Below are 71,936 nucleotides of genomic sequence, written 5' to 3'. Positions count from 1 at the left end.
TTCTACAAATGACATTAGTATGAAACAAAGTGGTGGGGATCAGGTACTAGAATGGCATTCCTAAGGAAAACCTGGGCACACATATCAACTCTGACTCTTAATATTAAGCATTCCTATATCAAGATTCAAGAATTACTAAATATATTTACCACAGCATTTTGCAACCTAACAAATGGATAAATGGACAAAACGTACCTGATAAATCAGAGGGGACTTACAAAATTGTTTTTCAAACATGCATTCTTCAAGGATGCTCCTAAGCTTCATATGGCCCCACTTTTTAATATTGGGGCCCACATGATAACCAGGAACTGATCCAATCAACCTGACCTGCAAACAACGTAAAATCAGTTGAGATTAAATTATGTACAAAAAAGCTTTAAAGGATGAGCTACATGTCTGCTAGTGTGCTTATGTTTCCATGTATATTTGTGCTTGGAAGTAAATCCCATCAAAACACAGCCACACATGCTCATGCTGGAGCTGTGGTGCGCCGTTGTGTGGAAAGTGGGTTGTCTGTTAATGCAGTGGGGGAGGAAGGTAGAATACCAAACTGGATAGCAAAGGAATAATAGAATGAGTTTTCACAAACCAAAATGGAAAATCCTTCGATACAATGAATGCTCTATAGGAAGAGCAGCCAAAAGCCACTCATAATGACAAAATCTATTATTCATTTTGCATGACAAAAACCTTACAGATCAGCAATTTGTGTGTAAACATAACTCAGTGTCAACGGTCATATGATTAAGTAATTGCGATTAATCCATCATTTATTGAACAAAGAAAGAATTTGTAGAGTCATGCTAACCCAAATGACATTTAGACAAAAGTGGTAGCATGATTTCATATGGCAAATGCCCTTTTTTTGGGGTATACATTTTCATATCAGGCTACTAGTTGGGGACAACACAAGGTATTCAGGGATCAGCACTGTATACTTTGATTTAAAGTAGCAGAGAGGCCAAAGAATTATACTAACCATTGAGCTACTATAATCAAATTTCCTAAAGAATGCTGCATTGATGTTGACATCACCAACCACGGGGAGGTTTACCCTGAACTCAGGCCACTGCATTGTCATGAGAACAATTCACTTTGCTACTTATCATACAAAAGATGAGTTTAATAGAACTGCAGCTGTAGGGGAAACAAACTAGTACAAGAAAAGTAGTAGTCAGATATTCAGAATGAACAATAAGGAGGGGATTTCTATAATCTAGACAGTTCCAAGATAATTAATTATGTTAGGATTGGTCATGGTGCCTGCTTTTAGAAACAGATAAGACAAGGGCCATCTATTTTGTGTCACTATAATTAAGTTTACAGTATGTTGCCGACAATTCATGGACCTCTCCGACAAAATCATGAAGTGCGTATTCCCCCATTCAACAGTAACATGGGAACTTTGACTTCCTTTGAGTACTCATTCAGTAGTCTCACAAAACACTATGTGATTTTCTGAAGAATGCACTTAATTATTTTCTCCTTTCTTTGATAAGATCGAGAAACTGATGGCTTTTGAACTTCTAATTTCAATCCATCAGTAAGAAAACAACATTTAAATTTCTAAACATTTAACATGTGGACCAAAAGTCTGAAACAATACTATAATTACATGTTCATACCAGCATCAAACAGAAAATAACCGGCTACCTTAAGTGCACTGAGATAATCAACCAGATCGTTTTCAAATGGAATTTTTTTATTGATATCCTTTGCATCTTTCCAGGGAAAGTCTTGCATCCACAGCCCCTGGCTTTTGTTATTCCAGTCAACATATATCATATTCGCTGTGTGCACAACAACACGAATCCCTTGAGGATATACAAGTAGCATGGCCTTGGAATGATGTGTTCCAAATGAAATTGGGAGCGGGGGTTTGTGGAGGATCCAGTTTGCAGGCTTCAGTTTCTGCCACCCAAGCATGAATGTGAAGTGAGAAAAAGAAACAAACAAGATGATAAATGGTTTTAGAGATTTTGTTACCTTCAAAAGCTCCAATGAAGCACCATCTTCTCCATGTATGACTAGGACATGCGGAACTCTCCTCAAACTTGGACAAGCTGGACAATGCAGCATCTAATTACATAAAAAATGAATAGTGCAGAAAATGAGGAAAAAAAGCACATTGACATTTCACTGCATATGAAACACAATAAACTGAGCATGAGTTGCCAACATCCTCGAGTAAAGCCATATCTTTAACTAGAGAGTTTGTATCCTTGCATAGGAAACAGCTTTAGCCCTACTGCCCTTTAACAAGGCTTTATATTTTATTACAAATCAGGTACCATAATGAACATAAGTAGCCTTACTTGTAGCATAAATAACTTACCAGTAAGCAACCAGTCAATGTCCACCATATAATCTGAGAGTACAGCAAGAAGCACTTCACCCTAACAATTCATTCACGGTATAAGAACTAGTATGCTTCTCAGTTGAATGAGGCAATATCAGGATACAGTGTGAAAATGATGAAAGTTGTGAAATAATATGGAAGAAAGGTAAAATCACGCAGAACTGCAGATCAGCCAAGCTCTTTTTGCTTGCATTTGTATCATATAGGGTATCCAGCAAATGCTGGTGAGAATGAGGGCATGGTGCGCAGAAGTGTTGTCATGCATGCTTTTAGAAGGTTAAGGATTAAGGAATTGATCATATAATGCAACAATCATGTCAACAACAGAGGTTATCTGAATGAAGCTGTTGCATGACAGACTCAGAAAAATTAGTTGATCCAGCAAAACATGTACTTTCCACCAATGATTTCACATCAGTTGAATGAGCAATACCTGTATGACATCCTGAACAGTAACTGAGGAAGTGTTAGCCCATGATGGAAGACCTTGGACACGCATGAGGCGAAAAGTTAACGAGAGTACATCTTTCAAAGGACCAACAGAGTGAATTCTCTCGTTACTTCTCTTGGAAGAGCCAGCACTGTCAAGCGGACTTAATGTTTGACCAGAAGCCATGTCAGAAACAGTTGTGCTCTCTTCTGCAATGCTCTCCTGATTATATAGCAAATACACAAAGAAATGTAAGATAGTACTGCAATGAGAATAATTTGATGGTCTACTGATGATTTTACATAGGGAAAGACTATAGAAATATGAATTCCAATACTCCACAAGCAAAAGGGATCAACACCATGTTTGTTTAGGAGTTCACCCTACACTGTTTTGCACACAGCATGCCAGTAGTCCTGGAGATGTATTAAGGCATAACTTTATTCCTATTAGAAGTAAATACATAGATAGCTATCTATATGATAAACCAACTGTTTTGGCATATTGGATTCACTTGATCAACACTATAAGGTGTTTTCAAAAATGTGTGAGCATTGGCAGGTACTATCTTTTTTACTCAGCTGTGCTAGATGCTAGGAGCATTTTTTTTTTCCACTCAACCCGAGTATTTCCCAGAATAAGCAGAGCTAGAAATTCTGTAAACATAGCCAATAACCATAGGATCACCCCAACACGATTCTTGTAAAGATCATTGATTGGCCACATATAATAAACAAACATCAAATAAATGGATGGGTGAGTATTGCCAAGAACAAGCAGAGCCTGAAATTCTGTAATTGCAGTGAATAACAGCAAGACATCACCCCAATATAACTCTCATAAGTCATAAAGACCATGGATTAGCCTCCTGTCAGTTATGCAAACATCAAACAAATGGATTGGCAACAAAAATATAACATTAGCTAACCTGTAGTGTTCTTGCCAAAGCCTCATCTTCCATAATCTGCCGATTCCGTTTGACAGCTGCACTATCTTCCTCACTATGCCTCTTTCCCTTCTTTAAGCCACTCAAATCAATTGGTACAGACCTTCTATGTTCATCAGCCATATCCACATATTTCACGAAATAATCACCTGGAATCAGTTCCAGGACATCATCATGTGTAATCTTGGCTTTCTCTTGAGCACAAACCTTCCTCCTCTGCCCCTCTGATCGAACAACGATAGGATTTGGTCCTTCCTGCAAATCCGTCGACGTAGAACTACAGCAACTTATTTTCCGAATCAAAAGCCCATCGGAGCACAACTGCGTGGCACCGTCAACTATCACCCATATTTTATCATACTCACCACTACGACATCAATGGAGCCGTCAGCAGAGGCATGGAGGCTCAGATGCTTGCGGCTGACCCTCTTGTCGACGACCACCAAATGGTTCCTCCCGATGACATTGGACCCCTCGAAGATGGGAATGCTTGATACGGATCCATTTGATGAGCCAGCATTGTCCTTGACAAGGGGTACTAGAGTGCCAACCCTGACCTGCAGAACCATCACATAGCATATCACTTCAACAGAATGCAATACATCGTCCACGCGCATTGGAACCCCTCCAACCCCAAAATTTTCCCAAATTTTGGACCGTGCAATAGATCTTGACTAACAGATGGGTCGTTGCACTGGAGAGATTCGACGATTGAGCCGTTTCCAATAACAAACCCCACCACCCCAACGACCAAATCGCAGAGAGAGAGAGAGAGAGAGACGGTGACTTACTCGAGATGCAGACGCCATGAGGGAGGCCTAAAGCCCTAAACCCTAGGACTCCGTATCACATACCCCATAATCCCAAGCCTAGCTTAGAAAGAGGAGAATGGGGAAGGCGACGACGAAGGCTGCAGGCCGAATGCACGTGGCGCCGCTTTCAAAATATTCGATCCGCACCCTCCAAATACGTTAATTCCTACCAAGTCCCTGGCAAATCCAAAGAAAGTGGGAAGGGAAGGACGTCGAAGGAGTTATATGTAATTACAGAAATTTTTCTGCATAAATTCTCTGTGCTTTTCGGAACAAGAGATGCAGCGACCCGCGAACTAATCGCTTGGGAACTGGAAGACGAGTGGCGAAGGCGCGTGCCTATCTGGAGGCGGCGGCAGGGGCGCGAGCGGTGCCGGCGGTGGAGCGCGAGCTGCGTGGTCGGATGCGCGAGCGCGCTGCCAGGCGAGATCGGCGTGGTAGCTACGGAGGTACTGCTTCTCGTACCGCAATCCCTAATTTGACTTGATTGATTCCAATTTTCGAGCCGTGGCTGCGATTTGTGACTTCCGATATTTTTTTAAAAAAACGAAGGGCACCGGATAGTGCCCGTTTCTAGTGATAAAGCAGTAAGAAATACAAAAGTATAGTCCTAGGAGACTATAATCAAGAAAAGAAAAAACAGCAAATGCAACAACTAAACAATAAGCAATTGCAGCAACTATCCACTCGGCCGGTTCGACATAGGACCACAACATGCGTCGTCAACAGAAACGAACCACCATGACAGCGCCCGCCCACCACACCATCCGACTGGCGAGTACCGAACTAGCCGCCGCCATGCAGGGCTAGGCGCTACCGCACCACCATGCCGTCGTCTGCCCCAACACCCCTCAACTCACACGCAGTCATCGAAACCCTGGTCGCGACTGAGCGTCGTCAGAAACCAACACGAAGTAGACCGCACCGCACCGAGAAAGCCGCTGCTATGCGGGACCCATCGTCATAGTGCCACTGCAACACCGCATAGACCTACCGACCGAAGCACTGCACCAGATCCGGTCACCTCCGAGGTCGCCTCAACCTCTCGTCGCCTCAAACACAGCGCACGGGCGCCACCCCGCACCCGCCGCCAAACACCACACCTTGGATCCGGTTTGCTTTGCCATTGAGATGTGCGGCACCACCTTGCACCCGTGCACAGTTGTCTTCCGTCATGCCGCCACCAAAAACTCACGACCACACCATGCGCGTAGTCGTCTGGATGCCACCAGTAACAGCAACCTAACTCCCTGGCGGACTCCAACCACGAACTCCACCCGCCATCACCGCACGCAGTCGAGCACGGCCGAATGTCGCCGAAACTGCTCGTCGCAATGCTGGAATGGCTGCCGTCAAGCCGCCATACCCTGTAGGCCCACCACCAGCGAACGAGGAATGCTCTCGCCTCCGGTCCCCATCGCACCTGCATGAAACCGAGCATTATAGCGCCTCTAACCACCACACCGTCGCAACACCACATGGTTGCACCTCGATCCACACTGTTGTACACCTAGAACCTCTTCCGTGCCACGAGCTTTGCTGCTGTCGTTGCCAACCTCCACCGGCCTCCTCGCTACCACACCGTCACCACCACACCACCGCCGTCGCCCGCAACACAGTGCCACTACCACACTGTCGCTCCATCACCCACCACTGCCGCCACCGCCCCGCACCTTTGCACGCGAGGTCGCACTGCCACGAGCCGCTACGCCTGTAGCCACCTAGATCTGCGCCGCCCTGTGTCGGATCTGGCCATCAAAGCCTGAATCCGACCACCACCATATCGTCCCATGGGGGATTCAGGAGCTACCACACTGACGACACATGGATCCGGCCACCATCGATGCGACCCCGGTCGCCGCGCACAGATCCAATTGGCCACCACCAAGTCGGCTTCCCTCACCGCTAGCTTTCACCTTCGGCCGCGTTTGCCGGGCACCGCCACTTTGCCGAGCTCGAGAGCCCCCCACGGCGCCGCGAGAGAGCGTGGCCCAGCCGTCGCCGTCCTTGCAGCCGTGCGGGCTTCCAGTGGCTTGCTCAGGCGGCGGCGAGGTGGGAGGGGTGGAGGAAACGCCTGGCAGCGTGCGGGTCTGGCGGCCGCCTGTGCCATCCCAGGGAGCGACACAGGGGCTGTTTTCCTACTACATCGATTGCTTAGAGAGATTATTGCTTGTGACTTCCGACATGATTCTGGCTTCCCTGTGTCGTGATATTTGGGTCGGGTTTCGTTGGCCATAGCAACCAAGAACATGATACAAATGAAGTTTTCGTCGGATTGATTGGAACTCAGTAGCTCGTAGTGTTGGATTTAGTTCAAAGTAGTCAAGTAGCTATATTGCCTTAGTTAGGATTGTTGGATGCATGCGAACATAGGAAGAATTTGCTATTCTTTGAACATGGAGAGTGTTTGAGCACTCAACGTGCATTCAAGAATTGGGGAAATTGGCTCTAATCTTTGAAATTGTAGGACCTTTTTCCCCCTGTTTTAGGCACAACTACACAAAGTCCAGTGCCAAGCTTTATTCAGAGCTTCCAAGACGTCTAACCAGCTTAAAAAATAAAGCAAGAAGTCGAACCAACAAAACAATACCAATGCTAACTCCCAAACTCAGACAGAGCTACTCCGCACAGCTGAAACAAATGACAACAACAACAAAGTGTCACGGACATTGGGTCAACAGACGTGGCTATGGGCTAGACTACTGGGCTGGCCTACTGGGCTGGCCTTTGGCTTTGTGTGCTGGAGAGGATCAAGGCATAAAAAGAGAAGCAGAACCAAATGGGATGGACATTGAAGAATAGAATACAGACTTGGGTCAACAGACGTGGCTATGGGCTAGACTACTGGTTTTGCCTACTGGGCTGGCCTTTGGCTTTGTGTGTTGGAGAGGATCAAGGCATAAAAGAGAAGCAGAACCAAATGGGATGGACATTGAAGAATAGAATACAGACTTGTCTTCTACCTCCGGCTCTCTCCTTTCCTCCTGGACTCTTCTTCTCGATTCCTCCCTCTATTGCTTTCTCTCCCAAATTCTCTCTCTGTACCCGGTCTAGACTTCCTTCTTCCTACTTGAGTCTCCATTTACCTCCATTTGTATCTCCTGCTCTGTACTCCAACTGGGATTGGGCATGAACTAGATGAACTTGGTGGAGATTTGGGTGTTCGTGTATGATTATGTGCTTGATTGAGAGAGGTTCGTGACTGGTATCAGAGCCATTGATCCTTAGAGTGGTGGAGTGATGGCTGTGAATTTCGTCAGAGGAGATGTCGAAGGAGGTGGCGGTGCACACTACCTGTTCGGTGAAATGTCAGGTCGGCTTGACACCACCTCGAGTTGCCTTCTTTGTATCACTGTGAGCTTCATGCGGTACCCGGTGACCAAAGGGGTATTGCACAAGGTATACGACATCTACGGAGCTGTGGAGGTGCAGATGCTCGCATCGTCGACTACATGGCGTGTCGGTTCCAGTCGAGCTGGGAAGCGGAGCAAGCTCGGCAAGGCACCCATGGGCGCAATGTCTGCGATGGTTGCTGTTCGCTGGATGTCTAGCTCGTGCGTCCGCTCCCCTGTGTCGACAACCGTGACGACAACATCGACGCTAGCTTCAACCACAGCGCCAGCTTCGGCCTTCACATCTCCATCCCCTCCGAGCATCCGTGGGTCCGTCCTTCATGTCACGGTGAGCATGGTGCTCTACTCGGTGACCACGGAGGTGCTCTAGCAAGTTTTTGGCTCGTACAGTGTGGAGAGCATTCGGGTGACGACGGGGCGCAACGGAAGCGAGGTCGAAGCCTTCATCGAGTTCCGGTGGTGCTGTTACGTAGTGCGCGCTCGCGAGGCTTTACATGGCCGCAACATATGGGACGAATGTTGTCTGTTGAGTATTGAGCACGTGTGGTCTCCAGTTCCTGCGTCGATGTCCACCACCGTCGCGCCGGCGTTCACCACTACGCCAAAATTGGCCACCCCCACCGCTCATGCGTCATCAGCAATCCTAACGTCAACTTTCATACCTGCTTCCGCACCAGCGTCGATAGTTATCTCGGAGCCAATACCCACCGCTCTCAAGCCAACGTCCATCACCGCCACCTGCTCTCATGTCGCCCCCTCCATGCTTCAGCCTGAAGCACTCCCTGAATCGAAAGAGGAACACAAGGCCGCAGCTTTACTAGTTGACGAAACGACCTCGACTTCGCCACCCGACGACGAGGCAGCCACTGGAGCCGTGAGCAGCCGCCACGCCACACGCCTGCACCGACAGGTGCTGCCCCCGGGCTGAGCATGTCGGAGTTACGCCTGGTGGAGGCCGTGGACTTCGACGTCAACAGCACCGTGTTGCTCTTCACGAGCACGAAGTTCGTCGCCGAGCGGGATGCGTCGTGCCATAACCCCATCAACATCCGTGTGGACCTCCTTGTGCGTCGGGCAACCGCGCCCACAAGGTGTTTGACGGAAAGTGTCACCGACTCCAAGATGGCTTTGTCCAGGCACATGCTCACCTTCGCCGTGCGCTGCAACATTTCGGCCTCTCCATCGCGCGCCTCGTCTCCACAAGATCGAGGTTTATGCATCGCCATCACCATTGCCACTCCGCGCAAGCTTGACCTTCTCGCTGGCCTCCGCCGCAACTGCCCACTTCCATCGATTTCGGCTACCTGCTCGGGCTGCTCACCGGGCGGAACATGCTAAACACCGGGCAGATGCAGTTCGACCTCATCGATGCCACAATCGCCCACTACGTTGAGGAAACACATGGCCTTGCCATGGCAGGTACAATGATGTCTATTCAGTTTTGTCAAGAGGGAGTGCTTGTGAATCTGAAACCGATGCAAGTCCAGTGGAAGAATATTGCTTGAGCTGAAACCATTGAAGGATGATTTGCTGGAGTGGAACATCCATGCCAACGACCGTGGCAAACTCTATTGGGATCCCGGTATTACAATCATGAAGGGGTGTGCCCTTGACACTACATCAACAGCTTCGTGCTCGATCAGAGCTAGCAGAATGATGCTTGTGAACTTTTGTGACGAGTCCAAACAGAGTCAACAGTGTGCGGTTTGTTTCCCACAGTTTAGTGCGGCAGAGCTGTTTGCAGATTGTGTGAAGGCATGTTCAAGTGAAGATATGGATACCATGCCAATAGGAAGTAAATACATGTGTGAAGATGGGTTTGGAGCAAGGCAGCTAGAGGTGTTCTGTATGCTGGAAGGAGTCAAGGATAAGAGCACAGCTTGTCATCAAGCTGAATTGGCAGCGGTCACGTCCATTGGTAAGCCTAATCTCACTCCTAGTCACACTATTCTTACTGAGCTGCATAAATTCAGTTTTGCTGCTGGAATTGGACTGCAATCTCCTGAGGCGATATGGACAATTGATTTATTGGGAGAGTGTGGGATGGGCAAACAGTATATGCATGATGATTTGGGCAGCAGAAGCGTGGTAGGATTTTTGCTTATTGAGGTTGATCAAGTTGAGCTGAAGAGTTGGCAATATTCAGTGTGAAAATGCACCTTTGCATTGTTCCTTATGGCCAGCACACCAACGAGGCCGATTGAGCTAACTTCCTGGCCAAGACCTGTGTGCAGTAGAGGAGTGTTGCTACTGCTTTGGAGTATGCTTCTGGTTGATTTTCAGGTAAAGGCGAGCTGCCAAAATTGTGAAACTCAATGGATGAGACGCATTGATCTATACAAGCTGTGTCAAATGAGCACTCTGAAGAACAAGTGCAGTCCACTAACTTTATTCAGTGCAGTTGATATGTGTATCAATGGCATGTTTTATAGCACGGCACAAAGTGAACTGTGTCAAGATCAGACCAATTTTAAACAGCTACCAGAGTACAATGCTTCACCTAGCTCAGAAGCCTTGAACAAAGTGAACAGCTGCAGTTGTATACTCATTACTGTCAAGTACGTGCAGTACATGACTTATTTGCAGCTAGATTGTGCAAGAGCATCAGTCTTGAACACCAATGAGGGCCTCACATGCAACAGCATTGTCGGGTCATTACTAGTACCTTGGCGATGGCTCAAATTCTGTACAAGTGAAAGAGCAGCTCCTCCTATTTGTGTAGCCAACATTGCTAGCAAGATGGGTTGGAGTGGGTTCTTGAGGTGCAGGGTACATGCTTGGGCGACGCTACAATGGTTTATGTTGTCAGCAGAGATGTAGTGATTGGCATGGTAAAGACAAAGTCTGGGAAATTACTTAAGAGGATGTCTGCTACTTGTCAAGCTTTGCTATATTGCAGCTGCCATGGCATGAGCAAATGGACCAGACTGTGCACAGGAGGGGCACTTCCTTGCTATCTACCCCTTCTGGAAGTGCTGCTTATCAGTTCTAGAGCACTAAAGCTTGTTTGCAAGCCCAAGGTTATTAAGGAGCTACTGGAGTCAAATTATGAATTATCACTCTGTTCAGTCCAATCAACAGGAGCAATTCTAGTTCTTTGGTTACACATGCCATGGGATCCTGGAGGTTCAAAACCTTCTTTGTTAATGGTTTCAGCTTGAGGGCAAGCCGAGTCTAAGGGGGGGAGAATGTCACGGAGATTGGGCCGACTGACATGGCTATGGGCTGGACTACTGGGCTGGCCTTTGGCCCTGTGTGCTGGAGAGGATCAAGGCATAAAAGAGAAGCAGAGCCACACAGGATGGAAATCGAAGAACAGAATACAGACTTATCTTTTCCTACCTCCGGCTCTCTCCTTCCCTCCCGGGCTCTTCTTCTCGATTCCTCCCTCTGCTGCTCTCTCCCCGAATTCTCTCTCTGTACCTGGCCTAGACTTCCTTCTTCCTACTTGAGTCTCCATTTACCTCCATTTGTATCCCCTGCTCTATACTCCAACTAGGATTGGCCATGAACTAGATGAACTTGGTGGAGATTTGTGCACACTCATCGACATGAACACTACCAGGTGATACTGAAAAAAAATGTGGCCAACAACTGAAGGCCTTCCACACAGCAACAATTATCATCTCCTGATCCTTTTATTCTATGCAATTTCTTTCATGACCAAATCTTGTCACGACACATCTGGCAAAGAAAATATTTCTTTTTAGTGGAAACTTGATCCTCCAGACTTGTTGCATATGGTTCATCTCTTCTAAGTAAATCATCCAGATCTGTTGCAGGACCCAGGTTCCAGCATTCTATTGTTTTAGAGACTCTTCACATGAAATTCGATAGAGATATTGGTATTAGAATATACAAGCCTTACTCATATCAAGCACACCAGCCTTGATCATGACTACAATTCTGATTTCAGTGTTTTGTAGAAAGTTATTTCTAGATAGTGACTATCAGACACAAAACAGCTTTTCAACTTCCATATGTAGGTACATATACTATCACCAACATGGTTTTGCATTTCCCTACTCACAAGTGGATATTAGAGATTTTGGTGTGTCCCTATTCCTGAGTATTAATTAACACTATCTTGTATTTCTTGTTAAGGAATCATTTGTACTTTTCTTCATTGACGAGCAGCAAAATATAGGTGATATTTTAGATAAAAAAAATCGATTCATTTTAGTTTCCCCTTTCTTGATTTGCAGTATTATTTGGAATACAATTTTTTAGTCCCCCCCCCCCACCCTTAATTTTGTATTCTTTGAATTTCTTACGCTCAACCTTTATTTTTGTCTATGAAACAGGCTTTTTGGAATCACAGATTTTGAAGAGCTGTCTGCTGCATAGCCAAATTTGTTTCCTGTTCATATCATGGATCAGCAACCTAAAAATGATGCTGATTTTCTTGAACCTTCAGTACTCTTAGATGAGACACATTACCAGGAAGGCTACAAAAATGGTTATCATGATGGCCTGTCATCCGGAAAGGAAGAGGGACGGCAGGTTGGTTTAAAGATGGGTTTCCAGGTCGGTGAAGAACTGGGTTTTTATCAGGGCTGTCTGGATGTGTGGACGTCAGCAACTCGCATTGATCAAGATGCGTTCTCAGCTCGGGTCAGGAAGAACATTGAACAACTAGCTGCACTCGTAAGAAGCTATCCGCTGTCCGATCCAGAGAATGAACAAGTTCAAGATATGATGGAGAAGATCAGGCTGAAATTCCGGGTTATCACTGCAAGTTTAGGGGCGAAATTGGAGTATGAAGGTCGGCCGGCACCATCGAAGCAGGACGTTGAGGATCTGTGAGCATGATGGATATTACATTTTGTTCCCTTTATCTTTGCTTTCTTGAGTTCTCCGAATCCTGTCTTAAATTCATTGATATCATGAATAACTACCGTGAGACGAGCATGAATCAATTATACAACTTTAACCATGCCTTCAATTATGTCTTTCCTCCTCTCTCATATGTTGTTCATGATTAGTCTTTATGACTTGGTTAAAGATCCACTAAGTAGTTGATTACTTGTGGAATAATTTCCCTTTCACAGCTCGAAAGCATTATAAGAAGTACCGATTGTGTTCCTTGCCATTTTATTTGAAGAAAGTACATTTGCATTATTCTAGAGTACCATTTTTATCAGTCTTTAGCCCCTGATCAAAATGAAAAAAAAAATGTTTTGCACAGAGCAGCACGTAATAAAGTACAATCGGAACAGAACAAGCAATCCACAGAGGGAAAATGTATTTCCATTGTTCTGAATGGTCACTGCCTGGCCGTAAGTCAATGGCCATTGTTACAACTGTGCAATAAAAAGATGCTGCCCCTTTTGTTGAGATCCAACTCGCCACTGCTGTTGATTCATCTTTTGCCTTTGCCAGTACACGAGGGTTCGTTCGGATCACAGAGTTCATGAGATCGAACACGTTCCCCTTGAAAGCAGCGGCATGTGGTCAGAATTTCTTGGCGCCCTCTAATCTACAAACGAAGGGTTCCTGCGTTCTTTCATGTGTTCCGTGACTTCATCGATCTGTGTGCATTGCCTGCACACGTCCGTCCACGGCTCATCCGCAAAGACTGCATCGTGCATGCAACCTTCTATTGTACTTCTACTTGCCAACCCGGCCTTAACCTCTTCGCCGGCAGCAAACACCACTGCCTCGGGCGCAGGCCGGCAGCCGATCTCTCGGGCACGGCGGCGCCTCTGGCATCTCCTGCGCATGATAGCGTCGAGGACCACCTCCTCTCTATCTCCTCCATTCCTCCAATGCCGTGATCACAAACCGGGTCGACCATGGCCCATGGGGAAGAGCAACCCGTGCCCACTGTTGGCCCACTTACCCGTTCGGACCTCGGAGCAGCAGCCGCCCATCACCCCGGATGCGTCCCACGGACCGACGCCCACCGTGGCCGAGCCTTATCCAAACCCGGCCAATTCAAAATATGGCACAAATATGCCATGTCACCCATTGTGCGACACCTTGACATGATAGGCCAGTGTGATGACCCGCTAACATAGTGTAGAAGGTGTCACCTATACAACGGATGACACCTTGTTGTTGCCTAGTCAGAGGGTGACACTTTAATATCGCTTGTTGGATGGGTGACGTCTTGTTGTCGCTTAACCAACGGGCGACATCTTGTTAAAAACTGCTTTAGGGTTTTGACCCTTTGTCATTTAGGTTTGTGGCAGAATAAGCGTCGTTCGTGCGTCGTCATTCGTTGTTGTTGAAGTATTTTAAAATCTATTGTCATTTAATGTTTTTGAGATATTTTTTATACATGGAATTATCGAACAATGAAGGTTGGACACGATGATTTTAATCAGAGCTGCAACATACACGGTGGCATGTATGGTGCAAGATCATTCTAACCTATAAATGTACCATCTATAAATCTAACATAACTTCACGAATGTAAACAACATAATTACAACATCAACTCTACTAAGTGGAACGTGGTTACTTTCCCTTTCTCGTAGCTTCTAATCCTGCCTCACGCACCTTACATGCTCTGTCATGCTTCCTCTCCCTCTCCGCCTCATTGGCCTCCATCTCATGCGGTTATACTCATTCCTCATCTTCTGCTGCTCCTCCTAAATATGTTTGCGTGTAGCCTCCCTCCTCTCGTCAGCTTCCATTTCATGGAATCGTCCCCAAACGGCTTAGTGTTGAGTGTGTAGGAGAAACAGATCTGTTTGCGACTGCTCGGTATCGAACCACTGTGCGAAGTCACATAGTGGTGGCGGAGACTGCAACAGAGACAAAAATGTTCAGTGGTAAATCTCAGTTGTATTTGGAGTAGTTTGACGAGAAGTGTCTACCTAGCGGCGGTAGCCAACATGGATGTTGTCCTAGGGTGGATCGTACTCGTAGTTTGGGCATATGAAGAACTTCCTTCTGTAGGTATCGGAGAATTCAGAGGACTTCATCACCCTAAAAAGGTTTTCACACCAGCATATGGGCACTTCAACCCTAGTAGACGTAGTATCCAATAAGTATTTCTTGGGGAGAGGATCTAACGCCATTGTAGTAGGAGTTGTGGAGGTTGAGGCAAATGGTTTTGTTTTAGATGTGGCCAGGGGATTCTCTATTTATATTTGAGTTTTGTGATGGGTCATGGACTAAGTCTACGAAAATTGAACTTGGAAAAGCAATTGATTATGTTGTTTGTAGTAGTCATTTCAACTGAAAATGCTACTTCTGAAAAGGCTACTTCTGAAAAGGTTAATTCTAAAAAGGCTACTTTTGATAAGGTTATTTCTGAAAAGGCTAGGTATGAAAATGTTAAGTTTGAAAAGGCTATGTCTGTGAAGGCTAGATCTAAAAAGACTGGGTCTAAAAAGGGTACTTCTGAAAAGGTTGCGTTGCAAACAAGTACAAGTGTATTAATCGGACGAGTCTAGTATAAGCCTAAAATTTTATTAGCACTATTGGACGTCTACGAGTAACACAAAGTTTAATCTAATATTATAGTGTTGCGGATTGAAAAAGGCTTATAATGGGTGGACCGGGGATATCTCCCTCTTCTTTCACGTGTCGCTTTGTGTTTTTCCTCTTCTTGCTGACGCATGAGCGCCTCACATCTTTGTAGTTGTTCCTCACACCTTTGAAGTTTGGTGTCCTTCCTCCTTAAAATATCTTCTCAAAGACGGTGTTCCTCCTCATGCATCTGAAGTTTCTCAGCATGTCGTTTACTTTCTTGTTCTCGGCACTGATGTTCTTGTTGGCACTCGTGTCGTGCCTCTTGTTGCAGGCGTGCTTCCTCCATCCTAATATATGGTTTTAGCCTCTCTGTTATAACCCTCATTGGAAGGTGGCCTGACAAGATTGATTCATTCCTTGAAACAACATGGCTTCGGACAATAAACCTGGCGTTAGTAGTACTCTGCGCAATATATAGTTAGGAGGTGTGAACAAAACGACAAAAGAGGGGTGTACCATAAAATCACCATCAAGCTTCGAACACATGAAGAACCCCCTACCAAAAAGTCTGAGCCTCGAAAGACGTTGACATTCAAGCTCGGTCACCACACCTGCACAATGGATGCTTGTGCCATTGTGGCACTCCCATGTGGTGGTTCCTCTAGGAATCCACGACAACCTGTTTTGAGACGGCAGAGGTAAACAATTAGTAAGAAAAGTGAAGGAATGTGTGATACCAATATATTTACAGGTGTATGCATATCTGTTATGTTGTTTTTAATGCTGCTTTGTGGAGTCATTTTAGTTGGAAAAGTGATTTTGTGTGGTGTGAGGTATTCATTAAAAGCACAGCAGTATGCCAAGTCCTTTCAGACGAAAAGGTAATTCCTATTTGGTGCAACAAAAATAATTATGATGCGGTAAAAGGAGCTACGTTGCTCCCATGCATATATAAAAGGCTTATGTACCTTCAAACTAAATCCATAGCAATCAATGGAGGCTAGGGGTGGGAGGGGTTGAGGAAGAAGAGGGGCGGGGCAATCGGCGGTGAGATGGGAGAGTTTGTTTGGTCCAACAGAATATGTCGAGCCTCTCCACAACTTTCCTTTGTAGGATAAGAGTGATTTTCGTTCTCTAAGTCATCTAAGGATTTACGATCACCCGATTGAGCCATGGCCCAAGTGCTCCTATGACTACGACCGTGTTGTCTAGGTGTACGATGAGAGCATTCATGGAGGGCGTCGATTCCTCCAATGTCCTCTTAAGAGGGTGAGAAATATATCAGCTTGAATATCAATATCATATTTTTTTTATACCAATGTAGATTATGAACTTCACATTTCTGTAGGCCTCGGACGACGACCCTGATAACTGTCAATACACGAGATGGGTCGATCCTCCTATTCTACAGCATATCTAAGATTACATCGACCACCTACGAGACCATATTTTCAACTTGCAACGGGAGGTGGATGCTATGTCAAGTCCTCCTATCATACACTTTGAGGACTCTACTGTATGCATCGATTCATGGTGCATCTGCTCGTGCCACAAAACAGCTACTCCTCCTCCTCCACCAGTAATATAGTGGTGGAGCATATTGAGACTCAGTAGGTTCCTCACAGTTCACTCTAAGTCAATACGATTAGAACCATTATTATGATGTTGTTGCATTTGTGTAGCGTACCTTCAATCTATGACCTTTTACATTTCCTAAGACATGTTAGGCAAAACTCTTGTATGCCACTAGGTGTATCGTATATATCATTATAACTTAGGTCAAGGTGTTTATTATGTTTGTTATGGAATGCTCAGGTTATTACTCTATAGTCCGCAACAGCACAAATAAAAACATAGTAGATAAAAGATAATATGACACTGACAATATAACATAATAGTATGAAGATCAGATCAATAAGGTACTACAAAATCAAAGCTGGTTCAATCCTAGAACTACAAATACGGTAGCTACATACATCGCTATAGTAACCTAAAATTGGCCCCTCTCGAGGATGACCCCCCCCCCCTCGGTCTCACCCTGCCTAGGAACCTTGTGCCTCTATGCAGCGGGTCGGGTGGAACGATCAATCGCGCAAGCCGTCCGGCGGGTGGTGACGTCGCGTAGTCATCCTGGCTGGATTGTGTCCCTGTCTCTGGTGCGCTAGGTAGCTAAGGAAGTCCGAGCTTGTCGACAGTGTTGTGATGTACTCATAGCCAGGGGCCTGAGTACCATCCATGATCAGCTGCTCCATGTAATGCGCCTGCGCATCTACGCCACTGAGATCCTCGATCTATTTATTGAAAAAGAAATACAACATGTTAGCAACGATAAAGCCTGAGATATGTAGCAAGTACTTAGTCATGAAGTGGTTCTTGTACCTAAGCTAAGGAATCAAGAAGAGGAAGGACACATGTCCGCCACGGAAGGCTGCCTGAACGAGCTACCGCTGTAGTAGTGGGCATCGGCACCAGTGAACACTGGCCTCGATGAGATGATGCCATAGCGGGGGTCACCGGCACTTGAGAAAGACTATCTCGCTAAGCCATCACTGATAGTGAAAGATTGCCTCGTCGATCCCACGCTATAGTAGGTGTCTGCAGTAGGGGTGAAAGAAGGCCTCGAGGGCTCGATGGCTATCATCGGACGTACCGATGCCTGCATCGGGGCAATGAATGTGACAGAGGGGCGTGGCGGTAAAGAAGCTGGCACGCAAGGTCCAGTCGCAACATCAATGGAGAACCTATAGCTGGCCATCATGATGACCTTATGTACCTTCCGATTGATCCGGTCGAAGGCCGTGCTCAACTCCTCCTGCACAAACGCTTGGTCCTTACATGCGCCTTTTTCTGTTTCTTATCTAGTCGAAAGGAAAGGGCATGTGTCAAATTTGTTATTGCTGGGGATTGATTACTTGGATTCTTGGGTGGTTCGGGAGAGAGAGTTATCGTATTTCACTTGTATACATTCAGGTTGCATGTTGCCAGTAGATTTCTAGCCTCTACCAATTTTTTCTCTATGAAGGCAAAAAATTCTCTTTTTTCTATAGAAGGCCAAAAAAAAGGGGGTCGTCTAGCTGTTACTCGGGTGATTCTAAGTAGATTCTCACCCAAAATTTTTAGCCATTAGATTAAAAATTAACAGCTAACGTTTAATTTGTAATTTATGTTGGGTAAAAAAAATCGAGTACTTTTTCACTGAATTTTGACATTCAGATTTTGAACACACGGTTCAGATCTGATGAGTAAACTAATGCAACTTTTTGACTCAGGCTGAAATCTGGGCTTCATAAATGGACTGAATTGAAACATATGGGATGAGCTACAGACAAATGGATCCACCCTATTCTCTTCATTATCTCTGCAGACGTAGAAACATCTGATCCAAACAAACGAAGAAACATGCAACCAGAATAGGGAAAAAAAGTGCTTCCAACACCTGGGCTGTGTGACCCAAAAAGCCCAAAGAAGACTAGAAAGGAAGCCCAAAGTAGATTAGAAAGGGCAAAATAGGAAAATAATTAGTACTACTTCTTTGTGAGGAACCGTCCAAATAATATTCTAATTAATCATCAGGAGAATTATTATTCATAATCACAACCTCGATGATTAATCAAAATATCATCATGGTAGTCCCGACACGTATTTTATGCTCAAGATCGGAACACATGCCTTCTAATATTTAGCATCACAACATAGCTTAAGTAATAGCAAGTAATTAACATTTCTATTGCAAGTCTTTAACATGCAACCATTTCCAACAATTTATATCAAAAGGTAACAACATCTACGCAGCAGAAATATAAACATATACAACAAAAGAGAGTGGAGCCACATGCCCTTAGGTTCAACCCCAAAAGCACGACCTTTGAGAGTAGGATGCACTACTCTTGCCCGTCACCCTGATTGGCAGGCACAAAGTAACCAAACACCGGCTCTTCCTCACCAACAGCACCTGAAAACTCAGGCATGAGTACGAAGGTACTCGCAAAACTTAAACCATATAGAGCATATATACATAGCTCGACTCCAATGATTATGCATTGAGCTATTAGCAAGAAAAAACCACATGGTTAAGTTAAACATAAGCGGTAAGCAACCTAGACATATAGATGTGAGTAACTAACTTAACCAACAAAACATAACTCTACTCTACCATAACCAACTGAACATAAATAACTAGAACCATTATGAACATACATGTAACAAAGAACAACTCAACCATCTCCCACATATCCAACCATCAACCACAAGCGAAAACTCTACGACCGATGTAGATGGACACAAGCATGCTCATGACCGAGAGCGCGGTATTTCAAAATATTTTTTACACCCTGCATGGAGATACTCCTGGACCCACATGATTTGAGGACCATACGACTTGCATGACCACACAGATCCATACAAAGGGGTACTTATGTCAACCTTTCCTAATAAGCTATAACCATTTGGATCATACATCGCTCAGCGCGGAGGTACTAGAACTACTCCCGGAGCAAACTAGCACCTCTTCCAAGCCCGCCCGCTCACACCGTCGATGTTCACGCCCAAATGATCACAGCTACAGAGGTATTCGGCTTGCCTTACCATTAGATCGACATGTGGTGAGTAAGGTAAGTGCTAAAGCCGACTACATCGATGATCAGTACTTAAACGATGCAAGCAGTCTACGGTGTCCGGGATCCTCTCCCATCCTACCCTAGGACTTTCTTTCGGAACAGATAACACCCCTAGCATCGCCCACATCTCGTCTCATACTCAACACTCGTCTAACATCATCAAACCATAACCAACATTGTGATTATTATGAAAGTAAATAACACCTATGCTCGCGAACGATGAAACTATTCACCGCTCGACTTCTACCGAATGACCTATGCATTACTAAGCATTTCGAGTTAACTTATAAACTAGATACCAACAACATACGCAAGGCGACAAGGAAAGTATGAACAACAATTCAAGGTCGAAGTAATGCATTCAACATGGGATCTACCCACTTGTACCCGATCTTGACTCGACACATGCAAACATACATATGCATAGATCATCAATTTTAGACTTTATTCAATTTAACAAAGGTGCAATATGTTTAGTTTGCTTGCCTTGCTGCTCAGGTGATCGCCTATAATTACCCACGCAACACTCGCAGAAATCCAAAAGATTAGAGTTGTCTTCAATCACTGTCGTATCACGCTCCGGCTCCTTGTTCACTAAAGAAAAGCGCATGCAATGATGAGCATGAGTGAAATGCAATAATACATGCTACAATATGCATATGATAAATTTCCATAAAACATGCTATATAAAGCATTAAAACATTCTCCCTAGTTAGAACAAGTCATAAGGAGACTAGCAAAAATGGTTTCGCTAATTTTAGACTTGTAAAGAATTAATGGTGAATTAACGAAGCCTCAACCTAATTAATTAATCTCAAATTTTTAATTAACTATTTAATGGCTGGGGACATTTTTAACAGGTAAATTAGGTTATTATGGAACCAACAAAATTAGTTTCATAATTTTTGGAGCTCACATGAATTAGCTATGAAATTTACAAGCTATCAGCACAAAGGAAAAAGTCTGACGAACAGCAAATCCGGATTTCCGGGTTGGGCCAGACACTCCGGGTTCCGGAGTCTCCATGTGACCCTCCGGGCGGGGGTCCTCTGTCATCTTCGGTTGAGACCGCCCGGATACTCCGGGTACCGGAGTCTTCGGGTGACCCTCCAGGAGGGGGTTCTTTGTCATTTTCGTCTGGGGTCGCCCGGATCCTCCGAGTTGATCTGGATACTCCGGTGGCTCCAGAACAGCTGTTTTGAGAGTAAAATTTGGCCGGTTTAGTTTGGGAGTCTCTCCAAGCTAAAGGGGAAATACGTTTGGGATAGTTCATGGGGTCTAGAATTCACTCATCAATCTAGCAACTCGATTCCTAACTCAAAACTCATCCAAATCCTTTAATTCACCCCAAAGCTCAAAAACACTATAACTTCATAACCTAAGCTCCAAACTCAAAATCGACCAACCAAATCATGCATTCTTGCCATGAAAAACCTAAGGGACTTACCCAAGATGGTTTTGGAGTTAGATGATCGTCGGGTGATAGAGGAAATGGAGGAAATCGCTGGGAGATGAAAAAATTCGGTGTTCCTCACATTTCAACCCTAAACACCAAAAAACTCCAAAATTGGTTTGAATCCTTTGGGAAAACGAAAACGAATTAGATGGATGGATAGCTTATGAGCTAAGGATAGCAGTGGTACCACATGTATACCTTAAATCTTCTCTTGAGGTCGGATTTTGGGAGAAAGGGAGAGAGAGCTTGAGAGGGGAGTGAGAGGGAGCTGCTGCAGCTGTGCTGCATGGTGGGAGTGAGGGCACGGTGGGGCTGCTGGTGGGGGCAGCCAAGTGAGAGGGAGAGAGAGGTAAGGTGTGGGACCGGCCGGTGGGTCCCACATATAAGAGAAAAATGTCCTTTTTAACTGCGAATTCTATTCTTTTCTCTCCCAAATTTCTTTATCTTATCCAAATGATTTTAAACGAATTGTTTTATAGTTACAAAACAAAATCACACAAAATTAAACATAATACTTAAAAAGCATATTTATGCTTAGTTATGTAATTACGGATTTTGGGACGTGACATTCTTCCTCACGAAGGTCTGTACGAGATTAAAAGACCAAGTCGATCTGGACAGCGAGAAAAAAGAAGGAAAAAAGAAACCACTGAGATGAGGCGATCGAAGGGATCAATCAATCAAAAGTGAACAAGAAAAGAAGAAACCAAAGAAGATCTGGAATCATGAACCATCATCAGGTCAATGTGATACATATCTCTTCTGCATCCTCCTTCATCAGATCTTTTGACATTATTGAATGCATATTTCATTTGCATAACCTAACGAACATGAATCTGAGGACATGCTGCTGATCTTAACTCCCATATATTGAGACACTTGAATCCAGATTGTACTGATCGTATTAGGCCTATATTCAAAACAGATAAAAACCATATATATGAGGCATAATGTAATCTGAGAGACAATGTAGTATTCCAAAAAATAAATATAAAGTAAGTATCATACAGATGAACTAGAATCTTATCATGAGTAAAATTAGAAATAACAAAAGTAAGTGTCATACTGAAGAGAAATTGTAGTAAAATCAGATATAATAGCTAGACTGTATGATACATAGTGTTAGCAGTAACAAACAGAACAAATTTCAAACTATAAACACATCTTTTGGTTGTTTGCAGGAATTACAAGAAAGAAAACAACAGTATGGAAAGGATCATGTTTAGAGTAGCAGCAACACTATGAAAAATGGAAGAAACGATATATCAAAAATGAGAGGATTGCATGGAGTTGAGGAACCAGGAGAAGAAAATATTGCATACTCACATTCAGACATGCATTTAGGACTTGATATGTCAAAATACATCTACAAATATAATGAAAAGAATCAAAATGCAATGTTCAGAACTTACCAAATAAGTGCTAGATTAGCAATGCATACAACTTTACAATTGTATCTGTTGCAAAGCAGATGAAACATATTGCAATTAATACATGCAATGAATTGACAATGACCACATGTAGAACTACAAACGCCAAACAGAAGCAATACATCTTTTGGTTCTTTACAGGAATTACAAGAAAGAAAACAAGAGTATGGAAAGGATCATGTTCAGAGTAGCAACAACACTATGGAAAAAGAAAGAAACGATAGATCAAAACTGAGAGGATTGCATGGAGTTGAGGAACCCGAAGAAGAAAATATTACATACTCACATTCAGACATGCATTTAGGACTTGATATGTTAAAATACGTCTGTAGAGATAATGAAGAGAATCAGAATGCAATGTTCAGAACTTACCAAGTAAGTGCTAGATTAGCAATACATACAATTGTACAATTGTATCTGTTGCAAAGCAAATGAAACAGATTGCGATTAATACATGCAATAAATTGACAATGACCACATGTAGAACTACAATCACAAACAGAGGCAACACATCTTTTTGTTGTTTGCATGAATTACAAGAAAGAAGAAAGGATCATGTTCAGAGTAGCAGCAACACTATGGAAAATGAAAGAAACGATAGGTCAAAATGAGAGGATTGCATGGAGTTGAGGAATCAGGATATGAAAATACTGCATACTCACATTCAAGCATGCATTTAGGACTTGATATGTCAAAATACATCTGCAGAGATAATGAAGAGAATCAGAATGCAATGTTCAGAATTTACCAAGTAAGTGCTAGATTAGCAATGCATATAAATTTACAATTGTATCTATTGCAAAGCAAATGAAACAGATTGCAATTAATACATGCAATAAATTGACAATGACCACATGTAGAACTACAATGATAAACAGAAGCAGCACATGAATTTAGCACACATGCAACAATTTACTGAAGAACATATGTAGCAAAGTTTGTTCACAACACCTCTCTATCTACCTGTAAGTATATGAAATTAAAGTCATAAGAGGTCTGCCGAAAATGTAAATAATATCTAACTCAATGAGATCTATACAACAGGGAGCAAACACAACATATACAGGAATGATGGAAGAAATAATCATTTCACAAGAAGAAAGAAGACTTCAAAGGAATGGTAGGTATGTCTTACAATTGTAAATTTGTGATGATTACACTTTATTACTATAAAATATACAGTGTCTGAAACATTGTAAAATTAGTATATTACAATTGTACATGAGATAACAATATAGAAAGGATTTTTTTTTGCAGGACGACAATATTTCATTCACACATCTACTACTTGGAAACAACAACTATGAGGTAAAGTTAGCACTCTTCAACTTAAACATGAAGAAAAAATTAGTAGCTTATAATATGTGAAACAGGAAGGACATATGGTTATAGCAAATAAAGCAAGTACTATAAGGATAACTTAGTGGTAAGAACAAGTACAAGTTATACTCAAGAGGTGCTTAAAAATAGTTTTTTTTGTTTATAATCATAAGTATGTAATGTAAGCAGATTCCATATTAACTTACCATATGCTTATTATTTGGTTGAGCAGGAAAACATCACGAATCTGGATAGGAACAATGAGAACATAAATTAGAATGATCATTCAATTTCATATCATGAGTTACATTTCAAAAATAGTTTAAATTATTTAGAAACATAAGAATAGCTAAAATCATGACAAATTATCTATTTTTTTGCAGGAACTTTCAGCATTCACACAACAAGAGAGAGAAGACGAACGAGAAGGCAGCAATTGGCAAATTGATATCTTTGACAATCTACAAATAGAACAGGTAGAATAAATATCTTTGAATTAGTTACTTATTCACAATGAGAAAATAATAAAGTGATATTATGTACAGAAAGTATAGTGATATATATTCAATCTCAAAAAATAGGTTCATAGAGAATCAATAGATGAAGAACAATCATCAGCAGGAATTGCTGCATCAACAAGCATTGAATCAGATACAGAAACATTAGAGCAGGCAACATATTCAGAGATCAACAATACTAAACAAGAGAATGATAGCCAAGAAATAACATAAGAACAAATTGAATCATTTTTGAAAAGTGAGCTACTTGCAGCTTCAGAAGGGAACAATGCAGACATAGATAGTAAATACACACCTCTAATTGGACAGGAATTCAAGACCAAGGATGAAGCGCACCACTACTTTAGCTTCTATGCATTCCTTGCTGGATTTAAAGTTGCCATCACACATACTGTGAGAACAACAAGCAGAAAGAAAAATAATGAGATTTTCAAGCAAGAAATGAAGTGTAACAAGTACGGGAAAGAATCAAAGAAGAAGAATGAGAAGGAAGAGGAACAAGAAGAAAAGCAGAATGCAAACAAAGGACCAAAAAGAAACACAAATGTGGATATCAAAACAGACTGTCCGGTAATGGTGGCTAAGGAAACAAATGGTATTTGGAGGGTAACAAGGCTAGATTTGGATCACAATCATGCCCTAAGTCCTGGATCAAGAAATCAACTTTTTAGTGGCCACAAATATATGACAGAAATGAAGAAATCATTGATCAGAACACTGAATAACAAGAACATTGAGACTAGAAAGATGATTGTGATACTATCATGTCTAAGAGGAGGTGTAACAGTTTCTCCATATGACAAGAAAGCAATAAGAAATTTCAGAACAAAGATAAACAGAGAAGTATCTGGAAATGATTTAATGCAAACTTTTGAATATTTTAGAAAGAAGCAATCTAAGGACCGAACTTTCTTCTTCAAATTCGATTTAGATGAAGATAAAAAGGTTAAAAATATGTTTTGGAGTGATGCATCATCAGTTCAGTACTATGCAGATTATGGGGATTTAGTAAGCTTTGACACAACATTATTGACAAATAGATACAATTTACCTTGTACTCCATTTGTTGGTATAACAGGACATGGGTAAACTTGCTTGGTCGGTTGTGCTTTCTTATCAGATGAAAGAACTGAAACCTTCACATGGGTGTTCTAAACTTTCCTTGAAGCCATGGGAGGCAAGAATCAAAAAACAATAATAACATATCAAGATGGAGCTATGAGGTCAGCAATTAAAAAGGTATTTCCAAATTCTATTCACAGAAACTGCTTGTTCCACATTAAGAAGAAGTGCTACAACAAAAATATCAAGGTCTTTGGGGAAAAGGACAATGAAAGTCTATGTGAAGAGTTTGAGGGTATAGTTAAAAATTCAGTGACAAGGGAAGAATTTGAAATATTATGGAAACAAATGATAACAAAATATAAACTGGAGAATAATAAATACTTAAACAAAATGTGGTAGATGAGAGACAGATTCGTACAGGTTTTCTTCAAAGAAAACTTTTGCCCATTCCTTTAGAGCACAGCAATAAGCGAAGGAACAAATTCAAGATTCAAGAATAACATTGGGCCGACATACAACATAATGAGCTTCCTGAAAGAATATCAGAGAATAGTAGACACAATTAATAGTACAGAAGCATTTGAGGACAATATTAGCAGAGAAAAAGGCCTAAAGAGTTATGGAGAGAGTATTACATTGAAAGGCAAGGCCATGAAATGTACAACAGAAAAATATTTAGAAAGTTTCAACTAGAAGTGAAGGCTACATCAAGACTAAGCTACAAGGAAAAAGAAGATGGAAAGATCTATGAAGTTTATCAAAAAGTGAACCACCCTCAGAAGGAATACATGCTAAAAAAATATGTAGTGATAACGGACCTTAAAAAATGAAGACTTCAGCTGCATATGTGGGAAATTCTAAAAGGATGGAATTCTGTGCTCACACATCCTAAAAGTAATTGTTGAAGAAGATATTAGCATGATACCAGAAAAGTACATATTGGAAAGATGGAGGAAAAAGGATTAAGAGGGTAATGATACCTAGAATAGTTAGAACAAGAAAATCTCACCAACTATTAAGATTAAATGTACTATCAAGAAAATCAGCATTGCTATCATCAAAAGGGTCATACAATGACGATACATGTGATTACCTTGTACAAGAGTTTGATAGGATTGAAAAAGACCTGGACTCAATGATAAATAATGAAGCATGAAATATCATCTCTGAAGTTGAACTTGAAAGTTCACATGTGATGGATCTAATAGCACAAAGTATTACTAACAGCATAACTGGAAGAAACCAAGACGAAGCAGATCAGGAGATCCTTGATCTAGACAGAATAAAACATAAAGGAAGACCACCAAAACCAAGAAGACTAAAAACATTCGTAGAAGAGAAGAAGGAAAAATTGGCTAAGGAAGCAGAGCAGAATGAATGAAAAATAGCAAAGCAGAATAAAAGGAAAAAAATATAGCAGCGGTCAAAGCATAAGAAAGACGAATCAACTAGTAAAAATTATTGAGCTTATTTATATTTGATCCAATATTATTTAATTTTATAATCACTAAGTACAAGAACTAAAATATTAAAACTTGTTAATGCAGCCCTAACAGAAAGACAAAAAAGAAGAGAAAGAAAGGATCGGATATTGGTGCAGACAATACTCAAGGATGAATGAAGGCAAAAAAAAAAGGAAAACCAATTTCTTGGAAGATCATAAAAAGTGACAACTAGCAAAAGAAGCATATTATACAAAGTGAGGAGTCAAAGAGAATCAAACATTTAGTAGATAGTAGCAAGAGCATAAAGTAGTAAATGACAAATGTTTTGGTATGTTCTATTACAAGCTGTATCGGTCGGATCTCTTTGTAATTGAAAATACTACTACGCGACTACTTATTGTTTTTATAAATCTATCGTTTGATAAATGTTTTGCCTAGATAAGTCTTGTAGAAAGATTGACATCAACAATAGCAAGAAATGCAGTGAATACATTACTATCCCTTAATCTTCATCTTCCTGAAATGAGAAACAAAAGAATTCTAGAGTGTTGTTGTTGCATTTTGTATAATGAAACAATCAGCTTCTACCCCCTGTCCAACTCGAAGATAATCTCCCTGTTAAAAAAAATTACAATGAAACAACATATAAAAAGTAAAAAAGGTAAAACACTTTATATAATTTTAGAAAATAGAATTCTCAAAAAAAAAATACATAAGTGGAAAACAAACCTCTACATAGAAGTCCCTCACAACACTATTGTCAACAATATTGTGCTCACTGAAAACTAGGTCATTGACAAGTTGAATTTTGATATTAGGTATATCATTTTGAGAAAATTCAGACGAAGAAGAGCCATAGGTCTCTAAAGTTCCATAAACTTCATGACAAAAACTCCACAATCAAATATAAAAAATAATGCAAAAAAAGATATGTTAGAAAAAAAAACATACCAACAACAGAAAAAATAGACATTAAAGTGACATATACGTATTATTTTGTTTCGGAACAGTAGGATATCCAATCCGAAAAGTGTCCAAATGTACTGGAACGATGTTTGGACAAACTTATTTCACACATGCTTGAAAGAAATAATCTGACAAAAACAAAAGATATGTGTATTAGTCTAAAAGTTTTAACGAGAGAAAGAGAGACACACACACAATAAACACACAAACACATTTTTATCACATTGAAACCATATATATCTGCACCACTTACAAAAATAGAACATATTACATTGATTCATATCACATTCGAACAGTAAAAAAACACTTACAAAAACAGAACATATACACAAACACACACAAACAAATACATACACAATACATACACACACAAATACATATAGAATATATAACATGTACATATATTGATTGTGACACACACATAAATGCATACACAAATATTATTTAACATACACAAATACATACACAAATTCTCAAATATTATTTAACATACACATAAATACATACACAAATACATAGACAAACGTTCATATCACATTGAAACCATGTATATTTGCACCACTGCAATTTTCAGATTTTTCGTTAAAATCTACATCTCCTCCCAACGTATTACATTGATTCATATCACATTCAAACAGCAAAAAACAGTTAAAAAACAGAACACATAAAAAAATAAGTGACCACACACATACGTACACAATAGATACACACACATACACAAACATACAAATACACAAACAGAAACACATCATATTGCATATAAGATATATAGTGAGATTAAAAGAGATACAGGTACATGGATGTAGAAAAATTAAAAAAAAGTTACCAGCTTCCTTCTAACAAATATTTGATAATCATCATCCTTGGAATACAAAGAATCAAGAAAGAGAAACCAATTGAACTTCAGATCAACAACAAAAAGAAACCAATGATCACCATGGCATATAGGGAAAATCAGCTAAAAAAATTTAGGCATTACCATCTAACAATTGGAATAATATAACACAAAATTTCAACATGAAGAAAAAGAGATAGACCATATCAGCCTTATGCAATGCAACAACGCTTGCAGCTCCATCAAAACATTTGTTCACATATGAGTAATCAGTGGTATCACTCGGTAGTACAGCCTAATAAATATATTATATTTTTTTTAGAAAATAAAATTAAGACTGTTCAATTGTGGATAATAAAACAACATATTTCACTTACACCAACACTAAAGAAAAAGTAACGTTTCCTTGATTTTGTAGGCCTCTCATCTAAGAAAAACTTACGACAAAGGGCATTTATAATAAAACTACCCACTTTCCCACCAGGCATCATAGAATTCCCAAAAAATTCATATTTCACATGGCAACCACCAATGTCAATAGCATAATGACTGCATAAAAAAATAAAAACTCAAATATTATTTAACATTAAGGCATGCATAGAACAGTAGAGACTAAAAAAGATCATTAACTTACTTGTACCATATTGTGCTAGTTGCAAAACTACAAACGGCAGCATAGTTTCTTCTCTCTTGAATAGTGACAACAAATTTAGAATCAGTATTCACAAAAACATTGGCTAAAATATCAGAAGAGGGCCTAAGCTGCTAAAGCCAGTGTGGGTATCCTTGACACCAACATATTGTGGGACGAGCTTATTGACACACTTCAAAATATGTTGTTGAGATATAAATGACTTGTTGTACATATTTTCAAATTTTGAACCTAGTGCCTTTGTATTGTCATGAAATCTAATCTCACCAAGAACCTCAATATCACCATTGCCCTGACACATAAAAAGCAGCAAAATACATAAAAATTTGAGTTCCACAAAATTAACCTATGTGATCCATAAGAACGGTTCCTGAGACGACGTGTACCACAAAAATGACATGCATGATTCTTTGTTGTGCAGTGTATGGACAATGACATCATATATATTGCTACCAAGATTTGCTTTTGGAGATGAATCTTGGTTCTGTTTTCTACAAGTGAGTTATACAACAAGCTTTGAATACAAGTGACTGCATATTAAAGGCTTATTTATTTGTCCATTTGTTTTGGGAATACTAGTTCATGGATCAGCTGGCTTGTTTCAAGATAAATAGCCTTTGTTGAGTGAAAAGAGCTATACATAAATTGGTCCTTTTGTATTGTCATATGTACCATTTTCCAGCTCAAGAGATGGGAAATTCTACACCTTGCTGACCATCATGTAGTTAAATCCGAATGCATCATCTAAACTGTTATTGCGCTTTAAGCTAAATTTTCAAGTTGAATTGATTTGGAACAAACAAAAACAGCTTAATAAAACAGATAGAGGATAATTAATCAACGGTAAAAATATTGTGATATTAAACATACATGAGAAGGTTTAGTTTTTGATTTCAAAGGATCAGTCATGTGAGCCAGCACATTACAATTAGTAATGTGATTTTCCTTTTGGTAATCTTCAGAATCTGGCAAAATAACAACTTCAACAGGAGACTATAAGAAAAAAATGCATAAAAAAATTATTACGTTGTTTGAAGATATATAACTTATGTAGACTAATACAATGTTTCAATAAATGACCAACATATGCTACCTTCTGTTCAATGCGCTGAGAACACTTCACAGCATGATTAGGAGAGAGATTTTCCAAGAAATAATCGTCTTGTTTTACTTTGGTAATACCTTTCTTATATGAATCAGGACATTCTTTGATAAGAGAATCGCAGAATGGATTATTGAGATCAACAAACTTTAGTTTGCTATGAATATTTCTAAGCTTTGGCATAATCTTGGGCTTTTTAATTGGAGCATTATCAAAATAATAATAATTAGAACATAATTACGTGTGATAATAATTAGTTCTAGATAAAAGAATACACATTATAAAATGATTACCATAAGAATCAGTGCTTCTATTTTTTACAAATTCTGGTGTGCTCAAATCAACAACTAAAAATATAAAAAAAAATCAGAAGTCCATGTTTGTTAATTTTGAACAACACTGGAAATGATACACTATAAAAAAAATTAACCTGGCTTGCATAATCTTTGAAATAGCCTCTCAGTACTAGGATCCTTAACTAAAACAAAAAAAAAATAACAAGAGAATACAAGATGCGACACTAAAATAATTTCTGGTCGTAACACATTTTCAGAATTTTGAGATACATACCTTCAATTCAGCTTTCTCAAAATTACTCTTGCCACTCATGGTCATGAAACATTTATCACCGATAGTTTGCTCTAATTGAGATAAAGAGTTGTGGACAGCACCAGCCTGCAATGAAATGCACAATTTTTAAAAAAAAGAATCTTGATAAAATTTAAAAAAATATAGCAGCACATTTATAAATGAAAAGTACCAAACAAATATATCTAAACATTATCTACATCCAACTCCCAACCAGCCATGACGGACAAATTAAGATTGATATCAGGGGATTTATCTTTACAAGCTTTTCTACATGAAACTGTTGGAGAAAGCTTCAAACTATTACTTGGATTCAGATTCACACCATTGACATTGCCTATTGGAAAAACAAAAAAATGATTTAATTGACTCGTATCAAGAAATCTGTCAAAATACATCAATGTCTGCTGAAAATGCTGATGTGCAGCATAAAAATAACATACCCTAGGGACAGAAAAAGAGAGAGAAAAAAAAAAGCAGCACATAATAAGCACTAGACATTGACATAAAAAATTAGACTAGATAATTTAGCCTAATTAACGATAGCTAAAAAAAGTTGGAGAGTTTAAGACAGAGAGATATAGATAAAGATAGGGCAACCTACCTATTTTTTAACTGGATGTAATTATACATATGCAATATCCGATTTAGGATAAAAATATATTCACTACATCTTCAGGTTAAACAAAAATAGGCACAGAGATAGAATAAATCATACAGTTATGGTAACCAATTTGTATTGGATTGAGTATGCATAACATGCTGAACAAAAAACAGAAAAACATTTTGTCCTAAATTAAATCCAACTTAAAAATGAACCGAACATCTTCAGAAAAAGAACCAACCTAAAGAAGGATCATGTTCTCGTCTGTCATCAAGCATCTTTGATCTCGTTTCATTGAACAATGCCACCATTCTAAAAATTAAATCTTCAGAGCTCAGCTGAGTTTTCATAGATTGTTCAACAAAATGATCTACAAAAATCTAGCGTAGACCATCTTTAGCCTGTGAATGTAGGTAAAAAAGCACTGTTAAAACAGTGTAAGAGTGAGGACAAAAAAAAAAGAAAATTGTAATGATGAATGAAGTAAGCACAACAAGAATACCAAAAAAAAAACCTGAGATGGCAGAACAGAACAAGAGGAACTCTCAAGTCTAGGCATAAAATCAAAAGATATTGAAGTTATGTCAAAACTTTTCTGATCACACTCAGCGGAGAAGAGTGTGGAGGTTGATTTTAATTTCTTGTCATGCATAATCTTTTTACTCTAAAGAAAAGGAAAAAAACAATAAAGTGTAAGTGTTCACACAATTAAAAAATACTTGCATGATGCTCATGTAAGTGCTTACAAAAACACTTGAACCAGTTAGAAAAATTTACAAAAATATATCAGACCGCAATAACAAATAAAAAAAACATACCTTGACATTTCTCATATCAGTAAGAACAGAAGCATCCAACTTCCTCTTCAACTTTTGGATTTTCTAAAAAAATAAAAAAGTAGCATGGATAAAGGAGGAAAAAAGGAGTTAACAACATGCAAAGAAAAAAGAGAATTCACATGACAATAAAACTCATAAAAAATGCTTACATCTTTCTTGTACAACTCAAAAATAGCATCATCTAATGCAGTATCCTCACTAGGATTGTTTCGATTCAGACTATCAGATGATTTTAAATGGTTCCCATCATAACCATATTCATCAAGAATCAATTCATTTCTATCACCGATACCCATATGAAAAAATGACGACAAAAAATTTCTCTTACACAAAAAAAGAATCATGAATAACAAGGTGTACTGAAAAAACATGTCCATAACCCACTTGTATGAGTAATATAACAGTTGATATATATAACCCAGGCACAACTACAACAAAAATAAAACATTCAGCAGAAAAGAATATGGAGGAATCCGTACAACAAACTAACAGAACCTGTTGGCTAGCCTTTTTTGACTCTTAATTCTAATCTATGATTTGGCAATAAGCAAGAGAAGATAATCAAAAAAACATATTGCCTGACAATAATGAAATAGGCTTAATAAGACACATATTATCGAGCCACTACCAAGTAACAAAAAAAGCATAGCTTAGCCAACAGTCAACTACCATCAAGTTAAAATACCAGGAGCAATAGGGGATGGCTAGCAACACAGAAGTTTTAGGAAAAAAGAGGTTGTTCCAACAATAGAGCTAAGTGTCTGGGAAAGACCATCAGCCCGCTCTGAAAAAACAATCTATGAAAATCACAGACAACAAAGGAGCTAGTAAGCCCCAGGCAGCACCAACTGAAGAAACAATCAAGCATAACGAAACACAAAACAAATATCTCAAAGGCGAAGACACCACAACCGACCGATCACAAAAAGAAGAGGCAAAAAACTTCAGCGACGGCGCCTAAAAACAGAAGGGCATGAACGGGACGCTAGAATTAATAAAGACTCAGACCATCTCATGATTACAAAAATGAACTATCTTAATAGAACAACATATAAAAAGGTTAACCCAGTCAACATACACAGAATAGGTTCTACAAAATGAACTATCTAACATAACAGCACCAATGATTCTACCAGCAACCAAAACAATTAGCTCATAATAAACTAGACTAGAATTCAGCAAGTATATCAGGCATACGGAAAAATCAGTATACCACATATCACCTAAAGATATTTGCATGTTGCCGAAGATCAGTAATCAGTTCACAAAACATTACAGTCAGGTGTAATGTAAAAAAAGCTACATAGTTGTAATCAACTAGGAAAAAGCTGAATAACTCATGATAATTCCTATTCCACAATTTAAACAGTAAAATCTCACAACCATATGTCACAGTAGAATGGAAGAAACATGATAGCACAACCATATAGACATGTATAATAATATAACTACTTCATGAGAAATTTGATTACCAAAATGTAAAAAGGTATTTTCAGCTGCATATGGGTAAAAAAAATGCGGTAGCCACACAACAAACAAATGAGCAATAGCTTGCCTTCAAATAAAGAGTCAGACTTGCATGACCAGCAGCTAAAAAGCTCGAAGCAAACAAATGGACACACCAATGAATCGGAGAGACAAAAGCACAGACAACAAAAAAAGCAAATGAACTTACCGAAATGCAGAAAAATCACTAGTTGCATCCCCCCAACTTAGATGCTCGTAACAAAACCAACCCTAACAATGAAATTAACAAAAAAAATAAAGAAATTAGATGGAGCAAGGTGCGCGTGCGGGGTGAGACAAAATCAACAATAGCAGTATGAACTATATTCATATATGACCAAAATAGAAGGTGAAATACGACATCCAAACCTTAAACAAACGAGAAATCCACATAAACAACTTGTAATAGCATCCTTATCCAACAAAATGACATCAAAAGTGAAACAAACTACCAAAAGGATAACTAGCTTGAAGAGGAACAACAAAAATCCGAAACAACTCATGAAATCGCTGCGCAAACTCATGTTGTGCGAATCAACTCAAGAGATAAAAATCAAACATGATTCTCTCTGAGACAGCAAAATCCATAGCAAAATGAACAGATCTGGAGGAGAGAGAGAGGGAGGGAGGGAGGGAGAGACGAGAAAGAATCTTAAAATTCGCAGCTCAGCTCGAGAAAAATAAAACGAAAATGTGAACATACGAAATCGTAGCTCAACTCTTTAGCCTAATTAACAGAGGCGTGGTTCCCGAAAATACTAAACACACACAAAAAAAAAAAGACACGGTCTTTATGAGCCAAGCCCACCCGAATAACAACAAAACCGCCCATGTATCAGCGCGCATCGCAGAATAAAATAGACGGACATCGATCCGGGTGAGAACGCCAGGCAGATTGCCGGGCAAAGTTTAGCAATTCCCAAAAAAAACCAGCCCGAAGACCGAGGTTGGCTGGCAATTTGGCATAGCTCGGGCACGTGGCACCCATGCCTGTTCGGTTGCCGACACGCACACGCCGGCGGCCGCAGCCGCTCGTGCCTCTGCATCACCCACGCCATTCAATGAGATCGAGTCCCTGGTATTGTACGCCACCGCCAAACCACGGAACCTTATGTCCTTAGATCACTAGAACACTAGAAGGTGGCATTCAACGTTGTGCTGGTTACGTTGTTGCACAGGATGGAAATCTTGTTTCTCTGTGCCAATGCTGATCAATGTGTTCTTAAGTTAACCTGGATCCTGTCCTCCCAAGAGGACCTCCTCCCCTCTGTCTCACGCCTCCATATGTGCTTCGAGGTCCGTACGACGCGTTTCACTTTATATTTTATACTCTTGTACACTTCAATATATATTACCATGTTTTATACTCTTGTACACTTCAGTACATATTACCATGTAATCCCTCTAAGTTCACATAGGGGCTGTTTGGTTCGACGCGATGCTCGCCCCGTCAAAAGTTGAGGCGCCAAGCCAGTCGAGGCACGCGTTTGGTTCGGCGCCCGCGATTTGGCTCGCTCGCATGCCTAGTGCCGCGCTAGTTCATTTTTCACCCCCGCGCGGCCAAAACTGCGGTAGCCGAATCCTTTGCCCAGGATTTGGCACGCCGATGGTTTGGCGGGGCGCGTCGGGGCTGAATCCAAACAGGCCCATAGGCTTCTTCCAAATGTACCAAATATAAGTCCATCATATCGCCAATGCACATTTTTTCTTCGTTCTTCTATGTTTGTCTATGCTTAAATGTACCCCAATCGATATAGTAAACTTGTTAGTCACCTTAACTCTAGCAATAATTAATAGACAATACGATCTTTGTACTATTCACCTTAATTCTTACTTAGCAACTGCACACGTGTTTTACATATATATAATCAATTTAGAATATAATAATTCGAAGAAGTAAAAGAATATAGCATAGCAAAAGAGGTATTTGCATCCATGATGATTGATCCAGATGGCCGTACGACACGTGATGGATGGTGCTGAGGAGATAGTCGTCATCGATCAATGGAGGTGGCCAATGTTGATGAGATGGGTGCAGGCCAATGAGCGGAGGTAGCTAATGCCCATCCACACTGGTGATTAGTGCGTAACTAGTGTTAAGGTTGTTGCTTGTCGTTCTGTGTAGGTAATAGTAGGGATCGGAGACTATGACCAGATTTTAGAAATGGACTAAGAAAAGGAAAAGGAGTACAATCGTTGGATATCTTGTTATAGTTTTGAAATAGATGGAGAAAATGATGCATCGCTGATTGGTCTTGACCTTTTATTATATGTTAATCATTTATCTTGATTTAAGTTTTGAAAATAGAATGACAGAAGAAAAAAGAGCACGCTGCAATCAAGTAAGATGATTAAGGACAACACGTAGGTAGTAGGTTGATTGTTAATCAACTAGTTGATTGTGACTTTCTATATTATAGGAGAGGGGAGAAGACGAGAAACTAACTTTGATTGTGGATCATTTAATCACGTAAAATATATAGTGGAGATTATTCAAATTAATCTATCACAACTCGTCTATTTTATAGAAGTATAGATTATGCCTAAATCCAAATAGACTTATATATGTAATCGGAGGGAGTACATTTGTAAATTCTTCCAAGTTGTTTAAAGTGCAAATGTGTATCGAGTACAAATTTTTTATGTTCTACACGAATCTTAGGGCATAATTTGGAAGGAGAGATGGAGGGGAGGATGTCCTATGGGAGGAAGAGAGTGTTTAAAGGGGTGATTGGTTGCCTATATGAATGTATCTCGGTTCGTCAGATGCGTAAAATCTTATAGAGAAACATGTTTGGTTGTCCACATACACTATTCCAGTCTAGCTCAGCAGATGCAAATGTACGTCCACAGCCTAGCCCAACTAATACAGACTGTTACAACTGCTCATGCAGGCAAGTCCACTTGTCAGTGTTACAAAAATCATCATGTGAGCAACCAATCATAATCTCAACTCTAGTATCCGCTCATACGATCTTAGATTCAGTCAACCAAACAGAAACTCAGCTTAGCATGTCCAGACAGATATAACTAATTAAATACTCTTCTCTTTAACCAACATGACTCCGTTCAACCTGCTTCCTGTTAGCCTACGTATACAATTTATGTGAGCAACAATACATACGAGCAACTAATCACATCCTAAGTTGCTAGTGACAGTTTAGGTCCTATCGGGTAGAACTCCAGCTTTCAACTCCACATCAAATTTGATATTATAAACTAAAATAACATTATTTAAGTCTCAATATTTAATTTAAAATAGTAACAAAATAACTCACCTAAATACTCTCAGTATATCCACTTAGTTTTGTAAATTTTTGAAGTTGAAAATAACTAGCTCAATTTTTTTTTAAAGCTAAAGCCGTGCTGAACGGACGCTTGATTTGGGCGTAGCCGTGTGGCTTTGTGACGAAGCATTCCCGGTTGCCGTACGTACAAAAATGGCGACTTTGATACTGTACTTCAGCTATTCTGCAGCACAAGTTGCACAACCGTGCAATGCTTGGTTTCACAGCTGCGACGTCATTCGTACATGCAATAATTTAAAATAAGTGGAGACATGAGAGTATGATTTTATGTTTAAATCTTGGTGCTCACTAACTATATTATCTATAGACGTGTTGCAAGCACGAACTCGTGTCACTTGTAATGAAAAAAAAAAACAATTTAAAATACACACCGCATCAGACAAGAACAACGCAAATTAAAGGCTTCCAGATTCCAACGGCGGCGAGATGCGAAACCGGCATCGGCGACCGATCACCGCTGGGCCAACCCTGTTGCCATGGTCCCATGTTTCTTAGACTATTTTCAAGAGATTTTCATCAGCGATCAAAATCTAATATTTTTTTTAGAGATTTTTTTTTAGTGTTTTAACAGTTTTTTTCACGATTTTTTGTTACAAAGGAATTTTTAAAGTCATTCATTTAGGATATAATTCTTTCATTTTTCCCTTCACAAATCGTTTTGAAGAGAAGTGGTTAAAGATTAAAAGAAAATAAAATAAATAAAAACGAAAATAAAATTAAAGAATTATGATTAGATATGTTCTTACCGACCGAACCGACGCCGCGCAGATAAAAACGCCACCACCGCACGCGAAATCGCTGGGAAAACAACGCGAAATCCTTGTGACTGCTACCAGCCACCAGCACAGGCTCGCGCCGCTAACAGAGGAAGGCAAACTCCTCCGCTCTCGGCTAGCTCCAATGATAGGAGGCACCAACCCGCTGCCGTCGCTCCTCCTCCCCCCGTCCCCCGGCCGCCGCCTCGCCCCCGTCCCCGCTTTATGCGCACCCGACCCCGGCGCGGCTCCTCGCGCCCCCGCCGCTCAGAGTCCGGTCCCCGAGGACCCTGGCCCGGCGCAACGACCGGAGGAGACGCCGCGCTCCCAGGCGCTGCGCGCGAGCTCGCAGCTCAGCCGGTGGTCCCGCGCGCGGGCGCTCCGGTCCGGGCGGCGGCTGGGCCGTGCGGCGCTCTCGGCGCCGATGACCAAGTCGCCGCCGTCGTTGTCTGAGGGCTCCGCGGCAGTGGTGAGTGCGGTGGCGGTAGAGGAGGACGGCGGGGATGACGACGTGTGCTTGGCTGAGAGGGACGCGGCGGCCGGGAAGGCCATCTACATGGTGTCGGACGGGACGGGGTGGACCGCGGAGCACTCGGTGAACGCCGCGCTCGGCCAGTTCGAGCACTGCCTCGTCGACAGCGGATGCGCCGTCAACACCCACCTCTTCTCCGGGGTAAAGTTCAATCTGTCTTGCCACCCCCTCTGGCCCTCTTTGCTCATTGTATGGAAGTCTTCATTTTTGCAGAACTTAAGCGTTACCACTGTATTCCCAAGATGTAATATTGCATCATGGAAAATGTTCCATTTTGCCATCTAACTATCGAATTAGGGGGCGTAAAAAATATTAGCTGTAGTGGTAACTTTCTGTGACATGATAAGTGAAAGTAGAGAAATAGTTATTTGTGCAGCGCAATAATAAGTTCAGAGATTGAAAACAGGGAAGACTCGGATCTTAAAGGACAAAATCAGTGGCTTCTACAGATGGAATATTACATCTTGGGAATACAGTGGTAACGCATAAGTTCTGCTTTGCAGTGATTTGTGCACAAGTATGATTTGTTTTCAGGGTGATTAGTGCAACTAATGTCAACTACTGTGCTATGCCAGAATGGTTAAATTGGGATAGATGAGTTCACTATAATATATAAACTTTATGTTTAGGAGAATCTGGGTTTGTGTAAGCTTAAATAGTGGGGGAGGACTTGGGCTAACATTGCGCTGTCATGTACATCAAGGTTAGATGGTAATGGCTGTGGAAATATCCTCAGTGTTATAAAAAAAAGATTGCTTTGTTATAATGGTAAGAAAGCTATTCTCTTATGGAACTTTGGATTAATTGTCCACTAACTAGATTATTCAAACAGTTTCTTGAGTAAAGACAAATTCACAAATCTGCACGGGTATGTATATGGATCATGCAATTGGGTAAAGGCAGACGTTTTGTGCAAATCCATGACTGCATGGCTGCTTTATGTGTGTCTATTTATTTCATTGGTGCAGATTTGATCTCCATCTCTCATTGTTTGGGCGGAAAAGACAAACATATATATGGTAGTTGTGATATTCAGTCCTGGACAAATTATTGGTACATGCTTCTTGCCATAACTAGTTTCTCTTTTTGTCTGTTTGCTTTGATCGAATTGTTGGAGAAAAGCTGGCCGTTTTCTTGTGTTCCTGGTTGAGAAAATCCTGATTATACTCTAGTGATCAATCTTTCTACTTAAACAGGCTTGAAAATGGTTAACTGCACATCACTTAGTGGTAATAATCAGCATCTTTTACAACTTTCTCCAAATGTGTTTTAGATCGACGACATGGATAGACTTCTTGAGATAATAAAGCAAGCGGCAAAAGAAGGGGCCCTGGTTCTATATACCCTTGCTGATCCTTCAATGGCTGAGGCAACTAAGAAGGCCTGTGATCTCTGGGGTGTTCCATCCACTGATGTTCTTGGACCTACTATTGAAGCCATTGCTTCTCATATTGGTGTTGCTCCATCTGGAATCCCACGAAGTTCTCCAAGCCGAAAGAATCAACTATCTGAGGATTACTTCCAAAGAATTGAGGCTATTGATTTCACCATCAAACAAGATGATGGAGCTCAGCCACAGAACCTTAACCGTGCAGACATTGTACTTGTTGGTGTTTCACGCACTGGGAAGACACCATTGTCAATTTATCTAGCTCAAAAAGGATATAAGGTAGCGAATGTCCCAATTGTGATGGGTGTGGATCTTCCAAAGGCCCTTTTTGAGATTAATCAGGACAAGATTTTTGGACTGACTATAAACCCAGTGGTTCTTCAAGCAATCAGAAAGACGAGGGCCAAAGCTCTAGGTTTTTATGGGCACAAGAACAATTATGCTGAAATGGAGCACGTGAGGCAGGAATTGGACCATGCAAATAGAATTTTTGCCCAAAATCCAATGTGGCCAGTCATTGGTAAGATAAGTTAAATTGTTTTCATAAACCTTTCTTTTGTTGTTTCTTCTTTTAAAAGCGTTCTTTCTTATTGATTTCCTGCAGAAGTCACTGGAAAAGCTATAGAGGAAACAGCTGCTGTTGTTGTGAGGATTCACCATGACAGGAAACAGAAGTGTTCCATGCCACGAATATCAAAACGGTACTAGCATTATGTTCTATCCCTTCTACTACACCTTGTAAAGTGTGTATGTTTTGATAAGATCCATGTCAAGTACCTTAGCCTTTACTTTCAAACCTTTTGTTCTAACTCTTCTGTGACCACCTTCTAGGTGGCGTCTGTATCTTAAAGATAAGTTCACAGTGTAGTGCGGCAGAAATAAATGTATATTGCATTTTCTGACCTTTCATTGGCCTTGCTTCGTTTGGTCGTTAGAATATTTCTATTATGTCAGGTAAAATACCAGGGTGAATTGCTTTTCTGAAACTTACCGTAAAAATCAGATTAATATATTTCCGTAGGAAACTCAAATCCCCGTCATCACAAAATTTTAGTTGTCTGGGTACAAATTACTAAATGTGGACCTGAATACCATTCCTTTTCCCCTGAACAAGAATTTCTAAGACAGTATGCATGAATACTGATCTTTTTTTCTAGTATTCACCACTAAGATCATTTGTGGGACAATATTTTCACTTTTGGATCAGCTAGGAGAACCTTTATAAGAGGATTTGAAGTTGCGTTTGTTTCTCGTGTTCAATCTGGAGATCAGACCCCTCTCATTTTTCTAAGCCTTTCTTTTGTTTCTTTCTTAGGTCTTGTTTCTGTTTTCTCTCAAGTGTTTATTTAACTTGATGGATCTTGTTGTTTGACACCTACAAATTTACAATAACTGCATGCTGTGGATCTATATTCCTACTATTTATGGTTACTATTTGAACTACCCATCTTGTGGATGTGGCTGCACGTACCAGGATGAGCTTCTGGTAGGAAGTGCTTCAAACAAATATAGTTTCTCTGGTGGACCAAAACCTGTTAGGGTAAACTCCGCCGGGAGGATAGTTGGACTGTGTCGGTTGCTAGGGAAGAAATTAGACCATAGATTAGGTAGACAAAATATTGAGGGAAAGTAGACTAATTCTTCTTTGTTTGATTACAAAGGGCGGCGGCCGTGTGCCTTATATAGGCCTATGAAGACCTCATTTAAATCCAATTCTAATTTATTTGTAATATTATCTCTAACTGTTATTTGATTTAAACTAACTGATCTCTAATATTATCTCTAACTGAATCTGATTCGAACTAACAAACCAAATAGATATAAATCCTAATTTGAAGTGCTGCTGCCGCCGTAGTCACTGTCCATGCGCGTGAACAGTAACCCCGCACATAACAGAATCGCCCTGAACAAACGTCCAGTCATTGAAAGTCTGGTGGAACTGATTCGGAAACTGCAGCAGTAGCTGAAGAGCTGGATGGTAAGGATTTTCAGAATGATCTTGAGATAAGCCCTGTTTCATTATTTGATATTTGTTTCCATTTGATACAACTAAAAAGAAACAGGTTATATTTGCAATGTTAGTGAAAAACAAGTTTTAGTCTGATCTGCATGCAAAAGAAGAGTAATTGCAAGTTGATCTTGTGTTTTCTGTATATCCCAAGAAAAGGGCAATGTCTTAACGACAAATGTAGCTGTCTATGTATGAACTATACAGCATGTCTCTGAAAAATGCCGGATATGGGCTGTGCTGTTTCTGTTTTCTTTTTTAAACCAATTGTCTGCTGTTTTCATTGAGTTGCAAGTACGATTTTTTGAATCTTCCAAAACAGTGTTCATTATAGATAACTAAGGTAGGTGTTCATCCTGAATTTTTCAGCATTAAACTGAATAACTTAAGAAATCCGTTTCTGTTCTTGCAGGGTGGCTCCAATACTAGTCTACGATTACCTGCCAGAGATGGTTAACACTCATGTTGAGTATCACAAGATATTTGCTAGGGACTTTTAAGTCTACTCTGCTGCAGCAAAGCGATTTCAAAAGTCCAAAACCTATCCAATCCGGCATTTTTTTTACGTCTCCTGACTAGATTAGTGTTGTGCATAGAGGTTTCCAAATTCATCTTAGATGATTGCCTCGTGAGCTGTCATTCTTTGTGTGTTCATTTAGTTTAGGTTCATTGCAAAATATTTACTTCTTTTCAAGAAGTCGCATCCGATTGAAAACAATTCTTTGGAGTACATCAGCGTCATTTTTGTATACTTGTGTGTGCAAAATTAGCAAGGAATGAAAACACAGTATTATCGCTCGTTCATTTAGTTTAGGTTCATTGCAAAATATGTACTGCTTCAAGAAGTCGCACTCGATTGAATACAATTCTTTGGAATACATCAGCGTCTTTTTTGTATACTTGTGTGTGCAAATTTAGCAAGGAATGAAAATACATCAGTATTATCGCTCTGATGCGACATGTACTCGTCCGAGTAATCAGAGAAAATAAAAGGAAAAAGGTCAGAAGAAACCAGGATAGAACGAACTACCATCACAAACTTATCCATCAAATCCCAACCAGCCTAATCTGCTCACTGCCGTTCACTCTATATTCCTCTGTGACCTTTTAGACCTCCATAGCACCACAAATTTTATGCACGGATTACAGTATCGCTCGCAGTCTTTGCAAGACATCTTGTCCATAAATTCTCGGAACAATACGAAAGTTGCTTCACCTACGACGGCCGGCGTTTCACCGGGCGTCGCTGGCAGAGCCGGAGGCCCCTCCGGCGGCGTCTGTCTTGCTCATGGACAGGGTGAAGTAGAGCAGGATCAACGTTCCCACGCTAGACCTGCAGTCACGATGAAACAAACAGTCCCTTAGATTCCAATCAGTGTTTGTTTCGGACGCGGGAATTTCGCAAGATTTCTGTAAGAATTTAATAATAAGAAAAAAATCGATTCCCGCGTGAACAAGATGATTTTCACATATTCCAAACGGAGTTTGTACCAATCAGTCGATTGTCATCAATCGCCATCTCTTTTGGCTTCAAAAATAAAACAAAAAAATCACCATCTCTTTTTCTCCCCTATCGCTACAGGTCGGAACTTTTTAGTTTTAGATTTTGAGTTCAGTTCGGTCTGTAAAATTTGTGAAAACTTTTTTTTATAGTAGATTGTGAATTATAAGATTTTATAATATAATTTGACTCATGAAGTATGAGAATCAATTTCTATATCGTGATATTTTGCTTTTGCTTTTACTTTTAAGATTAGAATCCATAATAAACGGTGTCTAAAGAACGACAGAAAAAAAATTCCTTACAGCGTGGCGAAGAGGAGGACCACCCTTCGGGGATCGAGCCACGGCGCCGGCCGCCGGCCCAGGCGTCGGGACTTCCCTCCAGGCGTGCCGGTCACCGGCGTGTGGACGACGAGGCGGGCGTCCCCGAGGTCGCCGCCCGCCACGTGCACGAAGAGCTGCGGCTTCTCACCACCACCTGCACATGTATGGATCAAATCAAGCCGATCGGCATCGGTGCAAAATTGACATGTCACTGCCTAAGTTCAAACCTAAGAGAAGCCATCTCTCCCATTCGGCCTTACAACTGTAGCAAAAATTGTTACCACGGGCGAAGCTAGAGTTATAAAAATCCGAATGCACATTTTAACATATTTATATTTAAGATGGTGCACAAAAGATAAAATTAAACTGTTAATAACTGAAATTTTATTTTCCTCTGGTGCCAATTCACTTGACGGAGAACATGCAGCTTGGCCCCTGATTGTTACTCGTAATCACCATCAGTAGCTTAAGTGACAAGATAACCAATCCGTCACTGTCAAATCACCGGGGATAAACGGGAACCAACAAAAGCTAACCACGAAAATTTAGAGGACACATATTGACATCGAAATGCGATTTAATTTAATCGAAATCAAGGCGCGGATTTGATTGTTTGGACTGACGTACCGGCGGTGCCATTGGCGTCGCCGTCGGCCGGCTTCCTTTCGCCCTTCCGCGACAGCGACCTCATCACCTTCTGTCACGTTCACGTCACAGGAAAGAATCAGCTTTGGAAGCAACGAAAGAAACTGGCGCGTACCGCCGTGTCCGGCCGGGTCGCGTGTGCGTGTCTCTCGGGCTTACGGGTGTCCGCGGGGGCGCGGCGGCCGCGGGCGTGCCCGGTGGGCCGACGTCGCCGGAGAGGGACGACAGCGCGCCGACGTCCAGTGCGACGAACCCGCCGGCCGCGGCGGATGAATTATTGGCGCCGGAGCTCGATTGCCCAACATCGCCAGGTGCAAGAACCTGCACGTACGTAATTAAGATAAATCAGCAACTGGATTTACTGGAAACCATCTGCAAGAACAGAAAAGTCTGCATACAATTGCTCGATCTCATGCGTCGTCACTACCAAAACAAAAGCAAACTAACTTTTTTTTCTCTCTCGCCCTTTTACGCAAGAAAATCCAAGAGAAATTCACTTGCTTGTAAACTCCGATCACTAGGGAAGAGAACACTGAACACTGCGTGACCTGAACCGATTGGCTCTTACAAGATTATGCAGGTGATCAGCTGGAAGATACTTACAGGATGGTTTGAGGCGGCGTCCGCCATGCCCTGGACCTCTGTGGCGAACTGGCGGTGCTCTGCTGCGTGTCGTGCGCAGCAGCCAGCTTCTGATGCCTTCTCTTTTGTTGTTTGCGACTTCTGCTCGTTCGTTGGGAAGGAGGAATGATGGAGTACTAGCTACCAAAACTAGGAACCGGGGGAAAGGGCTGACACTTTGCTCTTTTTGGGGACGGAAGATTCTCCCTCGCTCTCCCCTCTCTGTCTGAAGAGCATGCGGGGAGAAGACGATGTCGAGTACGGGTTTTTTTATAGCGCTGGATCATGTATAGACACCCACTTGATATTTGAAAATTACAGCAATGTTCATGGCACCGAGGCCTCTACAAGACTAAAAGTCGATAATCATTGTTGAGGAACTTCCAATTTCTGAACAAAATGAGGTTCGAATTCCTTTAGAAATAGTATCATGGTTCACTAAGTGAGAATTGATTAAATAGTGGTCTATAAGCTAGAGAGCTATTGCTTCAGTTGTTGCTAATATTCGACTGGACAAATATTGGCAGCATTGACCAAATCTAGCAAGAATTTATTCACTGCTAAATTTTGGCAAAGATGAACCCACTTGGCTCCCTGATAATTTCACTGCTAACTTTGACCAAACCACTGCTTGCCAGTTCGGAAGCACTTCATTTACTACCCTTGATGTATAAAAAACTTTTTGTAGAAAAAAAAAATCCTTGGTGTACAGCCATGTGTTTTAAGCCATCTATTTGGCCATACAGGTGTTTCTGATCCCTCTCGTCTCTTGGTGGTATGAAAAACGGTAGACGAGAGGTTATAAGTGTAGTATAGTACGTGCTGTTGTGAATTTATAAATCAAACTTCAGCGTGCGAAGTTCTTGCGCTGCTTGATGGCGTTAAGTTTAGCATTAAACCATACAAACGCTCTAACATACTTCCTCTATTGTTTTTCATACAAACGCTCTAACATACTTCCTCTATTGTTTTTGGTGCTTTGCATTCGATTTTTCATGATATGCAAGATGTAACTTTGATTAGTATTTTACAACTTTATATCAATATGAATTAATAAAATTATACTTTTATAAAAAGCATTTCTAAAGAGATGCTACTAGTACTAAATATTTTTTTCATATAGCTAAATTGATTGTTTGAATCAAACTAATGGTCAAAAATTTGAAACTTTTTACAACACGGATTTTAAAATGACAAATAAACAAATGTGTTGAAGTCAAATCTTTTGAAGCCTACACCCCCTGTGGTACTAGCTACAGATAATCAGATCAGCAATTTGCAAAGTCTCCCGAGGAAAATGCATAAAAAGAAGCAAAGAAAAGTTTTAATTATTTATTCATTCGAGGTCGTTTTCCAGAGAAAAGATTTGGCAGGCAAAGAACCTTGACCATTTCTAAGGGATTTCCGTCGGAAACTAAAATTCCTTTATAAAAGGATTTTCATTCTCTTCAGTGTTCTAACGGTTTTTCTTCACGGTTCCTATCACGAAAGGATTCCCAAGGTTATTCCCTTCAAGACGTAATTCTCTTTTTTTTCACTTCACAAATTCCTTCGAAAGGAAACTGTTAGAGATGAGAGAAAATAAAAGGAATGAAAACAAGGAGCGAAATCAGAAAGGGAACAAAATGAAAGGAATATGATTTGAGATGATCTTACTACCACCATTGCCTCACGCCACTTTCACTTTTAGCTAGGCAAGCGTGCGAGTATTTCCCCCAACTCCACCCATTTTTTCCTTTGCCCTCACTTTTCCTCAGAATCAAAAGACAAAAATACCTTACATTTAAAATGGAGCAGTGCACTAGTCCACAAGTCTGACATGGAAAGCACTACAAAAACGGTTGGCCGGCCAGGAGCTACAAATGGCGCTAGAATATGTGATGCAGGCTCTATATAGCTATGTGGTTTGTGTTAATTGTCTTAATTTGTTATTGGAAGTGAATTCGTTCTTCATATTGCATTATTTTTTAACACTGCTATTTCCATGTAATAATGCAGCATACACCTCACACCATAAGTGAATCTACATACCATCCCAAATATAAGTCTATTTAGACTTATGTACAAATATTAATATGAATGGTACAATAATCATGTTGCCCATCAGTTATTGCTGAGTTAAGATGTGCAACAAATTTACAACATCGATTATGATGCATTTAAGTAAAGATAGACATGGAAGAATAAAGCAAGCTAAAAGGTGCATTGGAGTAATTTCTTGGCCTGCAAAAGTGAAAAAAAAAAGGCACAACTATAACATCATATTTGCGGAACCGACATAACTATTGCCTGGCTAGATTTAGAAGTACCGTTGTACTCGCTTTGCAGCTCAATTTAATGCATATGGTAAAAACTACTATTGTATTTTCCATACAATTCGATGTGTCTGACTAAAATAGATACGTTAAATGGTTTGTTATGCAATTGTAATAGCTCTAACTAATCGTTCTACTTTGATATAGTCTAGCCGCGCTAAAATAAATAGTGTAATCTTCCTCGTTTTGCTCTCGATTAATGAGAGGATTTCTTAATGCTTTTTATAGTATTCCGCACTTATTAATTTTTCTGGGACCGTACGTTTGTGTTATCCGATGGAATATATTTCGTGGTCTAACTCGGTGGCCCCACTTGGCATTTTCGAGTAGGAAATGATTAAACATAATGATGGCTAATCTTATCCGATTATTTGCCAAAGAAGTTTCTTTGTCCTTTCGAAAGGGGGCCAAAATATGACATTATATTGTTCTACGGACTTCTGTAAAAAGTAGAGTAAGAAAATCCGAACACTCAACATATCCAATTTTTTGTTTAGTTTAGCATTGCGGTGCCTCGAAAGCCACTCTTCATTTCACGCTTCTCGAGCTATTGTTTAAGTACTACATCAGTTTTTTCACTTATCATTTAGAATATCAATACGGTCTATAAAATATAAAATAATTTGACTATATTTTATTCTAATTAACTATTTGTTATTAAAAATATAATTATTTGAAAATATTTTTTCATGAAAAATCTACTAATACTATTTTTTATGTGACAGATCTTAATACTTACACATGTATCAGCAGAATAGTATCCAAAGTTTGTAAAGTTTGATCGCATGTATCTCAGAATAACGTATACTTAAGAAACGGAGGGGGTATTTTGCTAGTCCGAATACAGCTTTGCGACGCCAACCAGCTTTTCATTCCTGATTATTACTTACTAAGCCCGCCAGTGTTCACTGGAACACTCCCTAATTCCTAGCCAACTTCACGAGATTCGCATGAGCAATAATTTACCCGTGGCACGCAAACTATATATATTCATGGATTATATATCACTACTACAGAAACCCCCATATATACCGTCTTATCACCGTCGGTTCCTTACGAGCCAGTAGTGATTGTATACTGCCGGTTCGTATTAAGAATCGGAACTAAAAACCCATTAAAAAAGAATCAACAGTGATAATCAAATATCAGTGTCGATTTTAGTCATAAAACGGCAGTGATACTAACATTGTCTGTTGTTAATACAATCCGACAGTGAAGCTATGGCTAGGCCCAATTTTTACATGCGATCTGATTTTGGCTCACAACCCCACGTTCTGCTCGAGTCCACGCCAACCTTATCTCTACCATTTGCATGCTCTTGTCCACTCAATTTCTCCCCTTTCGTTCAACTCCAACTCCAAAAAATCCCCAAGTCTCGGTCATATCTACCTATGAGCGAGCGACAGCCCGAGGGGGAGGAGTTGCGGGTGAGCTCAAGCAAGACAAGTAGGTCGACTTGCGGTGACGGGGATCTGTCGTCACGGTGGATCCGGTGAAAGTGGTGAGGAAGATGGCTTCGACTACCCAGGGGCTTGGCGCATGTGGAGATGGAGGAGCGAAGTCGGCACCGGAGTCTCCTTCACGCATCGCCACCAACTTCCGTAGATCCACATCGTCCTGGGCTCCTCCTATGCACCAGCCCATGCCCAAGTTCCACTGTGTCGCAGCTTCGCTTAGCAGCTCTGGTCGTGTTCCTCTCACGTGGTGGCAGGTTCAGGGCTACACAACCTCATTTGTGTCCCCAGCCCCACCATAGCTCCAAGGTTAGAGTGTGGCCAGCAGCACTGCTCCTCGGCAAGGCGCGGGTGACGGTGGCAAGTAGGGCGCGACTATGTGTGCTGTGAAGGTGGCCTTCGCGTCACCGCGTTTTCTTGTGCAGGGCGGAGCAAGGCTGAGCTGGCGCTACTGAGCCAACTCGTTTTTTTCTAGAAAAGGGCAACATTGTCGATGGTGAATCATGAAGTGATAGTCCTCTGACTATCACTACCGATTGCCCACTACCAATTTCAAAATCAGCAGTGAAGGGCTATTATGTAGTAATAGTGTATATGTATATATATACACACACAGTAGCGTTATTCTACACCTAGGACCCAACTCACCAAACTGGACCTCCTCTGATCCAACCCACCCTCATCACACTCGTCCGCCGGTCCAACCTGTGCATCAGCGTGCACTTGCACCTCGCAGCCTGGCATGTGTCCCAGCAAGCCTCACCGTTGCGCCGCCGCCCTGCGTGGCAGCATCGCATGGGCCCCGCCTCACACACCCTCCGGCGCCCTCCTACCACGTGTGGTCATCGCCTCCGCACGCCACCGACACGCCCTGCCCCTCCTCTGCCCGCATCAGCTACTGAAGCTATTAAATGATTTGTAACTATTAACAACTACTGACAAAAACTATAGACACTATTGGACAAACTACTTTTACTACTGGCATAATTGACAACTATTGACGCAAACTACTAATTTTTTTTACTATGACTTAAAACTATTGAATAACTAATAACACTACCGAAAAAACTACTGATAACTACTAATACTATTGACACACTACTGGATAATTTACTAAGAATTAAAACTAATGACACTACTGAATAACGACGATTATTGATAATACTGAATAAATTTTCAATGACTTAAAATTAATTATATACTAAAAAACTACTGAACACTGCTTAACGGGACTACTAAACAAATACTAACATACTAAAGATTTACTTAAACGATAATTACTACTGAAAAACTACTAAACACTAATGAGAGAGAATTACTGAAAAACTGCTGAAAAACTGCAGCGGCACAGGACGAGCCAAGTGAGCACACGTCACATGGCGTAGGGGGCACGCTGCTGGCGCGGGCACGTGCACATGAGGCCTGTGTGAGTTGGGCGCATCCACGTGGCGGCTGGGTGGGCGTGTGAGCCTGGCATGCGATTGGGCCGACGTGGTCTGGCGCGCGAGCCTGGCGTGTCCGGGTGGGCTAGGCTGAGCCAGGCATGTAAAACTTTATATATATATATATATATATAGATATATATATATGCGCGATGTATTCTTTATTTGTACTACATGTGCACACCTGAGCTCGCGCGCGCGGCGACTAGATGCCTATCCTACGGGTCGTACACCTAGTTTCCCGTGCGCCACTGATCACGGGGAGTGCAGCACAAGTTTTTTTTTTTTTTTTTTTTTTTGCGAACACAGTGCAGCATAAGTGAAAGCAAGATTAGCTGCAGCATGCATGCGGCCATGCGGGCGCGCGTGCGTGCGTGCGTTACGACCGTTCGCGCGCGACGGAACAGACACCGCCACAGCTCAATCAGCTAGCTGTAGGGGTTCATCGATTATCCAAACTGATATCATATGATATGATAGTGGTATCGTGATTCGTGACAGGTTGGATCCGTCATGACTCATGCGCGCACGCATAGAATACTGCAAATGGAATTATCGATCAGCAGCTGTCCAGCTGCATCTCTGGAGCGGATCATGCAAGGCCAGCGCACATGCATAGATGCGCTCGATGGCTCGATTTGGCACGCAGGTTCGCCGCACCCTGTGGCCTGATGAGTGAAGGGCCGGCGCTGACTTCTCATATCGTGCCGTCCCTTCTCTCTCCCTACCCCACCGTACCTGATCGACCTCCATTGCTCATTTGCCCTTCTACGTAGTCCTTCGTCCCACGCGGATCGTGAATCGTTCTTTAATCTTTCTTGAAAGAACGGTGCAAGAGTTATGCCAATTGGACAGGAAATATATATCATCGGCTCTGTCAATTGGGATGCAAACCTACGGGCCAGCAGGCCACTGATGATACGATGGTCATGGTCTTTGGCAAATGGTGATCTGCTAGCTTCCTCTCAGCATAAATATATAAGAAAGAATCTGGATTATATTCTTTAATTTTTTTAGATGATATGCGCATGACAATTACGTCACTGGATTAAGCAAAGACAAGCACTCCTCCGTTTGCTTTCCCATGTATGGTTGTCTCTTTCTGGCCCTTTTCCTCCCATCCTTTCATGTTGTAGCTCTTTTGGAGCCCATGTTCTCTACGAAAGCAAGCCATGCTGGACTAGCATCATTTGCCTCTCGATTGTCGAATAGATCCCAGTGCCGTAATCTTAAAGCCGACTCATCACCAATTACTTAGCTATTAGCTACTCCCTCCGGTTCAAAATAAGTATTATTTTGAACATCGATACGGTCCCTAAAATATAACTTTGACTACTACTTTTGTTATATTATATTGATAAAATATAGTAGAAATATATTATTACAAAAGTATTTTTTGAGACAAATTTACTCGTGTTATTTTTAAGTATCAAAATTCAATACATAAAAAATAATTTGTAACCAAAGTTTAAAACAGTTGACTACACGTAACCTAAAATAACACTTATTTTAAATTGAAGGGAGTAATTAAACCTCTGATCCCAAATATTAGTCTATTAATCTTCACGGTCTTAATGTAACACTTTAACTAATAATATTTATAAAAATATATTATTTAAATAGAAAAAATTATACATTATGAAAGTATTTTTTATTATGACGCTAGTTATATCAACCATATGTTGTCAATCTATGTGATTTTTTTAGCTAATGATTTTCAAAGCTAATAAGATTTGACTCAGGACAAACCTAAATAGACTTATATTTGGGAATCGGAGGTAGTAGTGTATAGTCAGTCGGATCTTCTTGGCTAGATAACTGTTATCGCAATTGTCCAGAACTAATATGATTATTGCTTAATTACATGCACGATTGTTCTAGTCTTTGCAAACCAAGGAATTACATGAAAACGTAAGGTATTGGTGGCTGTTGTTGGGTTTTGTTTCTGGTGTACCCAACTTGCTACGGACTAAAAAGTTTTATCGTAGTCCATAGACCACTGAGGCACAGAACTCTTGTACCACCGATGGAGTACCAGACACGCGTCTAATTAACGAAGTGGAAATCTTGCATGTCACTAGTTAATCTGATCATTACCAGCACACAGGGGACACGGAGAGGTCCTTTCTACTCGGACCAAGTGGTAGTGATTGATACAGCTCCGTTACCTTCCATGTGCCACACAGGGTAACTGGCAAACGTGGTGCTGCTGCTATCCAAGTAAGAATTTATGCGGCCGGTATGTTCCAACGGACCAAAGTGCTCCACAATATAATGCATCCGGCGGTGACCGGCCAGGAAAAAAGGTTGAGAGAATCTGAGCACATATTGCAGGCCTACCCGATAAACCACCGCCAACAATGCGCTTTTCGTACGTGCAGCGCCATATAAAATAGGGAATGGCTGATCAATGCGCACAAAAAGACGGCGGCGCATGCACTTGCAGTGGCAACACTCGCTCCCTGTTGTCGTCGCTCTTTATCATGGGCAAACGGACCCATTTTTGGTCGTCGCTTGTGCTCGATCAATTCAACTCGGAATCGATGATTACAATGTGCGTAACCAGTGGAATAGTTGAGCGTTTGGAACCACTGGACCGACTTGCTAATTGTTTTGCAGATCGTGCGAGTGGCTAACTGTTTAATTTCTTCGTCGATATCTCCATGGCTCGGCTGCCTGAGTGCGACATCCGTGCATACAAATGATTTATCATGATAATTTATTTATAATAAAATTCATATTAAAGAAATAATAAAAAAGAATAATAGAGTAGATACGAAAAATCGACAGATAAAAAAATATTAAGTAAGATTGATAAATGGTTAAGATAAGCTATAAGTCAATATATCTATGTGGACTTGCATTTCCCGCCGGCTAGCTAGCCGATCAAATGCTGTGTGGTGCATGAGCTAACGTACTTACCAATAGTGACAGCCGCTAGCAAGGCTATTAGAGTGTCCTTACTCCAACTTTCGAGAAAAAGGTTGGATGTGATATCACTATCTCTATTTTTTTAAATAATTTAATTTTTTTTTTGATTGGGTTATGTAGAATGATTTAATTTTCTGTTTGGTTAGGTTATATGGATGATCTAATTTTCTATTTGGTCGATGAAATTAGAATAAATAGAGTAAGTCAGTTTTCTTTTTAATTGGATAGATAAAACATGTTGAGTGGTGGTGATAACCTTATGGTGAACTTACCTCCTTGATCATATATTGCATAAATATCTTATTTTCTGACCGTCACAAGATAGAGAATTCTTTTTTTTATTAAACATTATTCGGCAAAGCTACTTAGAAATATGCAAGCTGTATATGAACAATAAGTAGAAGGCACTTAAAATATGCTTGTCTATGTTTACAAGAAAAGCACGCCATGAAGCTAACAGATGATCATCGATAAAGTCAGATGATCATTAATCAAGCCCTATAAAGAGATGACCTTATTTAACGAATCCTGCAGCAAAATCAGTAGTTTATTAAGAAATCCACTTTTCATAATGTCAACTCAGATTAACATGCAAGCGAAAGCACACAGCAAGTGAAACTATCGTCACCATAAAACAATGCCATCTCTTGGGAGATATGAGAATCCCAATAAAGCATAGCAAACCAATACTAGAACATTTCAAATTTTAACCATTTAATGATTTAATACATATTAATCAAGTTGTTTTGTGTTTCTGCATTTCAACTCCCAATGTCTGAATTTTAAGAATCTGCAAGACTGAAAGCCTAATTATTTTCACATTCAATATACTAAACCAAGAAACCCTCAAACAAATCCATTTTGAAGGAAGGGGGGAGATTACACGAAAATATCATGAAAAATTAATACAATAGTGCAGTATGTTAGAATTATTGGGGCCGGCCAATGTAATAATTTCTAATAAATCTTAAAGGTTTATACTGTGGAGAGGTGATCCATGTTGAGTCCCACTCTTTATTAGTACCATATTGCTAATGAAGGTGGAGTTGGGGGGTTCCCCCCTATATATATATGCAAGTTTTTGCCTCTTTCTGTTGTGATACCGCTGTAGTTTACTCCATCCCAGCGTCGGCGTGCACTGGCAAACGGGAGAGCAGGTCTCCGAAACTCTCGTTATTGAGATCTTGCACTGGGAGAGGGTGAATAAGGTATTTGGGAAGCGCTTCGCGCGACTGCTCAAGTTCTTCACCACGGCTCGTCTTCCTGGTCGCTTGGGCGCTGCCCACTGTCATCGTCAATAATTTCGGCACATCGTCAGCATGATCGATCGTGCCATCTACACGGTGCAACCAACATCTTCAGCAACTTCCACAGCGCATGACCAGTACGTAAAAATCATGTTACTCGTACTTTATTTTCTGCGATTTTTAATTTTGAGTATAGTAGATCTAGTCATATATTGTGCTTTCGTACACATGTCTAGATTATGCTTTCCTGATATGATCATATCAGTTTATCAGTTTCTGCTCATGATTTATTTATGGATTAAATTAAACATAAAAGTGCCTTATATTCTAACAATCCAAAAACCTTATTGTAGGCACTTAGGTTTATCAATGGCTGGTTTTGTCGATGCACTGAGGCCAGATAAGTTTTCTGGTGTGCACTTTAAGAGATGGCAAGTCTCACTCTGTGGCTGACGGCTATGAATGTCTACTGGGTGGCTAAGGGCAAGCCGGAAGGAACCCTTACTGCTGAGCAGGAAAAGGCGTTCATGGATGCCAATACACGCTTTGTAGGATGCATTCTTAGCGTTCTTGGTGACCGTCTTTGTGATGTGTATATGCACATACAAAGCGCGAAGGAGCTGTGGGATACACTGAATGCTAAATTCGGTGCATCAGATGCAGGAAGTGAACTGTATATTATGGAGTAGTATCATGAGTACAAGATGGTTGAAAATCGCTCTGTAGTCGAGTAGGCTCATGAGGTTCAATGCATCGTGAAGGAACTCAAACTCCTCAAGATCAATGTACTCGACAAATTTGTGGCTAGAGGTATCGTTGCCAAGTTACCTCCTTCGTAGAGAAACTTTGCCACTGTTCTAAAGCACAAGAGACAAGAGATTACTGTTGAGAGTTTGATCGCATCTCTTGATGTTGAGGAGAAAGCTCAGGCTAAGGAGTGAGTCTAAAAGGAGGCGAGGGACAGACTAGTGCCAATATAGTGCAAAAGCCCTTCCACAACAAGAACAAAGGGAAAGATAATAAGCCAAACAAAACTACCACCTTTAAGAAGAAGAAGATGAACACAGCAAAACTGTCTTGTTTTGTGTGTGGTGAGATTGGATATTTCGCCAAGGATTGTCCAGACCGCAAGGGAAGCATGGCTCCACAAAAGCAGAACTCAAATACTGCTAATGTGGTGATCATTGGCGAAGCTGGAAATGGAGTTGCAGGGTATGAAAATTTACCCTCTATGTTTTCAGTATTTCAGTCTACTAATTGGTGGATTGATACAGGGGCCAATGTTCATGTGTGTGCTGATATCTCAATGTTCTCATCTTATCAAGTGGTCTATGATTCTTCTATCCTAATGGGGAATGGGTCACATGCTTCTATTCATGGTATTGGCACGGTAGATCTGAAGTTTACTTCGGGAAAGATCGTGCAGCTAAGGAACATGCAGCATATCCCTACAATGAACAAGAATCTAGTTAGCAGCTCCCTTCTTTGTAGAGATGGGTTTAAAGGTGGTGTTAGAGTCTAATAAAGCAGTAGTGTCAAAGCATGGATAATTTATTGGTAAAGGCTATGAGTGCGGAGGCCTATTCTATTTTTTTTCTTTCTGATTTCAGCAATAAGTCTGTGAACCATATTTGTGGCAATGCTAATGATGATGCTAGTGTTTGGCATTCGCGGTTATGTCATTTGAATTTTGGTTCTATGACTCAACTTTCCAGCATGAGTTTAATTCCAAATTTGTCCATGATCAAAGGTTCTAAGTGTCATAGTTGTGTGCAATCAAAACAACCTCGTAAGCCCCATAGGGCAGCCGAGAAGAGAATTTTGGCACCTCTAGAACTCATACATTCATATCTGTGTGAAATGAATGGTGTGTTGACGAAGGGTGGAAAAAGATCTTTCATGATTTTGATTGATGATGCGACTAGATGTTGCTATGTTTATTTGTTGAAAACAAAAGATGAGGCTCTAGATCACTTTAAAATCTATAAGGCAGAAGTTGAGAATTAACTAGAGAGAAAGATCAAAAGAATTAGGTCGGACCGTGGTGAAGAGTATTTCTCTAGTGATTTTGATTTATTCTATGAGAAATACAGGATTATTAATGAGATGACACCTCCCTATTCACCCCAATCAAACGGGGTTGCCGAAAGGAAGAACCGCACATTGACTAACTTGGTTAATGCCATGTTAGACACTGTGGGATTATCTATGGCATTGTGGGGGAGGCCATGTTGACTTCATGTCATGGCCTGAATAGAGTTCCTCTCAAGGATTAGGAGAAAACCCCATATGAAAAATAGGAAGGGAGAAAACCATCACTTTCTTATTTGCGCACTTGGAGATGCTTGGCGAAAGTCAATGTACCAATAACTAAAAAGCGCAAGCTTAGACCTAAAATAGTGGATTGTGTCTTTCTGGGATACGCTCATCGGAGCATTGCTTATAGGTTTTTATTGGTTAAATCTGAGGTACCTGACGTGCATGTCGATATAATGATGGAGTCTCGTGATGCAACATTTTTTGTGCTCATATTTCCTATGAAAGATTTACATAGCATGTCTAGACTATCTTCTGAGATAATCTTTGAACCTCCTCCACCTCTTGAGATTATTGAAAAAATACATAAGCAAGATCCTGAGAAGGATGACAGTGAAGCTCCTAGGAGGAGTAAGAGACAAATGATTGCAAAGTCTTTTGGTGATGATTTCACTGTGTACCTTGTGGATGACACTCCCAAGTCTATCTCAGAAGCGTTTGCATCTCCAGATGCAGACTACTAGAAGGAGGCTGTACGGAGCGAAATGGATTCCATCCTCGTAGACGGAACTTGGGAGGTCGCAGAACGACCCTATGGATGCAGACCTGTGGTTTGCAAGTGGGTGTTCAAGAAGAAGCTTAGGCCCGACGGTATTATTGAAAAGTACAAGGCTTGGCTTGTGGCCAAGGGTTATACCCAAAAGGAAGGTGAAGACTTCTTTGACACTTATTCACCTGTTGCGAGATTGACCACTATCTGAGTGCTACTTTCCTTGGCTGCTTCACATGGTTTCATCGTTCATCAGATGGACGTTAAGACAATTTTTCTTAATGGAGAGTTGGACGAGTAAATTTATATGGAACAGCCTGATGGGTTTGTAGTAAAAGGTCAATAAGGTATGGTGTGTAAGTTGTTGAAGTCCTTGTATGGCCTTAAACAAGCTCCTAAACAATGGCATGAGAAGTTCGATAGAATTTTAACATCTGCACGTTTTTCGGTCAATAAGGTAGATAAATGTGTATACTATCGCCATGGTAGGGGTGAGGGAGTTATATTGTGCCTATATGTTGATGACATACTGATATTTGGAACAAACCTTGATGTGGTTAATGAGGTCAAGTCTTTCTTATCTCAAAGCTTTGATATGAAAGATCTGGTAAGACTGATGTAATCTTAAACATCAAGTTAATCAAAGGAGAGAAGTGATTACTCTTACACAATCTTATTATGTTGAGAAGGTCTTGAGCCGCTTTGGTTACCAGAACAGCAAGCCTTCTTCGACACCTTATGATCCTAGTGTGACACTTCAAAAGAATAAGAAAAGTAGCAGGGACCAATTGATATACTCTCAGATTATTGGATCACTCATGTACCTAGCTGGTGCTACAAGGCCTGACATCTCATTTGCTGTGAGCAAATTGAGTCGCTTTACTTCTAACCCGGGTGATGAACATTGGTGTGCGCTTGAACGAGTCATGTGCTATTTGCTTGATACTATGAGTTATGGTCTTCACTATTCTGGGTACCCATCGGTACTAGAGGGTTATAATGATTCAAACTGGATATTTGATGCTGATGACATTTAAGCTACAAGTGGATATATATTCACTCTTAGGTGGTGCTGCTGTGTCATGGAGGTCTTGCAAACAGACTGTCTTGACGAGGTCAACTATGGAATCTGAACTCACTGCATTAGACACAGCCACTATTGAGGCAGAATGGCTACGTGAGTTGTTGATGAACCTACCTGTGGTTGAGAAACCGGTACCGGCTATCTTTATGAACTGTGATAATCAGACGGTTATTATCAAAGTAAACAGTTCTAAACATAATGATAAGTCCTTAAGGCACGTAAAGAGACGGTTGAAGTCTGTCAGGAAATTGAAAAACTCCGGAGTGATAACCTTGGATTATGTCCAAATAGCTATGTCCAAATAGCTAAGAACCTAGCAGATCCCTTTACAAAGGGACTATCACGGAGTGTGATAGATAATGCATTGAAGGAGATGGGTATAAGACCCATGTGAGTTATACTATAGTGATAACTCAACCTATGCGATCGGAAATCCCGTGAATTAGGATCTGAGAAGAACAAGCTATTGGTTTAACTGTAGGAGCGTACCTTTGTTGTTTGACCCACTCGAGTGAAGATGCAATACTCTCAGAGATCTGTAAGGCAGGTTAGCTAATGCCTTAATGTATTATGTTGGCTTTAAGTAGTAAAGATGCTGACCTACATGGCATTCTTGAAATAACACATCTATATGAGTCTGACTGTTGATCGCAGTTTATGAGATTTGGGTGATCTTTAGTAAACTCATGAAGAGGCTATGGAGTAGGACTTATATGCTCCGACCGTGGGGTAGTCTACTAGCAGTCAAGTATCAGTTATGAATTTAAGTGAAACTTGTTTGCACAAAACTTATAATTCAAGGCATAGTCTATTGTTCAAGTTGTGAATGAGTGTAGCTTGATGTTCTAGGTGTATGTTCAACTTAACAGTCTCCACTGAAATACTGGTATATCAAATAACAGAGGAAAACTGGTAATTCTCTATGGGCTTTGAGATCTGGTGGGGGATTGTTAGAATTATTGAGGTCAGCCCATGTAATAATTCCTAATAATCTCAAAGGCCCATATTGAGGAGAGGTGACTCATGTTGAGGTCCACCCTTTATTAGTACCATATTGCTAATGGAGGTGGAGATGGGGGTTTCCCCCTATATATATGTAAGGACCCCCACATCTTTGGGGACATGAAAAATATAGACTGCTAATTGAGAGTAGCCCTAAAATTGGGAACACTCTCATTATGTGAGTCTATATAAGAGTTAAGTTTTTTTTGCCTCTTTCTCTTTCTGTTGTCACAGCTGTAGTCTGCTCCATCCCGGCGTCGGCGTGCACCGGCAACCAGAAGAGTAGGTCTCTGAAACCTTCGCTCTTGAGATCTTGCACTGGGAGAGGGCGAATAAGGTTTTTGGGAAGCACTCCACGCGACTGCTCAAGTTCTTCACCACAGCTCGTCTTCCTGGTCACTTGGGCGCTGCACGCTGTCATCGTCAATAATTTTGGCGCATTGTCAGCAGGATCGATCGTGCCATCTATATTGTGCAACTAGCATCTTCAGCAACTTCCACAGCGCAGGGCCAGTATGTAAAAATCATGTTACTCGTACTTTATTTCCTGCGATTTCTAATTTTGAGTATAGTAGATCTAGTCATATGTTGTGCTTTTGTATATATGTCTAGATTATGCTCTGGTGATATGATCATATCAATTTATCAGTTTCCGCTCATGATTTATTTATAGATTAGATTAAACATAAAAGTGCTTTATATTCCAACATAGTAATCCCCTGTGTATTATCACTAACATACTCTACAGATCAAACATCGAGAAATTAATCGACAAAGCAAATAGCTTTAATAATTTCAAGTCCAAGAAAGCAATGAAATGCGGCACAATGAAGCACATGAACAGAGAGTGAGACAAGCGCAACAAAGTGCGGCATGCAATACCTACCATGGGGTTGCTGGAGCCGTCAAAGTGCATGGCGGGAAGGAACTGGAGGCACCCGAGCACCGCAATGGCGACGATGGCCAGCTTGTGCATCCCGGGCCACTGTTGTGGTTGCGAGTCGATCGGCATGGATGGTGCGTTGCTGCTCGTGCGGAGCCTCCTACGCCCCTCCGCACCTCATGGTGGTCACAGCCACAGCTGGTGAGCGGGGCATTGGGTTGCAGGAGGGGACACCATGTCGAAGGAGGGGGTGCTGGGTTGGAGGATGGGTGGATGGAGGAGGGAGGCGACAGAGTCAAGAAATGGTGAATGCAAACATCGCATGTGAGTCATGTGAGAGAGGAGTGCGAGTGGGGTGGCTCAGTTCGACTATTTTTACCGGCTTCCCTCATCTAGTATCTCAAGGTACACTACCACAAAAATATTGATCACTGCCGATTCTAAAACCCCATCACTGCCGGTTTTGGAACCGGCAGTGATGGCATGGCAGTGATAATCGTAACTATCACTGCTGGGTCTAAAACTAGTAGCGATAGGTGTTCTCAGGAGCACAAAAAAAAAAGAAATGAGCTCGAGCTGTGGCACAAGAGTGGTGGTGGAGCACGCTAGCGGTGGCGGCAGCTAAGCTGGCTCGACTGCCACCGCCGTTGTCGTGCCACAGTTCTCCCTGCACAAGAAAATACGCGGCGACATGAAGGCCACCGCCACAGCACATAGCAGTACGCTCCCGGGGCCGCCACTGCTACTGCCCTTGGACCCGCTCCTCTCGTCATTCGCTCGCAGGGCTGCCACTCCCTTCGCCGCCACTGCCGTTGCTCCCCTCGCATGCGCATCTCGAAGGTCGGGGTCGATAAGGTTGGCAGCGCGGTGATCTATAGCTCGTGGATTCCGCGAGCACGATGAGTCCCTCCATGGATCCCGTGAGGACAAAGAGACCCTCCATGGATGCCGCCCCCTTCCTTCCCCGTCGTGGATCCCGTTGGCTACCACAGACCTTGGCAAGGAGGGCACAGCTACCACGCATCCAGCCGCCGCCTCCCTCCCCCCATCATGGATCCTACCGACCACCATGGACCTCGACAAGGAGGGTGAGGCCTCCACGGATCCGGCCACCGCCTCCCTTTCCTCCATGCGGCATCCACAGACTAGGACGCCGCCTCCCTTCCCTCCACAAGGCCTCCACGTATCCAGACACTGCCATGAGAGAGAGAGGGGTGATGGAGGAAGTACGAGAGAGAGAGGACAGGGGCAGTGGGGAATGAGAGAGAAGGTAGAGAGAGAGAGACAGAGCGAAGGGATAAGGTCAACCAATGATCAAGCCGATTAGATGCGAGAGAACCAAAATCATCAATGCCGGTTTGTAACACGAACCAACACTGATAGTCAGTTTTAGTACTGATTCTTAACAGCTTAATCATTTTTTAAGCATGGGAGATTAAGAACCGGCAATGATATATTTTCAGTAACAGTTCTTACATAATCAACACTGATAAACCGTTATTTATGATATGTTCTATTGTAGTGGCATGTTCTTCATAATTGACTACCCCATCTATTTAACCAAACACTGCTAAAACTAGGTTGACCATCTCCCATCCATAAATATCTCACGAACCAAACACACCCCTACACTTCGTCTCCTTCAGTCTGAAACTGAAGATTGAGGCAGCATGCACTTCGCATGTGAACAATAATGTTAACGGAAAAACGCAAGTCCAACTAGCTATGATTCTATGAACAATCGAGTATTTCTTGCTGAAGTGAAGGCCAACAATGTATAGTTTTAGCCTCTGCCAAATTTGTTAACAGTAACGAGTTATGCTTATGCACATCGTACACATTACTCGTACGGAAACGTGGATCGGGGTTCTGAAATTGTCGAACTCAGGAGTCCGGCAAAGCGATATTGAGCGCGATGGAGACGGAAAATGTGACCGAGATGAGCACGGCGAGCAATGGGCGCATGAGATTTTTGAGCAGGAAGCTCGTGATGAGAAGCCAGAAGAACTCTCCCAGACTCGCGGGGCGCTGGTGCACATTGACGAGCCCTCTCCATCCGGCTCGCCTCCACATCGCCTTCCCGAGGTAGAAGGGAGCCCAGATGGCCGGGAAGCACAGCAGCACCGCAGCCAGCGAGAGCACGTATACGAAACTTATCAGCCACCGGTTGGCTTCGCCAAGAACGACGTGGATCCCGAACGCGAACGCGGCGACCATGAGCTGCGCTCCGGCCGGCAGGAGCCCGGACGCCAACCGCTGGTACAAATGGCGGTGGCCGCGCGGGACCTGCACCGCCCCGCCGTAGACGAGGAAGCAGGTGGCCACGATGGAGCAGAGGAACGCCGTGGCGTCGGACGCCACGAACGCCCTGAAGGCGAACCTTCTGGCTGACACCGCCGTGCCCGCGTGCGGGTGGTCGTCCGCGACGTAGCCCCCCGGCACCGTGAAGCCGGCCGCGAACGTGACGGTGGCGATCAGCACGGACGCGATTGTTCCGGTGGCCGTGATGCCACCGGTGTCCTTCGGGTCCTCTTCCGTTGCCGAGGTGATGCTACTCACACTGTGTAGATGAACATGATCCCCTCCTACTCCTAGAGTGATTGGTGCTCTTATCCAGTACAAACAATTTTTCACTACAGCTCGAGGATTCTGTACAACAAACAAGACGGTCAAATTATAAATGGCTCGAGCATAGCTACTAATATTCTGTCTCCCTGGCTAAAAAAAAGATTAGATTCTCCCTCTTGTGTGCGCGCGTCGTGCGTGCGTGTTTGTGTTGCAAGACCAGTATAAAATAAGAACACGGAGGTGAAGACGTCTCTCGGTGTTTTATTAAGTTGGGTGTGATCCTCGAACCTCAGTGGGCTGGGCGAGTTCCTTGCTCGCCATAGCATGTATTGCACAGGTATTGCATTAAGAGGGAATATGCAATTAATTATCAGATGAGTGCAATTAATTACCAGAAAATAGTGCAAACCAGGCTCCAGATGACTGTAAGCAAGATCAGCAGCTGTTAGACCATCCCTGTTGGTAGTGCCTATCTTGACGCTCATGGTCTGCAGCAGTAAACTGACCATCCTTGGATGCCCATATTTGACGGCTAAATGGAGCGGGGTATTTCCTTCATAGTCCATCGCATTCAGTAGGATAGCGAACCTGTCATTTCGGCAAATGAATCGAACTACACTTTCCTGATGTGTTCAACAGCACAGCGCAGAAAATTTCTTCCTTGACCATCTACCAATTCATAGCAGTCCGGGCATCTGTATACAAGCTTGCTGATGGTCCTAATCTCCCCCATCATGGCGGCAACATGTACCGGAAACAGGCCTTCGTTGTCAGAAACACGCACTAGAGTAGCTTCAACATTTAAGAGTAGCTCGACGACACTGGGTTGTCTATGTAATAGCGCAAAATGGAGAGCACTTTTCCCGGATGAATCAACTTTGGTTAGCAAAGCCGGACCCTGCTCCCATTTCAGTATTCCCTGAACGATTTCTAGTGAAGATCGCCAGTTGGTCACCATAGATTGCAAAAGAGCTCATATTTTAGAGTATGCACCCAAGCTTTCAGCTGCCGCAGCATGCAAAGCAGTGCGTCCCTCCGGTCCGGAAAACGCCAACGATGGTGTCCCGTCAGACGGATGACGCAGCAGCGCACGTACCATCCTCACCGAGCTGGTCATCGCCGCCAAATACTGCGGCGAGACGCCGCCGTCCGTTGTCACTGCGGCCAGCCCGGGAGCCTCCGTCATCAACAGGTCCACAACCTCGGCGTGGTGATTCCGGACGTTTTCGTACCTGTGGCGCCCAGCCGGTTCCTCGCCTGCAATGCCTCCGCCTCCGCTCCGCCGGCGCGCATCCTCGATAGGAGGCAGGCCGCCACGTCCCGGTGCCCGGTCTTCGCCGCGCAGTGCAGGGGCGACGAGCGAGGGCGCAAGCTCGCAGGCGCGCCTCGCGAGTCCCGCGTGCCCGCGGCTGGCGACCACGTGGAGCGCCATGCTCCCGCTGCTCGTCACGCCGAGAAGGCCGCTTCCTCCCTCTCCCTGTCGCGGCGGCAGTGGCTCTGCTGCCCCCGTCGCCGCCGCATCCTGGACGCTTATCGCCACTCGGCCGTCCGTTCGTGAGTGGCCATCGCCTTCCCGGGTCAATAGCTCCTCCATGCGGGCCTCATCGCCCGAGGTCAGCGCACGTAACAGTTCAGAGTCGAGGCAATGCTGAGCTCCCGCCATCGCATGTTTCCTCTGCAACGCTACTCACGCAATGACCTCTAAATTGTGTGGTTGCAACTTGTGTGTGTTCTTTATGTCCGAGAACGTGGTTGCAACTTGTGTTGTCTTATGGTTCATGTCCTAATTTGTTTGGTTCGAGAGAGACGATTTTGGCGTGGCTGGACATGATCATTCAGAGAAAAGGTAACTACATCAAATCGGCGGTTGAACGCCAGATAGCTTTGCCGTTGGATCACGAATGGATGCACAGTTTTGTGCTACAATACTGCTAAGTAACATTAGTACAGTAAATTTCTATAGTATTCTTATCAACAATACTTTACTCGATATCAGATCATTGTAGCTCTCCTTACAAACACGATTACCCTCTGACTTCAATTGGATCCGAACAGGGTAGCCATGCATGAAACTCATCCACCTTTCTCATCTCTTTCTTCCTCTTCCTCTCCTTTCTCTTCTTCTCCCTTTCCATCCCCCTCATCTATTATAAAAAAATTGTTGAGCGTTCAGCAGGGGCTCCATTAGGTGCAAAGGGGTAGGGAGGGCTTGGATCCGCCCTGGCTACGAGAATTGAGATTCGTTTGTTCACATGCTGACAACGCATCAATAATGGATTACTAATTCCTCCTATTTGGCCTTACAAGGCTACTCTCAGTAGTCTTTGCCAAATAGGGACTTCCTCTCAGGAGCTTTGGGATCTGATTGGAAAATTTTAGTGAGCTTAAGTAAATTACATCGGAGTATAAGTTGAAAAACCGTAGAGCCGACGGTGCAGGGTAAGTTGAGCGCGGAGTCACTATGTGAGCTGACATTGGAATATAGTTCAAAGTTAGATTGTGGAAAGAGTTCACGAACCAAAATATAGACTTTTTCTCTGTCACATACACCGTTGAATATCATCCCAATTCTGAAGTTATTGATTGGGAAGGGGCCAATGTCTGTCGTAGTGGAGGCGCCGAAGGCTCCGGAACTAGTGTTTAGTAAATTTGTTTTCGTATTGGAGTCGGCTCACTTTTGCCACCGTATATATCTCTTAAAATCGCATGAGAAGAGTTGATGACTCATTGTTATTCCTCTGCGTTTGTAACTCTCATTCTATAGTGAAGATTGTCTTCTTGCTTTCTTTTATTTAGTTCTATTTATTGCTTATCGATTTCTAAGAAACACTAAGTGTGATCATGAGCAATGCAATAGAGGATGACGAAGTAGGGTTTTTTTTTCGAAAGGACGACAAGAGTATTGCCGATTTTTATCATAGAAGAAGAGAAATACCTATTTTATAAGGGAAATCGAGCCTAAAAACCTCACAGACCTAGGACGACAAAACGATCACAACTCCACAGACGATACTCACACCAGAAGCACAAACCTGACAACAGACATGATCAATCCAACTCAACTCGTGTGCTAACCAACCAAACAACCTCCTCATAACTCGGTCGGCGGAGCCCAACTCTCACGCCGCACCTCTCTGTCCCACAAGTCGGCAACAGGTCGCTTCGGAGAAGTGCGCATTGCACAAACACTCTATCATGAAGCACCAAACTGAAACAAGAGTACCGAGAAGCGAGAACGTACAGAAGAAGCCGACGAAGAATGACACCAAACAAACACAATGACGCCCACAACATATGGCGCAACCAACAAAAAGTCGCGCCCAACCTAACTCAACTCGCACACCAAACCAACATCCTCAGCAATAAGCCGGTGGAGCCCTGCTACCACGCCAGCAACAGCTTGGTTGGTGGAGCCTTGCTCCCATGCCGAACCAACCTTCCAGGCAATTAGTGGGTGTGACGCTTCGGAGGAGTGCGTATTAGACAACAACTGATATTGGGGACACCACATGATCTGGAAACACCGTCGCACCGAACGGAGGCGTAGGTGCCAACCTACAAAGAACTAGGTGCCACCCAACAGCGCAGGAGGGTTTCTAGAAATGACACCTTCAGGAAGGAAGCAACTTCTACGCCGCCATCGCCCAACCGAAAACCGAAGCTAGGTTTTCACCCAGAGATGCCCCTAGGGTGGGAAAGACATCACAATATCGCCTCCAGAGAGAAAATGACGCCTATGGGAATCATCAATATTGGCACTAGCAGATCACCGGCCTGAGCTTTCGCTCACGACTCCCCTATTCCCAGCACTTGCACTGAAGCCACGCCGCAACTGCCAAGGCCACTGCCATCGCGAGAGCACGCTGCCCCGAAAAGCCCCAACAGGTAGCAACACCAAAGACGAGCCTCGAGCCACCACCAAGCCATCGTGCTCCTGCGGGCCAGAACTAAGGAAAGGAGACAGTTCCAGTGAAGGAGAGAAGCAAATAAGACATGATGCGGCAAGTAGGTGAGCACAGAGGCCAGCTGCAGCAAAGATGAAGCACATCACGCTAGGCAGTAGTAGCCGCCCCAACCTAGACCGGGCAGCAACACCGCACAGATGGGCAGTCGCACAACCAAGCTGTTGTGCCTCCAGGCGGCAACCGCGCCGCTAAGACTCTGCACCGCCGCACCACCTGACGGCAAAGGCGAGGTGGAGGGAGATGGAGTGCAAACCGAGGCTGTGCCGGAGCGCCAAGGGCTTGGGATCCTCTGCCACCACCACCCAACACCCACCTCCACGCACCCATGCAGTCGGCCCACCAGCACCTGGCTTCTGTGGTCATTCCCAGACGCTAGCCCGACCTTGGCGCCCCTACAGGCTGTCGCGTGAGGGATCATGCAGAGAGCCGACCGACCGCGTTGATCCAATCGTCGCTGGACCGATCTGGCCAACCGCGCATAGGAACAAGAAGAGGCGGCGCCGAAGCAGGGAATACGCCCACCGGACCCACGGCCCAGCGCAACAACAAGACCGGCTGAGGTGGGGTCGAAGGGACGCCCATGACGGCAAAACCACCCAATGACATGGTAGAGGCACCGTCGAGGTGGTCCGCATCGCAGGCCAGGGCGGCGACGGGGAAGACTAGCTGTTTTTGGGACTGTCTAGTTTTCAGAGCTTTTTTTAGTCACAAATGTGGGCCAGTGATCAACTTTCATCCAATAACTAAGATCAACTCACCAGTTTCAATAAACTGAGATCAACTCCACCTCTATATACTACTCTTTCTTCCCAAGCGAACCATTGCTCAGCCAAACCACCGCCGCCTCCACTGCCTGAGCCGCTAGCAAGATGATGAGAATGCTCATGCTAAATCTACGTGATGTTTTGTTCAGCCAGACTACAATTGTAATATTGCTTCTTTTATGATGGAGTAAAATTATCCCAGCCTCTATATAGATGCACATAGCCGACGTTGGTAATACTGCTTAATTTAATGAAAAGCTGGATCTCAAAAACATTGAGGTAGCAAGCACTTGGCGGCAAATGCAAAGAACATTGAGGTAGCGAGCACTTGAAGGATCGAGTGAATGATGACGATGATAGGTTGTTTGAGATCCAACGGTTCAAATCGATATGACATCTTATCTACTCCATCCGATCTTTCTAAAAATGGAAAACCTGTGGCGCTCTGTATGGCGGCTAGGGCAGGGGCAAAATTTAGTTTCATTTTGACATGACATGGGCCATGGCCCATGTGTCTTTTAGCAGTGACAGACAATGGGCCTTGATAAATTTGATCAAAAGAACATTAAAGAAGGTCATGCATTTTTATTTTTACATTTTCTAACATAAGTATCTAAAAAATATGCCCAGATAAAAATATTTACGAAAATAGATGCCTACCGCACTCCTAAAGGACTGCAGCTTGCAGCCCTTTCAAAGGGCGATAAGTATACTATGGTAACATAGACAGTGCCACATGAGACTTACCGCCCTCTCAGACTACGGTTAGTCTTTTTGCCATGGTAAACAGTACCCTGCAACTCAATTTCTTTTCCATCTTCTTGTTTAAAGTAGTGATCTTTTGTTGCTCCAAAAATACTAAAACTTTTTGTACGTGTTCTATAATCCATGTGCAATCCATTTTAATTAGATTCGCCTAAAAATCATGTGTAGAATTTAAACTAAAATTCTTTAAAAAATGCTACTTTTATAACTTCCAGCAATTTTTAGGGTCTCAAATAAATTCTAAAAAATCTGAAAAAAATTCACTAATATTCTTCTTATGTGATGAAATATTTTCTAAAATTATTTTCAGCCCTAGGTTTTATATGTTTGAATTCAAATTTAGTTAAAAGAAGAGATCACATGAAATTATAAAAATACATATAAATGGATAATTACAAAGGAACTCACTTTTTCACCATATAACCTAGGGATAAAAAGAATTTTAAAAATTATTCCATCACATAAGAAGAATATTAGCGAATTTTTCAAGATTTTTAGGAATTTATTTGGGGCCCTTACAATTGCTAGAATTTATAAAAATAGCCTTTTTTTAGAATTTTAGTTTAAATTATACACATGATTTTTAGGTGAATCCAATTAAAATAGGTTTCACATGGATTATGGAACACCTAAAAAATTTAGGATTTTTAGAGTAACAAAAGATCACTATTTTAAACAGAGAAGATTGAAAAAGAAATAAAGTTGCGGTGTAATGTTCACCACGGGAAAAGACTAGCCGCCCTTTCTAAGGGCAGTAAAGCCTAATCACCCTCTCATAAGGCCCACATGGCACTGTCCATGCCATCGTATTATGCTTACCGCTCTCTGAAAGTGCTGCAACACTTTGAGAGGGTGGTAGGCGTATTTCCATAAATCTTTCCATCTGAGATATTTTTTAAAATATTTATATTAGAAAATATAAAAATAAAAAAATTCATGTAATAATCCATCGGGGCTGGGCCTAACCAAGTGTTCAAGGGCTTTATTGGCCAAAAACCCCTAGTGTTCTGTATATAAAAAAAACTTCGATAGTGCATTTGCATAGAAGCGCCCGTACCCTATTCCACTACTTTTTTTCCATCTCTATTACATCAGGTTTATTTTTTCACACCTCGTAGGGTTGAGGTGCTTGAAAGCTCAAGAAGTTCCGGTCAACATTGATTAGTGGAGGGGGATTAGTTGCCAGGGAGGTTTAGCGGTGGGTATTAGCTGCTGACCGAGGGATTTCATGGACTCTGGGCTTAGAGGGAGTCCAGGGGTAGCAAGCTGGCCTGATAATGGTGATGGGCATAGGGGAAGGGGCGGCTTTGAAATTTCGGTGACTTAAGGCGAGATTAAAAATATGACTCTATTATTAAATATAAATCGTTTAGATCTAATTTTTTCAGTTTGCTTTTAGGCCGATATACACAGTATACATATACGTATGAGGCCTCTGGATTTTGGGGGGCCGGGGCGGCCGCTCCGCTCGCCCCCCAGGTCCAGCCCTGCGTAGGGGTGGGGCGGTGGGAGGTCAAAGACAACTAGATGTATGGTGTTAGGATGGGGGCATCATGACTCACTAGGTTAGCGTAACGGTAGGGACGTTGCTAGCGCCGGAGACAGTGGTGAACAATAGGGCGGGGGAGCGCATCGCTTCTGATCGAAGGAAGAAGATGAACATGAGCAAGCGAACAAAGGAAGGAGAAGAAATGAGCACCATCTAATTTGGATCAAACAGTTGCCCTAGATCCGCGGAAGAGGAGGAAAAAACAAATTCTCTGATAAATAGCATCACCCTTATTATTTTTTTTACATGCTACGTCTCTTGTCGTCATCATCAGTTACGGAAATGTAGAACTTGCTACTTGGCAGCTCCTGCTGTGTGCCGATCATTTTCGAGAGGACAAAGCATGGATGGATAGATATTGATACCACATACGCGTACATATTCCGATGTATACATACCCCTGACTCTACCTAGTACGACAGATATGCTAGCTATCACGTACAAAAATTCCTCAAGCTACAGAGTAATAAATAAGCAAATAAGGATGTGCTAAACAAAATAAACAAATAGATAAGTAAATATGTGCACGCAAATGCAAGCCGATCGCCATCTCTCAGTCGATCTCCAGATGATGTCGATGATCTCGCCTTGTCTACTCATCCACGTCGTCTTCTTGTATCGTCTCGAGCTTGGGCGGCCGGCGCTCAGCAACTTTAACGACGTCGACGCGCACGGTGCCCATGCTCATGATCTCCGCGACGACGTCTTCTTCAGGCGCCTCCCCGCGCCCGGCGCTCTCAAGCAGCCGGCGCAGCTGGCCCTTGGTCATCCTGATCTTCACCCGCGTGCCGCCGTTCTCCGTCGTCGGCATTCCTCGCGCCCGACCGGAGCGCTCGGCCGGCTCCGGCAGGCCCCAGTCGTCGTTTTCGTCGTCCCACGCTGTCACCCTCGCCCGCTCCAGGCAGCTGCAGTTGCCCATGACAAACAGACCTCAAAGCTGGCTAGTACCACTTGGCGCGACAGCTACAAGACGAGGAGAGAAGAAGGAAAGAGATGAGCTACGAGAGTGTGATGAAGACTAGATCGAGAGCAGTGGCGTCTGAGCTTGATTCTTTGGGGTTTTAATTGGGTTTTTCCGTAGTAGGGAGACAGGGTATATATGGAGGTGGAGGTGTATATGCTGGGTGTCTGATGGTAAGGCGGCTGCATATATAATTAGAAGACTCGTTCAGAGCAGGTTCTGGGAAGGAGACTTGAGCCATTAACGACGTACCGTACCGTACAGGCCATGAGCACCATATTTTATGAGAAGAGAATGAGAGAAATGGTTTTGCTTCCGTGCTTCATCGAGGCTGTGATCGACAGAGCTTGTGTCCGCGTAGGGCTGCAGGCGTTTAATAAGTGGTATTTGTTTGGTTCAGTACGCGTCGGCGGATTAATAAAGTTCACGGCATCTCGATCGATGATTACGGGCGAGATATATATGAGAATAATTCATGTGTCAGCCAGCACCTGTTGATAAACTTTGCCCTGATATGATCTAGGATATATTATTGTTTAGACCAGAAAGAGACACTTGCAGTCAAACAAGAGTTAAGTCGTTTTGGTTCTGGATGACCATATATTCATTATACACTCATTTAGTACGTACTAGCACTGTCGTTCAAGATTAACTCGCATTTTTAGTCCACTTCATTCATAGCCGCGAATCACATGAATGTCGTAACCATCACTCGCCTTGAAATATTTGCCACCTTCCGACGCTCATTTCAAACAGACGGATCGGAGGTGCATGTGGCGAAATAAAAAGGCAGATGCTATTTGTTAGGTATATATATTTATTTCTTTTACAGGTAACGAATCTA

General features: G+C 42.1%; 5 protein-coding genes and 1 pseudogene across 10 annotated transcripts in view; 2 read left to right on the top strand and 4 right to left on the bottom strand.

The window, feature by feature from the left end:
• The window catches only part of LOC133892431 (tyrosyl-DNA phosphodiesterase 1), an 8,137-nt gene extending 3,117 nt beyond the window's left edge, over positions 1-5,020 (bottom strand). For 3 of the 4 annotated variants that reach the window (XR_009904377.1, XM_062333197.1, XM_062333198.1), the window contains exons 1-9: positions 4,530-5,020; positions 4,104-4,295; positions 3,721-3,993; positions 2,796-3,014; positions 2,339-2,399; positions 1,990-2,066; positions 1,657-1,914; positions 983-1,072; positions 196-330 (exon numbers count right to left, since the gene is read on the bottom strand). Coding sequence is in view for 3 of the 4 variants with exons in the window: in XM_062333197.1 (XP_062189181.1) it covers positions 196-330; positions 983-1,072; positions 1,657-1,914; positions 1,990-2,066; positions 2,339-2,399; positions 2,796-3,014; positions 3,721-3,993; positions 4,104-4,295; positions 4,530-4,547 (1,323 nt within the window). In the remaining variant the exon portion in view is untranslated. Of the gene's footprint in view, positions 1-195; positions 331-982; positions 1,073-1,656; positions 1,915-1,989; positions 2,067-2,338; positions 2,400-2,795; positions 3,015-3,720; positions 4,016-4,103; positions 4,296-4,529 lie in introns of those variants that run through there. The other variant, XM_062333199.1, reaches the window with a different exon arrangement.
• A 7,254-nt stretch (positions 5,021-12,274) lies between these two features.
• On the top strand, positions 12,275-12,709 carry LOC133892107 (uncharacterized). Its single transcript, XM_062332845.1, has one exon. It carries the CDS (start codon positions 12,275-12,277, stop codon positions 12,707-12,709), a length of 435 nt encoding a protein of 144 aa, XP_062188829.1.
• Positions 12,710-38,351: 25,642 nt separating this feature from the next.
• Positions 38,352-43,067, top strand: LOC133893471 (probable pyruvate, phosphate dikinase regulatory protein, chloroplastic). Of its 2 annotated transcripts, XM_062334498.1 has the most exons (4): positions 38,352-39,006; positions 40,139-40,775; positions 40,860-40,956; positions 42,676-43,067. In XM_062334498.1, the coding sequence occupies exons 1-4, from the start codon at positions 38,479-38,481 to the stop codon at positions 42,761-42,763; spliced, it is 1,350 nt and encodes a 449-aa protein (XP_062190482.1). In that variant the 5' UTR covers positions 38,352-38,478; the 3' UTR covers positions 42,764-43,067. The 2 variants fall into 2 exon arrangements, with proteins under 2 accessions (XP_062190482.1, XP_062190483.1); XM_062334499.1 differs by lacking the exon at positions 42,676-43,067 and having other exon boundaries at positions 38,354-39,006; positions 40,860-41,159.
• A 27-nt stretch (positions 43,068-43,094) lies between these two features.
• LOC133893473 (uncharacterized) lies at positions 43,095-45,737 on the bottom strand. 2 transcript variants are annotated; one of them, XM_062334500.1, is made up of 6 exons: positions 45,522-45,707; positions 45,339-45,490; positions 44,895-45,056; positions 44,718-44,787; positions 44,070-44,244; positions 43,095-43,596 (listed from the first exon to the last, which is right to left on the bottom strand). In XM_062334500.1, the coding sequence occupies exons 2-6, from the start codon at positions 45,363-45,365 to the stop codon at positions 43,497-43,499; spliced, it is 534 nt and encodes a 177-aa protein (XP_062190484.1). In that variant the 5' UTR covers positions 45,366-45,490; positions 45,522-45,707; the 3' UTR covers positions 43,095-43,496. The 2 variants fall into 2 exon arrangements, with proteins under 2 accessions (XP_062190484.1, XP_062190485.1); XM_062334501.1 differs by lacking the exon at positions 43,095-43,596 and adding an exon at positions 43,604-43,791 and having other exon boundaries at positions 45,339-45,737.
• A 16,422-nt stretch (positions 45,738-62,159) lies between these two features.
• Positions 62,160-64,751, bottom strand: LOC133892106 (ankyrin repeat-containing protein ITN1-like; annotated as a pseudogene).
• A 5,760-nt stretch (positions 64,752-70,511) lies between these two features.
• LOC133893574 (uncharacterized) lies at positions 70,512-71,224 on the bottom strand. Its single transcript, XM_062334630.1, has one exon. The coding sequence runs from the start codon at positions 71,048-71,050 to the stop codon at positions 70,724-70,726; it is 327 nt and encodes a 108-aa protein (XP_062190614.1). The 5' UTR covers positions 71,051-71,224; the 3' UTR covers positions 70,512-70,723.
• Between the last annotated feature and the right edge of the window lie 712 nt (positions 71,225-71,936).

Source organism: Phragmites australis, chromosome 15, assembly GCF_958298935.1.
Source record: "Phragmites australis chromosome 15, lpPhrAust1.1, whole genome shotgun sequence".
Lineage (NCBI taxonomy): Eukaryota > Viridiplantae > Streptophyta > Magnoliopsida > Poales > Poaceae > Phragmites > Phragmites australis.
Note: the sequence above shows the minus strand (reverse complement) of the source record. Positions and strands in the feature narration are given on the sequence as shown.

Excerpts from the sequence above, each read along its gene's own strand:
- LOC133893574 (XM_062334630.1), bottom strand. The coding sequence starts at position 71,050 with ATGGGCAACTGCAGCTGCCTGGAGCGGGCGAGGGTGACAGCGTGGGAC.
- LOC133893471 (XM_062334498.1), top strand. The coding sequence starts at position 38,479 with ATGATAGGAGGCACCAACCCGCTGCCGTCGCTCCTCCTCCCCCCGTCC. Across the intron at positions 39,007-40,138 it reads ACACCCACCTCTTCTCCGGG|ATCGACGACATGGATAGACT; the intron begins GTAAAGTTCAAT and ends AATGTGTTTTAG. Across the intron at positions 40,957-42,675 it reads ATGCCACGAATATCAAAACG|GGTGGCTCCAATACTAGTCT; the intron begins GTACTAGCATTA and ends CTGTTCTTGCAG.
- LOC133893473 (XM_062334500.1), bottom strand. The coding sequence starts at position 45,365 with ATGGCGGACGCCGCCTCAAACCATCCT. Across the intron at positions 44,788-44,894 it reads CCGCGCCCCCGCGGACACCC|AAGGTGATGAGGTCGCTGTC; the intron begins GTAAGCCCGAGA and ends TGAACGTGACAG. Across the intron at positions 44,245-44,717 it reads CGACGCCAATGGCACCGCCG|GTGGTGGTGAGAAGCCGCAG; the intron begins GTACGTCAGTCC and ends ATACATGTGCAG.
- LOC133892107 (XM_062332845.1), top strand. The coding sequence starts at position 12,275 with ATGGATCAGCAACCTAAAAATGATGCTGATTTTCTTGAACCTTCAGTA.